The sequence below is a fragment of the Manis pentadactyla genome, chromosome 15 (genome assembly GCF_030020395.1).
Source record: "Manis pentadactyla isolate mManPen7 chromosome 15, mManPen7.hap1, whole genome shotgun sequence".
Lineage (NCBI taxonomy): Eukaryota > Metazoa > Chordata > Mammalia > Pholidota > Manidae > Manis > Manis pentadactyla.
The window spans coordinates 46,275,036-46,345,159 of NC_080033.1; the positions used below are offsets into that span (position 1 = coordinate 46,275,036).

Genomic DNA, 70,124 nt, shown 5'->3' on the forward strand with positions numbered 1-70,124 from the left:
CATTAGGATTAATTATTTGTTCAAGGATTCACAATATGTTCATGTTCCTGAGAGATGATGAGGTCAGTCCAGGGCTTGACCCTATTCTGTCCAGGTGAGGTGCCACCTGCACGAGGGGCTCTGGGGTGGCCTTTCCAGGACTTCTCGCCCCCAGCCCACCCTATCCTGTGTCTTGTTCATTCATTATTCAACCTGCACTGATTTAGCTCCATCTCCACATTTTTGTGTCCCAGGCCTTGGGGATTCCATGGCCAGCATGAGTTGTGCGACCTCTGCCCTTCTAAAGAGCTCAGGTTTGGGGTCAGGGAAAGGACATACAACTTGACAGGCCATTCCAATTCCAGTGTTTTGAGGGGTCATCCCAGGAGCTTGTGGAAGCACAGAGGAAGCCAAAAACCTTAGTTGAGGAAAGGGGCACTAGAGAAGGCTTCCTGGTGGAGGTGACATAGGAGAAGGAACTCTGCCTGTCTCCTTTAGCCTTCCTTCCATGGCTCAAGATCCAGCTTCAGCCATGGGGGTGTCGGCACTGTATTAATCCCTCTCCCCACTCTGGCCCATGGTCTGCTGCAGGGAGTTGCTCCCCATCCTCCATCCTCCCTTGGCCCCTCCCAAACATGCCCACAGTTCCAGTACCCTTCCTGAGACCTCTTCTCCAGTACACCAGTCTTCGCCATCTCCCCTCCACCCCAGAATTCTCCTTTTTGTCCCCCTTTGGCCCAATGGGAAATTGGTACATGCTAATTTTTTTTTTTGGGTTGTATCTATTACTATTTATTGTATTTGTAATTGAAATAGGTAATTTAAACTGTTTATTTAAAAATAACAATACTAAAATATTTTAGTATATGTTAATATAATTTTAATGAAAAATAATCATAGTTTACTGAAAAAATGAGAGAGGTGGCACAGTTCTGTTTTTGCAAGTCTCTCTAGATTTGTCTGTCTGGCTTCATGGAAGATAGCTGGATTCTCATGTCTGCTTCGGCATTCAGTGTCTTGCAGTTTCTTGTTTTGATGAATGAAGTATATGAAGAAAATCTGCTTCATATACTAACACATATCTGAGATTAGAAAAAGGGAGGGGGGTGTTTTAAGTCTTTTTATTTAACTGTGGGCATTCTTCTTTGATACTACACCAAAACTTGACAGTTTTGGTTCTTAAAGTTTAGTTGCAATGTGCAATCTGAGATCCTACCAATGAGCTTTTCATAATCTGTTACATTGAATCCATTGGTCTGTCTTGCACTTTGATTGGACCCTTTACCCATGCTTAATTTTGTAACATCAAGCATTCGTCATTTGGAAAACACTGCTTCACTGAGTTATGCAGATATTGGAAATGTTTATGTTTCATTTTGAAATATTCAAAAAATCACATTCATGAATATCACCACCCATCACCTTAGAGAAGCGTTTAGCTTCTGGGAAGCTGTAAAGTTCATGGTGGCAGATAAAAGTTTTCCAAAATTATGATTTTTCCCTGGAGTGCTCAAACTGTATCATTAGCAACAAATGCTGTCAGTGTTTTCCTTGATGTGACAAGCTTACTTCATTTATTTTTGACAAAATATTTGCCAAAATCCAAACCTGAATAAACATAGTTTATTAAATAAAAACGGCATTCTGTGAAAAAGCAGCTTGTTCAGTGTGCATGTTGAACAGTTCACAAGTGCTTTTCCTTGAGATGATTGTGGTACGTTTGCTTTATATGTTACTTCCGATTTCATCACACAGAATATTAAAAAGATGTATATTTAAATATCAAGACCTAATCAAATTTATTATTTTATTTTGTCAAGGATGGTCTTCAGGGAAACTTACTTGTTTACTCAGGGGAACTTGTTTACTGTGAGTGCATGGTGGTAAAGACAGTGAAGACTCTATACAGCTGGGTACCACTACTCCAGCAGTTTTCACCTGCTGTTGCTTTTGAACCGTCAGAGCAAATTCCAACACAGTGAAAGAGACAAATTACATGTTAGTACTTTTATGAAAATAGTTTTGATTTCTTAGACCTTTTGAAAGGGTCTCAGAACTCTCCCATGGTCCATGGACCACACGTTGAGAAATATTGCTGAAGAATTTTTGAATGGTCTGAGTTTTGCTTCTTATATCTTTATGGTGTGATTTAACATGCCCCATTGTCTCTGGTATTTCTTGTAAATAGACCTGATCAGATTAGATTTGATTTAGTTTTTTCCTGGCAATTCCTTCGTAGTTGGAGTTGGGTTTGTATTTGTAGTATCCATGGATGGTTGTTGCCTAGGGCCATTAATTTATTAAGGGTTGGCACATGCTAATTATATACACTAGTCTGCAGATGCTGTAGGAAGTACCCTCCTGTAGGTAAGTGATCCTTCTATTCTCCTACTGGATGTTGAGCATGTTTTGTTAAAGGGTAAATTTTAAAAATAAAATGTAAAAAAAATTTTGCTGTGTAAACAGTGTGACAGTTCATCAAAAAAATAAAAATGGAATTGCCATATAGTCCAATAATTTCACTTTTGGGTATATGTGCAAGAGGACTAGCAGGATCTTAAAGCGCTGTTTGTACACCCATGTTCATAGCAACATTACCCACAATAGTTAAAATGAGGAAGCAACCCACGTGTCTATCGATGGATGAATGGATAAGCAAAATGCAGCAGACCATACAATGGAATATTATTCAGCCTTAAAAAGGAAGGAAATTCTGACACCTGCTACAACATGGATGACCCTTGAAGACATTATCCTAAGTGAAATAAGCCAGTCACAAAAGGACAGACATTGTATGATTCCACTTACATGAGGTTCCTAGAGTAGTCAAATCTATAAAGACAGCAAGCGTGTGGTCACCGTGGGTTGGGTAGAAGGGGGAATGGGGAGTTACTGTTTAATGGGTACATAATTTCAGTTTTGCAAGGTGAAAAAGTTCCGGAGGTTGATGGTGATGATGCTTGTACAACAACATGAATGTGCTTAATACCACTCAACTGTATGCTTAAAAATGCTTAAGATGGTACATTTTGTGTTTTGGGTATTTTAACAGTAATAAAAATATTTTACTGAAGGAAATTTTTTAAAAACTGGTTCAAAGGAAAAATATATATAAAATTTCACTATCAGGAGTGCTGAAGTGAATTTGCTAATAGATGCAAAACTGGCCTCTACCCCAGGGTGGAATCAGAAGATAAGATGTATTTACGTTTTCACAAACGGAATTTTAAATAATTTTCAGTAATGCGTTTTACTTGACTCAATATGTTAAAAATGTTAAACATGTAATCAATATAAAATTATTAGAGATAATTTTACATTCTTTTTTTCATACTTAAGTCTTCAAAATCATGTGTTTTACACCTAACATAACATTTGAATTCTGACCAGCCACATTTCAAGTGCTCAGTACCTACATGTGGTTAGTAGCTACAGTGTTAGATAGCAGAGCTGTACACACCGAACATTCCTTTGAAAGAGCAACCAGGGATCTTTTTGCCTTTTTCAAAGTCTTTCCCAATTTTTCCTGAATAGTTTTTTAATTAAAAAATAAATATGCAAGTAACCCATATTCATCATAGAAATATCAAATGCAGGTAACCAAAGAGAAAAAAATTACAATAAATGCTACCACCACCCAAAGGTAATCACAGCCCCTGATGTTTCCATAGCCTCTGAGGCTTTAATAGACACATTCTGTTATATCCATTTTAAATAAATAATTTTATTTGTATATACAATACATAAACAACCTAATTTTATACTTAAAAGTTGATATATTTTGTTAATATATAAACTATGAAATTGCATTATTTTTAAGGATTAAAAAAATGTCAGTACAGTTTTAGATTTAGAGATTTATTGCAAAAAGTACAGAGTTCACTTGTTATTATTAATGTTTCCTCTATTATTAACATCTTAGATTAGTAAGGTCTAGTTGTCACAATTTTTGAGCCAATACTGATGCATTATTACTGAAGTCCATACTTTATTCAGATTTTTTCAGTTTTTCCCTCATGTTCTTTCTCTCTTCCAGGATCCCTTCTGGGATCCCGCATTATTAACTAGTGATGTCTTGTTTTTTCTCGGCTGTGACAGTTTCTCAGACTTTCCTTGGTTTTGAAGACCTCCATAGTTTTGAGGCGCACTGGTCAGGTATTTTGTAGAATGCTCTTCAGTTGGGATTTGTCTAGTGTTTTTCTCATGATTGGACTGAGAGTCATGTGTTTTGGGGAGGAAGACCATGGAGGTCAACTGCCGTTCAAGGGCACATTGTATCAAGGGTTCACACTCTCAGTCTGACTTACCACTGTTGATGTTGATCAGTCACCCGGTGAAATGTTATTTATTTTTGATTAGATAATATATGCACATGATACAAAAATTTAAACACACAAGTTAAAAAATCTCCCTCTCGCCTGTCTCATCCTTCCTCAAACATACACAGGTTGCCTTACCAAAGAAAATCCTGTTTAACCCTGAACCTGTGAATATGTTACTTTACAGAGTTAAAAGTGATTTTAACTTTTGAAATATGGTTAAATAAAGGATTTTGAGATGGGGAGATTACTCTGGATTATCAGGATGGGACCAGTGTAATCACAACGATCTTTAGAAAAGGTTAGACAGGAGTGTCTGAGTCAGAGATGGCATCTGAAGACAGAAGCAGAAGCTGAAGTGATGTGGGAGTATGAGTCAAGGAATGTGGGTGGTGTCTAGAAGCTGGAAAAGGAAAGGAGGTGTATCTCACCTAAAGCCTCCAGAAGTTCTGACCTCCAGAACTGTAAAATAATAAATGGTATGGTTTTAAGTCACTAAATGAGTGGTAATTAGTTACAGGAGCAATAAGAACTAATTACAGGGTCTCTAAGTTTTCCGCCAAGTGACTGTCCAGCCTTGTCTTGAATGCCTCCAGTGATGGGGATATCAGTATCTACATAGGCACCCTTTTTCCATGGAAATCTTCTCTGGAAACCTTCTTCTCTGGAAACCTTCTATGGAAACCTTCCTCTGTAACTACCCACCTGAAGTCCCAGTTCTTGGAGCAAGCACAGACAGACACAATCTTTTGTACATAACAGGCTTTTGTAGACAAATTGTTTCTTCAAGTATAACAGCCCCCAACTCCTTGCTCAGTTTAATAAAAAGGTATAAAAGACAACGCTCTCTGATGAGGCTCTGGCAAACTGTGTAATGGGATCCTATTGCTTGGCTTCCGGCCCTGAGGAGCCCAGGGCAAAGTTCATCACAGAGCATTCCGCCTGCCAAAAAGAATCTTCTAAACCCGCTCCCCACTTTACTAGTCATTATAATAACATCAAAACTTCGGGTTTCGACCTTTGCAAGTGACTGGAATTTAACAAGACAGTTTTATTTTCATTGTATTTATTTTTACGGTTATCTTCTATTGATGACAAAGGAAAATGATTTTCCGTTTCTGCTTAGGCTACAGTTTCCTTTTAAAACATATAAATAGTAAAAATATTACTTAAGTAGCCTTACGAATCACGGTAAGTCACGGCAACACGAGTGATTTTTAGCCGTGGACGACAGCAGCTATGCAGCTGGATGTAGAACTGCCAGGGACCTTCAATTGCTTGACTGGCCGGAGCCGCGTCGCAGAGCGCGATGAACTGCGTAGTACCTGCGAACTGCCTCCGCGGGAAGTCAGGATGGCCGAGCGGTCTAAGGCGCTGCGTTCAGGTCGCAGTCTCCCCTGGAGGCGTGGGTTCGAATCCCACTTCTGACAAAGCTGACTTGTTTTGCCCTTTACCAATTAGGCGATACTATCTGTAACCTGTAGGTATTCAAAATATTTTTTTTCCTCTTTTTACATACCAAATTCTTTTTTATTTTCTTCTTAACAGATACTTTCTTCCTCACGATTTATTTGACTTAGACTGTAAAAGGTAAGTACCGCTCTGTACCGCAGGTCCTTTCTTAGGGTAGTCAACCGTACACACCTCAGACCTTGGAGAGAAAGACCAAAAATGCACATTCAGCTTGTCAGAAGTGGGATTCGAACCCACGCCTCCAGGGGAGACTGCGACCTGAACGCAGCGCCTTAGACCGCTCGGCCATCCTGACTGCCTCGATCACTGCCTACGAGTAAACCCTTTCAGAGTATCTCTAGAGTGCGCCTGTGTCCCAGAGACTGAGGCGGTCTGCAGTGCCTGGGAGAAGCCAGCGGCATACGCGCATTCGAAGGGGCGGGGCAAGAGGTGATTAATAAGGGTTGAGCGAGGCACTTCTGCGGCGGCAGAGGGCGCGCTCTGCGAGCTGTAGAATCGGAAAGTCCAGGTGTCGGACTATGTGACCTGGCAAGCATTCGTGCCTCTAACAAACATTCATTCTGCATGCATGTATGCATTTTACTATTCCACCAGCTTTGATTCTTGCACATCTGATGTCATCGTTGCATTGCTGCACACACTCCCTTGTGCATTTTCAAGCCCTCCTTCCTACCTGCCCTGGCTTACAGAACTCTGAGAACGCTGGAACCAGGTGTAGCCCAGTTATCGCTAAGTCTCATGTAAGTGTACAGCGTAATCCTTCTGGCTATTCTTAAAACTGCAGTTCCATATTTACACGTGTGTGTAACTCAGTTACTCAGTCTCCGGATTAGAGAAGCTGGATACGCCTTATTCCTGACCAGGTCCCTAGGCTCAAACAGTGCTTGACACACAGTAGGCGTGCAGGGAAAGCCGGTGGACTAATCCCTCCCTCTCCTCCTCCTTCTTGCATTCCGTCATTTTGTGACTCACATTCCCTCCCCCAAGACCCACGCTCTGCGGGACGCAAAGCTAAACCATCGCAGCACCCTTCCGCCCCCTTCTTCCCTACCGCCAGACTTACCCACACACCAGCTCTGCCCAGGGTCTAGGAGACTCTAGGGCTGCGCGGAGGCTTTCCTCCACGGGATTTCCAGGGAGCATAACGGCACCCCCCTCCCCATCTTTCCAGGATCTCATGTGCCCCTGGCCCCAGGTTCCCCGGAGGCCCTGAAGATTTAGCTCCTAAAGAAAGGTGGTCTGGATGGGGAGACAAAAGACTGAGGTTCTGGTGCAGCTGGGCCACTGACTTGCTGTGTAACATGGTCAGGCACTGCCCCTCTCTGCACGAAGTGACTGAAGAGAGGGCCTGGGAACGACCTCTGTGAGCAACATTGAGCAGTGGCGTCGCATTCGCACCTCAGTGTCCACTGACTTGCCTGACATGTTATCACAGAGCAGCCTCAGCCACAGCCTCCTTACTAATCCCGGGGCAGGTCCCCTCTGGACACCTCAGGGTTTGGGATGCCTACAGGTGGTGCAGCCCCTGCGGTGGGCAGAGGTCCAGGTTATTTGACAGGTGATGAACCTTCCCCCGCTTTCCTCGCCCCGAATGCCCCCTCCTCATTGGCTATCAGAATTTATTTCTTTAGGTTCAGCAATGACCTCTTTCCTGTCCTCTCCTAAAATACAAATTGCCCTGGACACTGGAGAGGGTGTCAACAAACATTTACTGAGTACTTACTATGTGCCACACACTGTTCTAGGTACTGTGTAGAAAACAGAATTTTCTGCCCTCAGCATACATTCAAGCATAGGGTGAAGGGAGAAAGATAAGAAATGAGTGAATGACAAAATGGCAAAAAAAGTTCTGGTGCTGGTGAGGTCAAGAAAGAGATAAGATTTTGAAATAAGCCACAACATGGTAACTGAGCATCTTTCATTACTTCTACAAACAAATGATTGTTGTCCATAGACATGCAACTGGATTTTGTTGAAGTGGAATGCAGTTAACTGTTGCTCTGTCAGTATTGACCATTTTACATGTATTTATAAACTCATTTCATTATTCCTGACTGCCAGTATATGTGTCTTTGAATTCTCCATTGAACCAGTTGTAACATCTTACTGGTTTTCCCCTAAATTAAGGAGTTAAGTGAAACTTTTGACATGTTAATTTTATTTTGATGCAAGAATCATGATCTTACTTTTGAAAAAGTCTCCTTTAACAGTGTTCAAAAGTGTTGGGGGCTCTCATAGGAAGGGCAGTCAGGGAGGGCCACTCTGAGGGGTTGACACTGAGTTCAAAAGAGAGAGACAAGTAAAATCAAAGGTGGCTCTGGCAGTGTTCCGGAGGGAATGCAAAGTGTCCTGTGCAAAGTTCCTTAGACAGTGAAAAGCATGTACTGTTGGAGGGACGGGAAGGCCGGTGGGGCAGGGAAAAATAGGAGGAGTCTGAAGTACATTTCACACAGGCTGGAATGCCAGAGAGAGGAGTTTGGATTTTCTTCTGTGTGTGATGGAGTCGCTGCAGTGTTTTAAGCAAGTTGATGCAGTTATCCTTTCAAAATGATCCCTTTGGGTGCTGTGTGGAAGATGGATGTCAAAGGTCAAGAAAAAAATTGTAGTCTAGGGAGAGGGCCATGGCAAGGGACGGTGAGAAATGAGGGTGACTGGACCAGGGAAGTAGAGATTATAAAAGATAGTTGAATTCAGGATTCAAGATTTTTTTTGGAGCTAAGAATGACAAGTCCTTCTGGCTGGCTGGTGAGTGCAGGGATGTGGAGAGAGGGACAGTGGGTGTGCAACAGGAAGTTACCAAGACCGGAGGGGCCAGGTTACCAGATGCTCACAACTGCCCTTTGAGGTGAGTGCTTCACACCTGTGCTGCTAGGTCTCTATTCTGCCCCATTTTTCATATCAGGGAGCTAAGGCTCAGGCTGAGCAAATTGCTAGGTCCTCTGGAACCTCCAGAAGCCTCTAGAACCCTTTCCTCATGCCTTATACCACCAAACTTTCTGAATGCACATCATTTTAGAGATAAGAAAACAGAGGCAGGGCCAGAGCTGGCACCCAAGCCAGCCCCACTCTGCCTGCTGCCCTGCCGGCCTGGCTGGGAGAAAGTACTCACCTAATGGGGGTCAGTGCTGGGTTTGAGTGCATGCTCAGCTGTCTTCCCCTGACACCTTTAAGGTGCCAGACTCCTGGCTTGGAGGAAGCCTTTCAGGACTGTATTCCAGCCCCAGGCCCCCAAGACCAAAAACAGAAAGGGCACTATTCCTATTTATTCCATTTCCCTTTAGAAGCCTAGATATCAATAGTGGGCCCTCAAGGGACAGGCTCAGCTATTCCCCAATCTGGGCATTCATCCAGCTTGGGAGAGGAAAGTCCCTTGAGCTCAGTGTGGAAAGTCTACCAGTAGCTGGGGATGTCCCAGCATGGCTCTTCTTGTGCTCAGCCCCAGTAGGTAAAGATGGAGTCAGATGGCCGCTTGGAGACCTGGTACTCAGCCAGTCACAAGGCCTGAAAGGGGAAATCCTAGCATCCCTGGGACCTTGGCACACATCACCACCTCTGCCTGGGAAAAAGGCAGAAGGAAGGTGAATGTTAGTGAAAGCCTCCTTTACATCCATTATTTCACTTACTGTTCATAACAGCACCACAACACAGGTTACCATTACCCCCATTTTACAGATGATGAAAAGGAGGCTCAGAGAGGCCAAGTAACTTACCCAGAGTTGCACAGCTGAGAAATGAAGCCTGATTTTTCTGGCTCTATACTCCTTCCTGAGAACTGCTCAGAGCTCAGAACTGTGAAAGGTGCTTTCTTTACATTGTCTGCCTTAAAAATAAATAAAGACATGAGGGCTTTCCAACTCAAGTGGCAGGCTGGACTTTGAGATGTTATTTTTAGGCCTGTTTTCTTCATTGGAGGAGACTTAAAAGAAAGGGTAGGTTTTTCCCATCAAGCCGGTCCAAGTAACATGGCCAAGTGTTTGTAATTTTAGGCTCTGGTTTCCTTGGCCAAGAGTCAGGTACGGAAGCCATTAGGCATCAGCCTTGGTAAACCCTGCTGAGGCCCTGGTTTGAGCAACGTGGCCCACTGAGTGAAGGTGTGAAGTGGTGAAGCAGGCATGGATGTCTGATGTGTTGGGATGGGAACTGCTCAGTTCTTCCGGAGTCGGAGCCAAAGACTCCCAGTCCACCCTTGGCATGTAGAGAACTGGGCAGCACAATTTCCCAGTTCTGAATGGATCACATGGATAGTGGTAACCAGAATGGACCGAAGGCCAGGACCTCACTTTCTAGTACTCTGGATTGCTTATCACGCTTCCAAAGCCTTCAGTCGTGCTGGGAAGTGAATCCCAGGAACGGCAGGGACTGTGTAGCTTACAACTCTGGTAAGCAAGGTGCACAGAGCCAATTTTAACTTGAGGCAGCATGGCTGAGTGTGTAGGTGTGTGGACTCTGGAACCACCAAGAGTTCAAACCCTGCTTCTGCCCTTTGCTAGCTCGGTGATCATAGGGGAGTTACTTAGCCTCTCTGTTTCTCAGTTTCTCAGTTTCCCTATCTGTAAAGTGGATTTAGGTATAATATCTACCTCAAAGGATTGTTGTAAAGATTAAAGAGTTAATACATGGTCAATGTTTAGAGTGCCTGGAATAGAATAAATGCTTTATATACTAACCCAGAAAAATTAAGCAATGTACATTTTGGGAGGTTCTCACCTGCAAACTGACTTTGTGGAAAGAGTGTCTATAGTGCCATCCCCACAACCACAGCTGGTTCTAACTGCCCCCATTTGAGTCAGCCCTGCTCGCCTGTTCTCATCTCCCACCTCCAGCCCCTGCCTTCATCTTTCTGTTCTTTCAATACACAAGGCATGTTCCCTCCTCCCAGCCTTTGTACCTGCCAGTCTGCTCTGTGTGAAGCCCTGCTCCCCCAGCTCAGGCAGGGCTGGCTGCTTTCATCATTCCTGTGTCAACACAGGTGTGTCCTCCTCAGTGTCCTGGCCAAGCTGACCTGACCCCCTCCCTCACCTCCCACTTTCTATTTGGCCTTCTTCTTGCAGATGCAAGGTCACTGTGCTCATCTGTGGCTTATTTGATGATTGTATTTCTCTCCCACCAGGCTGGCTCTACGCTCTGTGAAGGCAGGAGTCTTGGCCATCTTGTTCACCAGGCGATCTCAGGAAGCGCACCACCTGTCCCATAACAGGAGCTGGATAGGTAAGTACTGCATGAGTGGATCAATGGACAGATGGATGAATGGATGGATGGATAGAGGGAGGGAGGGACGGGTAAATTCCTTGGGCTCTTTAAGCCAGTTTCGGGTTCCTGTCAGGTGGAGCTCAGGAAGCCCTCCCAGCTGAGGCCATCCATGACTCTTTGCCTTCCCCTGGAGCCATCAAATCTGACCCACGTGCTGCCCTTCCTCCTGCATTGGACCATCAGTGTCTTTTGCCCACCTGGAATTCAGGGACCACCAGACCCCTTGCAGGCCCCTTTTGTTCTGCTTTTCTCAGCTAAAAGGTTTTGTGTTCTGCTTCGGAGCCCATTAGTCCAGGGCTTTCTTGCAGGGTGGGCCGAATGCTTAGTGCAGGGGTGAGGGGGCATGCAGTGTCTAGACAACTGGATATTCTCCTGGTACTATGCCCATACCTGGGTCAACTGAGTAAATACTGCTGTACTAATGGGTAATCAGGGCTACCCTGAGTGCCCACCACCACCCTGGCCACCCCATGCCTGATTCTCCACAGTCCCCCAACTTCCCAGAGGCTCTAGCACAAAGGCTTTTTCTGTCCTCATTGGCAATTCCATGAGAGTCATTAAATATTTTGAACATTTCTACAGGACTACATAATGGCTTTCCTGCTCAACTTGATACTCCAGTACTCCCTAGAGCCCCTTTTGATTCATTTCAAACCCTACTCTGGCCACCTCCCGCTCTCGCCATTTACCCCTTCCCCTCCCGACCTCAGTCTTCGGATACCAGCCCGCTGATTTTCCTTTGGGAAGAATCTTTCCCCGACTCTCAGTCCCCAGCAGGTCAGGTGATGCTGACTCAATTGCCCTGCAGGAAATGAGCATACAGTTCAGGTCTGAACAGTCCATTCCATTCACCTAGCTGCACAGTGATTGGTTCAGAAATAAGCCCCGGATTCCAGTCGATCCAATGGGAATATGGCCAAGGGGATCTCTTGGAGAAAGGAAGCTAGGTGTGGGGGTCAGGTGGCTGAGCTGGTAAAGGACAGCCCCAGGCTGGTGGTGGCTGTCTTTGCTGTGCTATGAGGAGCCTGCTTGAGAAGAGCTGGAAAACAAAGAAAATCAGATCTCTAATGACACTGACTGGAATAGTGTTAGTCTTTCTAGTTTTGGGAGCCGATGCCCTTTTTTACTTAAGCTGGTTTAATTTGAACTTCTGTCACATGTAACCCAAAGACTAATATAGTTTTTTTTTTCTATCATTAATCTACAATTACAGAAAGAACATTATGTTTACTAGGTTCCCCCCTTCACCAAGTCCCCCCCGACATACCCCTTCACAGTCACTGTCCATCTGCGTGGTAAGATGCTGCAAAATCACTACTTGAAAGACTCATATAGTTTGATGAGTGCTGGACAACGCGGCAGCCATGAGCTGGCTATTGAGCATTTGAAATGTGGCTACACTGAGCTGAGATGGATTGTAAATGGAACATGCAAACTGGATTTCAAAAAGTATGAAAATAAAAATGCAAACTATTTTATTATTTTTAATATTGACATGTTGAGATAATTCTTTGGCTATGTGTCAAATAAAATACATTTTAAAATTCGTTTCCTCTGGCTCAATTTACTTTTTCAATGTTGCTACTAGAAACGTTTAATTATGTAGGTAGCTTGTGTCATATTTCCATTGGGCAGTGCTGGTCCACGTGGCCCCCCTTGTAAAGCACCAGCAAGAGATTAGAACCTGTTCATCTAAATTATGCAGCCCCGCAGGAAAATAACTCCAAAGGTGTCAAAAGGAGAAGGCTTTTTGGAGAAGGAAGGCAAAGAAGGACAGGGGGTGAGAGGAAGGGAAAGGCAGTCCAGGTTGGGGGAACGGCATGAGCCAAGGCCTGGGAGTGGGACTGAGTGGAGATGGGCCCAAGGAGAACCAAGGATGGTAGAGAGGAGCCGCAAGGGTTAAGACGGGCAATCAGTTTCTCTGGGGAAGTTGGGGGTCTTGGGACAGTGCAGTACAAAGGGACAACTATTTCATTTGCCTTTCAGCCACTATACATTCTGTGTGTGTGTCATGAGGGCCCAGGGCTGGCACGGCCATTTCCCCAGCTGTCCAGAGTCAGATCTGATGCTGAAGCCCATCAAAGTAGGGCTTCCAATGAGGGAGAGAGGGGCCCTTGTTCTGGGGAGGGAGAGGAACTGGCAACCGCAGGCCTTTCCCACCAGCACAGAGCTGCTCGGAGTTTCAACATTTCCTCCAGAAATTCTCTCATCCTCAAATAGCTTCCAGTTTACTTCTGATCTTTTTCTGTCTAGTGCTTTCTGTTCTCTCTAGGTATTTCCTGTAGTCCGTTTCTCTTGCTGCTGGGATCCAGAGCCTAGACAACATATCCATGTCCTTGGTCCTGGGGACCTCAACAGAGAATGTGCCAGCAGGGGCCCGGCAGGTGGCCAGTGTACTCATGAGGCCCAGTAGGTCATCACTGAGAAGTACAAAATCAGATTGCCCCATCCCCCGGGCAGAGTCACCCTGGGTAGCCATGTTCCCCACATTCACTGCTTTTGCAATGCAAACAACTTTAAACCAATTAAAATTACTTTTCATTCTAACCAAAGGGCATTACTGATACCTCCTTTGCTCTCAAAGGTTTCAGCCAATATATGGAGCAAGTGTCTTGGTTTATCAAGCTCCCCATAAAAATGAGTCTGATGCAATATTTTTCTAAGTTGGGTGGACTGAAAGAGATTCAGCATTGCTGAAGGAGCTCAACACCCTCACCCAGCCCTCAGCAACCCATGGGACATCCCCTCCAGGGGGAAGCTGACCTCCAGCCTGGGCCAGCTACCAGAATTCCCAGCACGGCATGTCGTTGCATATAAATGTGTGTGTGTGTGTGTGTGTGTGTGATTCTCATTTGTCCCCACCAGACCCGTCAGGATCTGTCTGGGCTCTTCATTCCCCACCGATCCCCTGTACTTGGTACCTTGTGGGCACACTGAATTATTTATTAATTGAGTGAATGAATGGATAAACCCTAAATTCAGAGTCTTTTTCCCCAGAGATTTACGTAACCTCAACTAAGGGACCGCAGTCCTTTTGCTCTTGTCCATGAGGTAACATTCTGAGCAAAGCAATCCTCTCCTGGGTGACAGCTGGCTATGGAAGAGCGGAATGTTTCGTTCTCCACTTATTCATCCTCCCGACTGAGTGCCCACTCCATGCCAGCCTTGGGGACCTCAAGAAGGTGTTGGGACAGGAGTGTGTGTTTTCAAGAAGTGTACCCCACTTCCCTGATGTGTGTCAAGGAGACACATTTATAGAAGAGCCTCTGGTCAGTCTGAACGTGCAGGTTTCCATTTTCTGAGAACTACTGGGGGAAACTGAGGTGAGGGATTCCAAAACATTCCATGAAGATGAGCAACTGGAAAAGACAAAGGTCCATCAGGGTTGGGCTTCCACCTCAGGGTTGGGACTTTTATCTTTCAGCTGAAGTCCCCTTCAGGATATCTAGGCGCACAGACCTCAGGAGGCAGGAGGAACCGTGGGCTGTGGGGTGGGAATGGGGCCTTCCAATTCTGCTGCCTGAGACTCTTGGCTGGCGGCGGGGTGTGGTGCACGGAGGTAGACGGCATGGTTCTGCCTGGGGACAGATGGCATCTGCTGGAACAATCGCTGGTCTAGAAGACAGCGACTAGAATTTGGGCAGAAGAGGGCAGACCTTCAGTGAAGAGCTGGGTCACAAGAGAGGCATGTGGCCTCTTTGGGGTGGGCTCTGACAGAGGGTATGAAGGGAGTCGGGAGGGGACCAGGCATGTGCCAGTGGCTGTGCAGTGGTGTGTCTCTGGGAGTGAGAATGTGTTAATACACATTGCCACGTGTGATAAAGTATGTGCAAGTGTGAATGTTGGTCTTAGACAAAGATGTGTGTCTGTGGGGGTGAGGGTACCTTGCTGGGCCACATCGTCGCATGGCTGGGTCAGTCACTGTGTGTGTTTTTGTTTATTTGTGGGACAAAGGATGGGGCAAAGAAACATTAAAGATTTGGGATGGAACCATTCAGAGCTTACATCCCTGGTAGACCCACAGACTGAGTCTTGAGGGCCAGAGAGCCAAGTTCAAGTTCAAATTCCAATTTTGCCACTTTTCAGCTGTGTGGCCTCAATAGTTCCACTGCCTTTCCAAGCCTCAGCTTCCACATCTATAAAATGGGTATCCTTACCCTGACTATCACCCAGGGCTGACCTACAGACAATTCTGGGGTGATACCAAGAAACCTGGGTACTCAGCTCACTCTGGGGCGAGGAAATGGGAAAGGAGCCCCCATTCTTTGTGCTCTTGGAGTTTCTTACCCTGAGCACGCATTACTTGTATCAGAAAAAAGGTGCTAGAAGAAAGCATTTGTGCTCTGGAAACCCCACAACATCTGTCAGTCTGGCTGGGGAGATGCTTGTGGTTCTTTTATGTCATGGTGGCCACAGCCAGGGCATGAGGTTACTTGCCAGGGGACAGGACCTGAGGCTGGGCAGGCTCTGGGTGGCCTCCCCTCCCCAGGAGCCAGTCGGGAGTCACTGCCCAACTTGGAGAAGATAGGAATGCTGCTTCCAGGAGGCCTCCTGCCTTTCATTCCTGGCCAAGGAGAACTGAGCCTAGCCCAGTGCCCAGAGAAACAGGGCAAACACACCTGCTGAAACAGCTCTTACCAGATGTAAGGGTTAATTACACGGAATCTTCCCTTTAATAATGCCTCTCCTTTTTTCCTTTTTCTTCCCTTTACCTACGTTTTCTTAGTGTCCTCCGCCCCCTACCACCGATGAATCACGAAAAGCTATTTTCAGAAGTTACCTCTGGGGAGGGAGGGAGAAGGGTTTCACTTTCCTTTTTGTACTTTTATAACAAGGCTTGATTTTCCAACCTTATATGTCTTCTCTTCCTGCCTCCCCCTTCCACACCTCCCCCTCCTGCTGACATCAGGAAGTCTCTGGGCAGAATCCTGTCCATTGGGGATTTTTCTTTTTTGAACCTCACTGTGTTAAAAGGAAATCAGAATTGCAGTCACTCTTATGTAATTTAAGAAATATAATGCTGAATTTCAATACCCAACATTTTTTATGCTAGATGTATTTTTTTAATGTTAACAAGCTTTACACTTACATAATGTAAGAATTTGAAAAAAAATCCAACACGCTTTCATGATTAAAAAAACCACTCAACAAACTAAAAATAGAAGGGAACTTCCTGGATTTGATAAAGAAGCATCTATGAAAAACCCACAGTTAATACCGTGCTTAATCGTGAAAGACGGATGCTTTCCCCCTCAGATCAGAGTAAAACATGGATTTGTGCTGTGGCTTCTTTAATTCAACATTTACTGGAGGTTCTAGCCAAGAAATAAAGCAACAAAGATAAATGAAAGGCATCCAGGTGGGGAAGGAAGAAGTAAATTATCCCTATCGCAGATGATGTGATCTTATAAGCAGGAAATCCTAAAACAACTACCGAAACCAGGGCACCCCTGTAGGAACAATGGTAGTGCAGTAAGGTGGGGGGGAGTAGAAGACCAACCCACAAATGCCTTCCTATATGCTATTTAGGAATAATCCAAAAATGGAATTAGGAAAACAATTCCATTCACAACAGTTTCAAAAAGGATAAAATACTTGGAATAAATTTCACAAATGTGGGGCAAGATTTGTACAGGGAAAATTATAAGTCTTTGCCAAGAGAATTAAAAAATCTAAGTAGAGAGACATTCTATGCCTCTGGATTGGAAGACTCATTATCACCAGGGAATTTCTCTTGTTGATCTATGAATCCAACTTAACCTTTTTAAATACAAGTCTTTGTGTTTTTGTTCCTGTTTTTTTTTTCTTTCCAGAAATTGACTAGCCATATCTAAAATTTACATAAAAAGGCAAAGGACCTAGAATAGCAAAAACAGTCTTGAAAAAGAATGGCAAACTTAGAGGACATAACTTCCCAATTTCAAAACTTACTATAAATCTATAGCCATAAAGAACCTGTGGGACTGGACAAGGATGGATATATAGGTAATGAAACAGAAGTGAGAGCCTAGAAATATATTCTTAACATTTATGCTTTATTTTCAACAAAAAGGCCAAGGTAATTCAAAGGAAAAAGAATAGTCTTTTCAACAAATGGTGCTGCCACAACGCAGATGCTCACATGCAAAAGAATGAAGTTGGACCCCCTACATCATACCATTCACAAAATGTAACCCAAAATGGACCAGAGACCTAAATGTTAAGTTAAAACTGCAAAACTTTTAGGAGAAAATCTTTGTGACCTTGGGTTAGGCAAAGGTTTCTTAGCTATGATAGCAGAAGCATAAACCACGAAATTAAAAAAAATTAATTGAATTTCATCAAAATTTAACCTTTATGAATCATCATTAAGAAAATCTAATCGTTAGAAGAAAATATTTGCAAAGTATTGACCTCTTTAAAGACATGTATCAAAATATATAGAACACTTAAAACTCCTAACAAGAAGGCTAATAATCCAATTTAAAAATAGGCAAAATAACTGAATATTTCACTAAGGAAGCTATATGAACGTCTAATAAGTGTAAAATAAGATGCTTAACATCTTTAGTCGTTAGAGAAATATGAACCACAATGAGATACCACTTCATACTACAAGAACAACTATAATTTAAAAAGACAGATAATAACAGCAATAGCAAGAATGAAACTAGAACCCTTATAAATTGATGGTAGAAATGCGAAATGGTACACCAGTTTGGAAAACAGTCTGGCAGTTTCTTAAGAAGCTAAACATAAATTTTCTATATAACCCAGTAATTGCAGTCCTAGGTACATTTACCCGAGAGAAGTGAAAACACACGTTCACACAAGGCTGAAACATGAATATTCATAGCAGTATTATTCATAATAACCCCAAAGTAGAAATAATGCAAACAGCCTTTGACTGATAAATGAACAAAGTGTAGTATAGACACACAATGGGCTATTATTCAGCCATCAAAAGGAATGAAGTACTGATACATGTTAATACAAGGATGAACCTCAAAAACATTATGTTAAATGAAAGTAGCCAGACATAAAGGGCCATATATTGAATGATTACATGTATATAAAATGTCCAGAAAAGGCAAATCTATTAAGACAGTAATAAGATTAGGACTTGCCTGGGGGCAGGGGAAGGGAAAAGGGAATGACTGCACATGAGCTTGAGGGCTCTTTCTGTGGTAAATGGAATGCCCTAAAGGTAATTGTGGTGATTGTTGCACAACTCTGTACATTTACTAAAAATCATTGCATTGTTCACTTTAAAATAAAAAGAATTGGCAAGGACAAAAACAACAGAAAAAGAATACGTAGTTTATTTAGCCATTCTGTTGTTGATAGAGATGTGGGTAGTTTCCAGTTTGGAGCTATTCTTTTTTTTTTTTAAATTTTTTATTAAGGTATGATTTATATACACTCGTATGAAGCTTTCACATGAAAAAACATTGTGGTTACTACATTTACCCATATTATCAAGCCCCCACCCATACCCCAATGCAGTCACTGTCCATCATTGTAGTAAGATGCCACAGATTCACTGTGTGCCTTCTCTGTGCTACACTGTTTTTCCTGTGATTCCCCCACACCATGTGTACTAAACATAATACCCCTCAATCCCCTTCTCCCTCCCTCCCCACCGCCCTCTCACACCCCTCCCCTTTGGTAAACACCAGTTCCTTCATGGAGTCTCTGAGTCTGCTGCCATTTTGTTCCTTCAGTTTTGCTTCGTTGTTACACTCCACAAATGAGGGAAGTCATTTGGCACTTGTCTTTCTCCACCTGGCTTATTTCACTGAGCGTAATGTCCTCCAGCTCCATTCACGTTGTTGCAAATGGTAGGATTTGTTTCTTTCTAATGACTGAATAGTATTCCATTGTGTATATGTATCACATCTTCTTTTTCCATTCATGTACTGATGGACTCTTAGGTTGCTTCCACATCTGCTATTGTAAAAAGTGCTGATATAAACATAGGGGTGCATATGTCTTTTTGAATCTGAGAAGTTGTATTCTTTGGGTAAATTCCAAGGAGTGGGATTCCAGGATCAAATGGTATTTCTTTTTTTTTTTTTTTTTTCCCATGCAAGAGATTTTATTATCTGAAAGAGAGTGGCTGCCCCAGAGGGGAGTGGGGAGAGAGAGAGAGAGAGAGGGGTTGGGGAGCAGCAGAGAGAGCTGCGGGACAGAGAGAGAGAGAGAGAGGGAGAGGGAGAGAGAGCAGGGAGAGCAGGGGGACAGAGAGACAGAGACAAAGAGAGCAGCGAGACAGACAGACACACAGAGACAGAGACAAAGAGCTCAAATGGTACTTCTATTTTTAGTTTTTTCGAGGAACAGCCATATTGCTTTGCACAATGGTTGAACTAGCTTACATTCCCATCAGCAGTGTAGGAGGGTTCCTCTTTATCCGCATCCTCACCAGCATTTGTTGTTCTTAGTCTTTTAGATGCTGGCCATCCTTACTGGTGTGAGGTGATACCTCATTGTGGTTTTAATTTGCATTTCCCTGATGATTAGTGATGTGGAGCATTTTTTCATTGGAGCTATTCTGAATGCTGCTGATATGGACATTCTTGTATATGTCATTTGGGGAACATATGTACACCTTTCTCTTAGGTATATATCTAAGAGGAGAATTTCTGGATCCTAGGGTATGTATACATTCTGCTATAGTAATTTAATAGTTACTGCCCAAGAATTTTCCCAGGTCTCCTGCCATTTACATCCCAATGGGATCCGTAGAGACAGTCCTATCTCCTCAAGTCCTGTTTCCTGTGTGTCCTTATAACATATCCCCACTCAGAAGTTGTGAGCACGTCCAATTCCTCAAAGACACTGGCTCATATGGGGTTTGGCCACTGACAGGTCAGTCATCTTGGGAAGACGGCTGCTCTTCAGGCTCTGTACCCTCAAGGCTGGCCAAGGTGGGCGGATGACTCTGGAGGCCCCCACCTGCCCCAAACCAGAGGAGGGGGCTGAGCTGCTCGAGGAAACCTCAGTGCCACTCTGTCCCCTGCCAGTCCCCAGCCCTGTTATTTCTAGGCATTTCATGTCCCTGCCTGTGGGAAATTTCTTTCTGTGTTACAGATGGCCATAAATCTGTGATCTCCCTCTCCAGCTGACCTATATCCTGCTAGACTTTTCCAGAGCCCTTAGGCAAGAGGGCCACTGCGTGAGGTGGAAATATCCCTCTGCTCTGTCTGGAACAGCCCTCCATCCTATACTCCCACTTCCCTGGAGAAACTCCCTCTTTTGTGTCCTAATCCCTGGGTTTGGGTCCCAGTCCCGCAGCTGAGATTTTCCAAAAGCTCACTAGCCTTATTCCAGGAATCTCCCCCTCTCCCTGCCAACCTTCAGGGGTCTTGAATACTGGGTGAGGTTTCTTGGAACTCCCAAAGAGCAAGATAGAGCCAAGCCTAGAAAAGAGCACTGGCCCACCCTGAAATTCTTCTGAAACCAGTTGTGATGTTAATATTCACATTTGATAGCAATGTGCCTAGCTCTCTTTTATGTGGATTAATTTATTTAATCTTAACAAAAAGGAGGTGGGTACTGTTGTTTTCCCCATTTTGCAGAGAAGGAAACAGGCACAAAGAAGTTAGGATGCTTGCTAAGGTCCACAGCTGTAAGTGAGAGAGCCAGGAATCAAACCTAAGTAGTTTTATTCCAAAATCTAGGCTCTCAATTCATACATTCTACTGCCTCTCACAGTCCTTGGATAAGATCCCACGTCTGAGCTTTTGGTCATGCAGCTCCTGTCCTACCAGAATGCCCTTCTCCCTTCTCTACCTTACAAAAGGCATCCTTCCAGGCCCACACAAGTGCTTTCCCTGCTGCGCTCCCCTCCCTGCAGCAGACAGAATGCCATGGCATCCTCCTCTGAGTCGCCAGGCTGCCGCTTCCTCGGGCTGTGCACTGGACACACCACGCTGTCGGCCCAGCCATGAGCTCACTCCACACTGAGCCATGGCTGCTTCCAGGCAGGCCCTGGACTTTGTCCATCGTAGGGTGGCTATCCTCCAGCCAACTTCTCCAGGAGCTGCTCAGAGTTCCAGATGGGGCTTGCCTTGGCCTCCGCCTTTTGTGAGACTTTGGATAAACCACTGGCCTCAGTTTCCAGGAGTGAGCTCTTTCTCTGATTGTTCCTCAGCTGCTGAAAACCCCATCTCTCCCTGCCAGGGAAATTACCTGGGGACCTTCCCTCCACAGACCAGTGTAGGAGACATACTGGGAGCTGCGGTTGGGCAAGCCTGACGTCCTGGGATTTCGAGCACTTGGACTGCTCTGGAGGGATGTCTGAGTCACCTTCCTGCCTGGGGAGGACGGAGCCTGGCTGCCGCCCCTGGGGCAGTGGAGGGCTGAGAAAGGTCCTGAGCCCTCTATACGAACCTCTATTCATCCTGCCCAGGCTGAGGAAGAGGGTCATCGGGAACAACACCCGATCGATAATAACAGTTGTTACTAAGTATTAAATACTAGTCCCTGCTCGCTCACAGTGCACGTGCCCAAGCCAGGGAGGCGGAGCAGCGGGTTGGTGAGGACCACAGCTGGGTCAGGCCAGAGCTCCAGCTTCAAGGCTGCCACCTCTTCACCTCTCCAAGCATCAGTTCCCACATCTCGAAAGTGGGATAAGAGTGCCTTTCCTCATGGGTCACTGTGAGGAAAGATGTGGAAGCTGCACATTGCCTGGCCCGTATTTATGGCTCAATATCCAGCTTAGACCACTGGGCAGATGAGGTCAGTGAGCAACGGGGAGCAAATGGCAGGGGTCCCTTTCACCTCCATGTCCCCAGCATCCAGCACATGATAAGTATCTAAAAGGCCGAAGAAAATGTTCCTCTTTCAGCTCTGCCCCAGTGGCTGTGTGCCTTTGGGTAATCTGCTTTCCCTCTCTGGGTCCAGCCTCTATCTGCGGGTGGATGTGAAGCTGTCTAAACTTACAGTTTAATATCAAGGCCTGAGGGAGCCGTAGGGCATACTAGGGACTCTGCAGTGGCTGAGCTGGCCTGGCATGATTTCTGTCTCCAACACTAACTAACTGTGTGACATAAGGAATGTTCTTTGACCTCTCTAAGCCTCAGTTTCCTTATCTGTAACATGTGTCCAGATCCTTTCTTTCCCCTCAGTATTGTTTTGAGGCTTCAGCCCAAGATGAGTGCTTGGCATAGAGCAGGAACATTGTAAGTGCTCAATCCGTTAAGAGATTATCTAAGGATGAGAGGGGGAAGTGGGGGTAGGGGGAGGATGGTTGTAAATCATGGGTTACGGGAACCCAGAAGAGGGAGCAGCAGACTCCAGCTGGTGAGGAGTACAGAGGAGCTCCTTGGAGAAGATGGGCCTGGAGGCCCAGAGAGGGGCGCTGACCACCCAGTGCCACACAGCTGTTGCAGCCGAACTGGAAGGGGTTCAGTGGATCTATCCCCAGTTTGGGCTGGAAGGCAGCCATTGGTGGTAGGGGAGGGCACTGGCACGCAGATGACCTCTGGGTAAGGGAGTGTTGTTTTCCGGTTTGTGCTTGCAAAGCTATGATTTCCTCTCCCCCTTCTGAGAAGAACAAGGGTTCTTAAAACAAACAAATAAATCTTGATTTAAGTTCAGTTTCATCCAGTGGATTAGTTGTTTTAAGTAACATGTCTGAACAGGGACAGTTTATCCCTGCCATTCACCCTCCAACATGAGGAATGGGCCCCCAATTATGTGGCAAGACTGGATTTTAGACCTGTATACCTCAGTTTCCCCGTCTGTAAACTGACCGGATTCTATAGGCATTTCTGTGCTCTTGCAAACAACCAAGATATACCGTTAAATGTGGAGTCGGGGGAGGGAACAGAGCAGTGTGCTGGCAACACAAGAGCATCAGAGGGGAGGGGAAACTAGCTGTGTATATCTGTTTATATGCAGAAAAAACCTGGAGGGCTGCATGAGGAACTGGTAACAGGGGTTGCCTGTGGGGAAGGAAACTAGGGTCAGGGATGGGGGAAAATTTTTTGCTATTTATTGTTTTGCTTTTAAAGTTGACCACTTTGGCTGTCTCATTCCCCAGACCTCCCTGCTACATTTCTGGCTGGTCTGCTGGCCTATTGCTTTTCCCAGTCACTACTGAGACCTCAGCCTACCTGATATCGGCCTCTCTGACGGTATGACACTGAGATCGCTATTGTTTCTGGCAGTGTCTCTGGGCGTGGAATTTTCTCCCCTTGGCTCCACACAGTGCACCCCCTTTCCCTCCATTCTGATAGACCTGCTGCACCATGAAGCTGAACCGGAGAAAGGTGGGTGTTGGGCCACAGACTCATACTTTTCTTATTAAGGGTCAGGAGATTTTCTTGAGTAAACATGTCTCAATTTTTTGTATGTTGCATTAGTTTTCTATTGCCACTATAACAGGTTACCACAAACTTAGTGGCTTAACATAAAAATTTATTATCTTATAATTCTATGGCTCAGAAATCTGAAATGGGTCACACTGGGCTAACATCAAGGTATCAGTAGGGCTGTCTTCCTTCTGGAGACTAGAGGACAATCCATTTCTTTGCCTTTTCTAGCTTCTAGAGGCTGCCTGCGTTCCTTGGCTTGGGGCCCCTTCCAGCTTCAGTGTGACCTTCTCACGCTGCCTCGCTCTTCCCCATTTAGGGAACCCTTGTGATCACATTGGGCCCACTCAGGTAACTCAGGGTAATCTCTTTATTTCCGGTCAGCTGATTAACATGCTCAATTCCGTATGCAACATCAATTCCCCCTTGCCATGTAACAGCATATTCACAGGTTCCTGGGGTTCAGGTGAGGACATCATTGGGAGGCTATTATCCTGCCCTCTACACATGATTACACATGATTTTGATCATTTTCCCAGTTTTCAAATGGTTAGTTTTGACCATTTTGCACAGTTTCAGCATTGTTCTTTGTGGGGAGGGCTTTCAGAGCTCCTGAGTCTTTCTGGAAGTCCCACCCATATGATAAATCCTTACAAAGGAATACTGCGTAGGCACGAGAATGAACGGTCTAAAAGTAAAAGCAGTAACAAGGCTGAATCTCACAAACACAATGTCAATGAGAGGAGTCAGGCACAAAAGAATACTTTCTATGTGGCTCAAATAGATGGAAATGGGTCTAAGTGTTGGGGGTCAGAGGGTGGCTCTCCTTGAGAGGATAGCGATTGGAAGTGATCATGAGGAGCTTCTGGGTACTGCTACTCTTCTGATTTATTTTTCACTTTTTGTTTTGAAGTGGTTTGAAACTTACAGCAACCTTTCAGAAATGTTATGAAGAGATCCAAAATTCCCATCACAGTGATGCATTAACAATTTGTCACTTTCTTTTTTTAAGTCATTCTCTCTTTCCAGATAAGAGATCCGGGCCCGTGCAGCGGGTATTGCATCCCTGGAGCAGTGAGGTCCTGGGGCTCAGCACACTTGAATGTAAGGAGAGGGTCCCTTCATGGCTGGTCCTGGGGAATCCTTTTCTGATGCAGTCAGCCATTGGCCACGGGAGGGTTATCGGTCTAGGTCATCCTCCTGGGGATTCCACATGCCCTTAGTTCCCCCTCTACTTCTCCATCATCCTCCCTCTGCGCCCAGATCACCAGGTATCAAACAAACCACAAGTACATGAGTGTTAGGAAAGAACCTTGAGCTTGGGGATGTGCTTCCATGGGCTTTCTTCTTCTCTCTTCCTTCCACACAATTCCTCACCCTTTTCTGTTTGCCTCCCTTAGCGTGTCATCTCCTCTCCTACTTTCAGCCACAGCCTCTCGTCTGGGGATTGTGAGCTGGGGTTTCCCTGGGCCAGGCCTGTCTTTTGCCAGCTCAGACTTCTTTCCCCATCTGTGAAGTGAGCAATGGCCATTCATGCCCTTTCAACCCCAAGGGGCTGTTGTGAGGATCAAGCCGTTGAACCTCAAACAACTTGGCAGTGGCAAGCACTGCTGATCCCCATTTCACACAATTGGAGCCTGAGTGCCAGGGGCAGGAGGCTTTGTAGGCAAACCCTTGCTGCCAGTTGGCCCAGAGCCATGCCAGAACCTAATCTCTGAAATTTAGAGTGTAGCCACAGTAGTCACATTCGACAGGCTTTAAGGCGTCTCTCACTTTAATGGAACACAGAAAAACTAAATCAGAAACCTACAAAATGTATAAATGGCAGATGAATTAGATGGAATGTGTAGGACTGTTTGCTTTTCTCAGGGATTTCTTGGAAAAAAGCAATTGTGTTTTTACAATAGGGCTTGCTCTCTGAATCCAGATAAGAGCTCGGTTTTCATACAGAATAAGGTACTAAAGGCTGAATCATTTTCTCGTCACTGGGTCACAGCTCCTGCAGGACTTTCATTTGCAAAGATGGGGTGGCTCTTTGTAAGACTTGTTCCTGATTATGTTCCCCAGCCTTCCTTGGAGTTAGTTGAAGCCATGAGTCTGAATTCTGGTCAATGGAATGTGAACAGAGCCAAAGCACCCCAACTTCCAGGCCTGGGCCATAAGAGGCCCCCACACTCCATGCCCTATTCTATTCTCCCTTCCTTGGCTTCATGCAGATGAGCACAGTGACCTATAAATAAAAGCAAAGCCACAGATGGAAGGAGCCTGGATCCCTGCATCACCACTTGGAGAAGAGCTACCCATTCATCAGGAACATCCATTTTGGACTTCTGTGGTGAGAAATAAACTTTTATCATATCTGAGCCATCGTTTCCAGGGATTTTTTTTTTGGTATCATTAATCTACAATTACATGAGCAACATTATGGTTACTAGACTGCCCCTGTCACCAAGTCCCCACCACATACCTTATCACTGTCCATCAGCATAGTAAGATGCTATAGAATCACTACTTGTCATCTCTGTGTTATACTGCCTTCCCTGTATGCACCCACCCCGCTACATTATGTGTGCTAATCATAATACCCCTTTTTCCCCCTTTATCTATTTTGTTTATTTTCTCAAAGAACCAGCTCTTGGTTTCACTGATTTTTTTCTATTGTTTTATTCTTCTCAATTTTATTTATTTCTTTTCTGATCTTTATTATGTCCCTCCTTCTACTGACTTTGGGCCTCATTTGTTCTTCTTTTTCCAGTTTCAATAATTGTGACTTTAGACTATTCATTTGGGATTGTTTTTCCTTCTTTAAATAGGCCTGGATTGCTATATACTTTCCTCTTAGAACTGCTTTCGTTCTGTCCCACAGAAGTTGGGGCTTTGTGTTATTGTTGTCATTTGTTTCCATATATTGCTTAATCTCTGTTTTAATTTGGTCATTGATCCATTGATTATTTAGGAGCATGTTGTTAAGCCTCCATGTGTTTGTTTTCTTTGTACAATTTATTTCTAGTTTTATACCTTTGTGATCTGAGAAGTTGGTTGGTAGAATTTCAATATTTTTGAATTTACAGAAGCTCTTTTTGTGGCCTAGTACATGGTCTATTCTGGAAAATGTTCCATGTGCACTTGAGAAGAATGTATATCCTGCTGCTTTTGGGTGTAGAGTTCTGTAGATGTCTGTTAGGTCCACCTGTTCTAGTGTGTTGTTCGGTGCCTCTGTGTCCTTACTTATTTTCTGTCTGGTGGATCTGTCCTTTGAAGTGAGTGGTGTGTTGAAGTCTCCTAGAATGAATGCATTGCATTCTATTTCCTCCTTTAATTCTGTTAGTGTTTGTTTCACATATGTCAGTGTTCCTGTGTTGGGTGTATATATGTTTATAATGGTTATATCCTCTTGTTCGATTGACCCCTTTATCTTTATGTAATGTCCTTCTTTATCTCTTGTTACTTTCTTTGTTTTGAAGTCTATTTTGTCTGATACAAGTACTGCAGCATCTCCTTTTTTCTCCCTATTGTTTGTATGAAATATCTTTTTCCATCCCTTCACTTTTAGTCTGTGTATGTCTTTGGGTTTGAGATGAGTCTCTTGTAAGCAGCATATAGATGGGTCTCACTTCTTTATCCATTCTATTACTCTGTATCTCTTTTGATTGGTGCATTCAGTCCATTTACATTTAGGGTGATTATCGATAGATATGTACTTATTGCCATTGCAGGCTTTGGATTCATGGTTACCAAAGGTTCAAAGTTAGCTTCTTTACTATCTAACTGTCTAACTTAACTTTCTTATTAAGCTATTATAAATACAGTCTGATGATTCTTTATTTCTCTCCCTTCTTATTCTTCCTCCTCCATTCTTTATATGTTAGGTGTTTTATTCTGTACTCTTTTGTGTTTCCTTTGACTGCTTTTGTGGATAGTTGATTTTATTTTTTACCTTTAGTTAGTATTTGGTTGGTCTGCTTTCTTTGGTGTGGTTTATTATCTCTGATGACATCTATTTAGTCTTAGGAGTGCTCCCATCTAGAGCAGTCCCTTTAAAATATCCTGTAGAGGTGGTTTGTGGGAGGCATTTTCCCTCAACTTTTGCTTGTCTGGAAATTGTTTAATCCCTCCTTCATATTTAAATGATAATCATGCTGGATATAGTATTCTTGGTTCAAGGCCCTTCTGTTTCATTGCATTAAATATATCATGCCATTCTCTTCTGGCCTGTAAGGTGTCTGTTGAGAAGTCTGACGATAGCCTGATGGGTTTTCCTTTGTAGGTGATCTTTTTTCTCTTTCTGGCTGCCTTTAATACTCTGTCCTTGTCTTTGATCTTTGCTGTTTTAATTATTATATGTCTTGGTGTTGTCCTCCTTGGGTCCCTTGTGTTGGGAGATGTGTGTGCTTCCATGGTCTGAGAGACTATTTCCTTCCCCAGCTTGGGGAAATTTTCAGCAATTATTTCTTCAAAGACACTTTCTATCCCTTTTTCTCTCTCTTCTTCTTCTGGTACCCCCATAATGTGAATATTGTTCTGTTTGGATTGGTCACACAGTTCTCTTAATATTCTTTCATTCCTGGAGATCCTTTTATCTCTCTCTGCCCCAGCTTCTCTGTATTCCTGTTCTGTGATTTCTATTCCATTAACAGTCTCTTGGACCTCGTCCAGTCTGCTCTTAAAGACCTTCTATCAATTGTTTAATTTCTGTAATCTCCCTCCGGCCTTCATCTCTTAGCTCTTGCATATTTCTCTGCAGGTCCATTAGCATGATTATGACTTTTATTTTGAATTCTTTTTCAGGAAGATTGGTTATATCTATCTCACCAGGCCCTCTCTTTGGGGTTGTCTGAGTGATTTTTGACTGAACCAGACTCTTCTGCCTTTTCATGGCAATGGAAGTGGTCACAGGCAGCTGGCGCATGTATCAGCTGGGAGAACAAAGTCCCTTCCTGCTTGTTGGTCACCTTGCCCTTCTCTGCTGCCTGTGCCATCTACCCACACACCACGAGCAGTCTCTGGGATAATCTCCTGAGCTGCCATGAGCAGGGTGGCCCTCGGGATAGCCTAGGGCACTGCGGTGGGTCGCAGCCACACCGGGTGTGTTCTCCTGCAAGAACGGCGCCCCTTTGTGCCTTCTGGACCTTGCTCCAGCTTCTGCTGCCTATGCCGTTTACCCGCACACCGGGAGCAGACTCTGGGATAATCTGCCATGGGCATTAATCCAACCATGAATCCAAAGCCTGCAATGGCAATAAGTATATTTTTATTTTTAACAACCTTTAAGTTTTTATTTTTTCTCAGCAGGTGAAACCAGACCAATCTAAAGCCCACCATGCCCCATGGTGACACTCCAATGCTAGTGAAGGGCTGTTCTGGTGTCCATGAAAGCTTGTGCTGCTGGGACAGCAGCTTAGCTCTGCAGCTGCCGACCCAGGCTTGCTGGGCCCTCGGGATAGCCTAGTGCACTGCTGGGTGTGGCAGACATGCCAGGTGTGTTCTCCTGTGAGAATGACGCCCCTTCATGCCTTCTGGACCTTGCTCTGGCTTCCTCTGTCTGTCCCAGTTAGCTGCGCACTGGAAGGAGACTCTGTGTGGTTGCTGTGGGTGGGGCTGTTCTCTGGCTGCTACGCAGCTGTGGCATGTCAGCCGGTATGCTTGCAGTGCCAGCCGGGGGGAATGAATGGCAGGCTACTTATCGCTGTGAGGGCCTTCGGGGCTGCTTTACCCCCCATGGGGTTAGGGGGTCTAAAGTTCCTCAAGATTCCCAGCCTGCTGGGCTGAGTGTGCTGGGATGATTTTGTCCACCTGTTGAGCCCTTGTCCCTTTAAGAATTTTAAAAAACACCTGCTTTTCTTTTGTCCCAGGGGAGCCGGCTGTGGGGACCCGCTCACAGTCTCTGTCTTGGATTTTACTTTCCCATTTCTCTAATATCCAGTACACCATGCAATGTGTGTTTGTGCTCCTGGTGCAGATTACTAGGGCTGGTTATTTAGTAGTCCTGTGCTTCCACTCCCTCCCCACTGTGATTCTTTTCCTCCCGCCGGGGGAGCTGGGGTGGGGGGAGTGCTTGGGTCCCACGGGGTCACGGCTTTGTATCTTACCCTTTTCATGAGATGCTGAGTTCTCGCAGATGCAGATGTAGCCTGGCTGTTGTACTGTATCTTCTGGTCTCTCTTTTAGGAATAGTTGCATTTGCTGTATTTTCAAAAACATATATGGTTTTGGGAGAAGATTTCTGCTGCCCTACTCACACCACCATCTTGAGCCCCCTCCCATCATTTCCTTTGGGGCTTGTTTCTTACAGCATCTGGTGTTACATTATTTAATATATGCTAGGTTACCTGATTCCAACAGTTTTTTTAAACTATAAAAGGCATTTATACCCTTCAAGTGTTTAACAATTTCTCCATCTCACATAAACTAAAATATTTCCTAAACCTGCTAGTACCTTGGAAATACAATATGCCCACCGTTTCATCTCCCCATCAATCCCGTGGCAGTAGGTCTTCCGCTCATGAATCTGCCATCATAAGGAATTCCCAAAGAATCTCTGGAATCTGAATTGGAGTGGAGATACTAGGAGGAAGGGAATTGGAGGTGGTAAGTATATTCTATTCTTCTGGGTTTTACTGTAAAGGTGCAGTATCTGGAGGGAGATGTGGGGTTAAGTCACTGTTTTCTTAATATGGAAGAAATAAAGTGTATTACTTGTCAGTGAGACTGATACAGTAGAGAAGGGGAAGTTGATGATACAGGAAAGAAATGGAAGAATTGAGAAGTAATATCCTTCAGTAGGAGAGGGGATTAGTCAAGAGCCAGGGAGATGCATGTCTGTGGGTAGATACAGTGGTTGCAGGTGGGTGTGCTTTTCTAATAACTTCTTTTTTCTAAGGGACATAGGAATCAGGGTCATCAGTTCAGAGTGGGATCAGGGAGGAGGGTCTGAGTGGAAGAAAGAAATAATGAAATAGTCTAGGAGAGTGGGAGAGTGAATGAGCCAAGGAAATGTAATAGAACTTCTGGGTGGCACCAAGGGATCACAGGAGACTGGTGATCTTGAATTTATGGTTAGCTTGACTTGGCATTTCTCTCCAGCCATGTTCAGCTGCAGCGTTACTGGTACAGTGAGTGGGGAGTTGGGTTTTACTCCATTCGTGGTTTTGTCAGAAGTTAGTGAGGAGAATGGGAGTTAAGTTTTTGGGCAAGGGAGTTGAGGGTAAACAACAGGTAAACAATGCTTGTAATGAAAGATCATGGAAGTTGAGTTGAGTAAGGAGAGAAGTAAAGACCTAAGTGGGGAGAAAGTGACAGGGGAAGGGACAGGATCCATCCAGGGTCAAAGGATAGTTGGAATTAGATACTCAAGGCAATGAGCTGGCCTGACAGATTGGAGAGTGGGGTGTTTGAAACTGAGATTATGCAAGTGCACTTATTGGTAATGACGTGGCCAAGACTGTGATCTTGAGAGTGAAGGACTGAGGTAGGCGGAGCATCAGTTCACTGGAGCAGAGAAGGTCATGAGAGACTGGTTATCAGAATCACCAGGATTGTGACAGACACTTGTTGGAGAAAATGACTGTGAGGCTGGGAGCTAGAATTGTCAAGAAGAGAGGTAGAGTGACTCGGTGGGTGTAGATGGCTGCAGTGAATGGGTATGGATGAAGTCTAGTGACATGCATTTCAAAGAATATAGGCATTTTAAGACAAGAATTAACAAATGCTGGTAAGGAGAGAAAGGGGGAACCCTCCTACACTGTTGGTGGGAATGTAAAGTTCAGCTGTTGTGGAAAGCAATATGGAGGTTCCTCAAAAAACTCAAAATAGAAATACCATTTGACCCAGGAATTCCACTCCTAGGAATTTACCCAAAGAAAACAAGATTCTTGATTCAAAAAGACATATGCACCCTTATGTTTATAGCAGCACTATTTACAATAGCCAAGAAATGGAGCAACCTCTGTGTCCATCAGTAGATGAATGGATAAAGAAGATGTGGTACATATACACAATGGAATATTATTCAGACTTAACAAGAAAACAACTCCTGCCATTTGCAACAACATGGACGGAGCTAGAGGGTATTATGCTCACTGAAATAAGCCAGGAGGAGAAAGACAAGTATCAGATGATTTCCCTCATTTGTGGAGTATAACAACAAAGCAAAACTGAAGGAACAGAACAGCAGCAGACTCAGAGTCCAAGGGACTAGCGGTTACCAAAGGGAAAAAGTTGGGAAGGTGGGTGGGGAGGGAGGGAGAAGGTGATTAAGAGGCATTATGATTAACACACATAATGTAGGTGGCTCAAGGGGAAGGAGTATAGCATGGAGAAGACAAGTAGTGACTCTAGCATCTTACTACACTGATGGACAGTGACTGCAATGGGGTCGGGGGGGGCGGCACTTGATAATATGGGTGAATATTATAACTACAGTTTTGTTCATGTGAAACCTTCATAAGATTGTGTATCAATGATACCTTAATAAAAAGAAAAGCAGAAGACAACATTTTAGAAAGAAAAAAAAAGAATCTAGGGGTTTTAGGAAGGAGTGAGGAAAAATGGCTGACTTTGAAGTAGCTTTGAAGAGCAACGAGGATTTTTAGCCCACCCATGGCCTGCGGTATGATGGCTCTTGGGAAGAGAGCAGCCATAGCTCAGCAGGCTGCTGGGGAAGCAGGGCCCTCAGAGGGGAACCAAGCTTAGAGAAAAAAGTAAGCAAAAAGATGAAAAGAACAGGAAGACACAGACCAGGATGTCCGTTCATTACAGAACTCTCAGTAATAGTGAACATCTGGAAACAACCTAAATGTCCAGTGCCTGGGGAATGAAAAAATAAACAATAGATTAGTCCAAAATAGAATTTGCTACATACAATAATGAGAAAGAATGTACTAGAGCCACAGGGATCAACATGGAAGAAAGGCTCACAAACATCAACTTGAGTGAAACAAGCAAGTTGCAAAGGTTACATTCAGTACAATGCTGCTTATCTAAAGTGTTAAGACGTACAAAACAATACGTATTTTATTTATGCTGTTAAGAAAGGATAATGACATCCTTGGGAAGGATTGCCAGTAGCTTCAGGATGGTGGTTTTGTGGTTACCTGTGGAGAGAGAGGGAAGGGAAATGGGTGGGGGCAGGGTTAGAGTAGCTTTGGTTTTATCTAAAATACTTCACTTATTAATGAGAAAAAAAAATAGATGAACCAAAATATGAACCAAAACATAGGAAAATATCAACTGCTATTAAATCTAGGTTGTGGGTCCCAAGATTTATTTTACTTTTTTGTGTGTTTGAAAGATCTCATTTGAAAATTTAAAGGATTAAAAAACCTAGAGGGAATTGCTATAATGTAAGGTAATCAAAAGAGTGTGGTACTGACATAAGAGTGGACATATAGATCAATGGAAAAGATTTGAGAGTCCAGAAATGAATGCATATAACTGATTTTTGACAAGGGTACCAAGACAATTAAATGGAGAAAGAATAGTCTTTTCAGCAAGTAATGCTGGGACAACTGGAAAGCCACATGCAAAAAAAAAATGAAGTGGGACACCTACCTCACATCATTTACAAAAATTAACTCAAAATGGATCAGAGACTGAAATGAAGGAGCTAAAACTATAAAACTCTTAAAAGAAAACATAAGGATTAGTCTCATGCCCTTGGAATAGGCAATGGTTTCTTAGATATGACACCTAAAGCACAAGTAACCAAAGAAACAATAGATAAATTAGATGCATCAAAATTAAAAACTTCTGTGCTCTAAGGGACACTATCAATGAAGTGAAAAGACAAACCAAAGAATGGGACAGAATAAGGATTTAGGATGAGGATACATGAAGAACTATTACCATTCAACCCAATCTAAACATGGGCAAAGGTCATGTAATAGTACATATCAACTATACTTCAATTTAAAAAATGGGCCAACAGCATGAATAGACATTTTTCCAAAGAAATATACAAATAGCGAATATGCACGTGACAAAATACTTAACATCATTAGTCATTAGGAAAATGCAACTCAAAACCAGTGACATACCACTTCACGCCCACCAGGGGGGTTGTAATCCAAAGGGCAATGACAAGGGTCGGCAAGGAAATGGGAAAATTGGAAACCTCCTACACTGCTGGTGGGAATGTAAAATGCTAGAGCCTTCTTGGATATCCATGGATTCCTGCTACAGCATGGATCATCCTTGAAAACTTAGGCTAAGTGCAAGAAGCCATACACAAGATGCCACAGATTGCATGGTTCCATTTGTGAAAAATGTCCACAAAAGACAAACTCATGGAGACAGAAAGTAGATTAGTGGCTGTCAGGGGCTGGGTAGAGGGAAGAATGGAGAGCGACTGCTAATGAGTACAGGGTTTCTTTTGGAGGTAATGAAATATTTTGGAATTAGTGGATATGGTTATACATCATGTGAATGTATAAGAAACCATTGATTTATACCCTTTAAAAGGGTGAATTTTACAGTATGTGTATTATAGCTCAATTAAAAAACAAAAACAGCAAACCCGGGACCAGATCCGGACTCCCTCCATGTGGCCCCAGCAAATGGCTTCCGGTCCCTGAGCCTTGGTTCCTCATCTGAGGGACCATAACTCAGGCTGCATCCTGCTGAGGTGGACTCCGCACGTGGCTTCTTACTCTCACTGGTGCCTGTTCCTAGTCTGACCATGGCTGCAAGCAGTCAGCCGTTAGGGTGCACCGGCTGACTGTGGACTCTCTCTGTCTCAATTTCCTTATCTGAGAAATTGGGATATTAATGGTGGCCCCTCCTAAGTTTTGCTACGGGGACATAGATAATAAATGTAAAATACAAGACACTGTACACTGGGTACTGACATACCAATTGGCCTTATTATAATTATTATCATTGTGGCCAGTTAGCCCGAAGCCTTTCTTTTCCTGCCTCCCTGCCTCTCTCCATCCCAGGATTTCCCACTTGCCCCACAGTCTACTTGTCTGTCCCAAGTGGTGGTTTGGACTCAGCTTCAAAGACCTCGCCCCCTGACTGGGCTCTCGATCAACTCTCTTTGTTCCCAAGGGGCTGGACTTGCCAGCCCGCTGTCCCAGGCCCTCAGATAAATGTGCTCCTCCTTTAGGCCAGCTCCTGGGACTTGTAGGGGTTCTGATCTCTACCTGGCTAAGTAAAGGGATGGCAGAATGCCCCCCAGGAGGCTTCAGGGTGGGGCTCACAGCCCTTCAGAAGTCAGGCGCCCATGTGGGGCCCTCTCCTGCCACCCCCCACCCTCTGCCTCAGCAGAAAAGAGGAAGCTCTGAGGCAGCTGTCCTAGGCAGGGACTTTCTCTTTGTATCTCGGTGGAAATAAAAGCCCAGACACTCTACTTCTAGGAATGTATCCACCAGATGCATTCCCCCTGTGAGTATGCTCAAGGAAGGTTATTTTGACATTTTTATGTAAATGAAAAAGACTGGAAAAACCCCAAATGTCCATCAATACAGGATAGGCTATATGTGTTTTGGTACATCCATACAGTGGAAAATCACACAGTCATTGGGAAAAACAAGGCTGATCTAAGGGTACTGCAGGGAACCGCTTCCAAAATGCATTTTAGATGAAAAAAGCAAGGTGTAAAACAGTATTTTTGTGTTTACTGTATACTGTCTGCCCTCCTTCCCTTCCTTCCTTCCATTCCTTTCAAAGGAATACCTTTATATATGTGCTTGCATCTGCATAGACTGTTTCTGTAGGATGAGAAAGAAACCATTAAGCCTGTTTGCCTCCAAGGAAGTGAATGAAACGGGGTGGGGGTACGGGCACAGTGAGGGGCGTCAGAGGTAGGAGAATTATTTTTCAGCTCATCCCTTTTGTGCTGCATGAATTTAAATTTTTATCTTTTTGAGTAGGTCAGTCATGCACATGGGAAAAAAATTCAAATCATACAAAAGGGTATTTGGTAGAAAATAAATCTCCCCTCCTCTGAGCAGCCGCCCCCACCTGCTGCCCTGAGTTGCAGGGGCAACTAATGAGATAAATTATTTGTACATCTTTGCAGATATAAACTATGCATTTGTGTAAATACATGTTTATATGTAATTATGTATATTTTTGTTATGGCAAAATATACATAACATAAAATTTACTACTTCAACCATTTCTAAGTGTGCAGTTCAGTGGCATTAAGTACACTGACATTGTGTGCAACCCTCAACACTATCTCCAGAACTTTTTCATCTTCCCAAACTGAAACCGTCCCCATTAAGCGCTAACCCCCCATTCCCTCCTCTCCCTAGCCCCCGGCAACCATCATTCTACTCTGTTTCTCTGAATCTGACTGCTCAAATGCCTCTTATAAATGGAATCATACAATATTTGTCTTTTTGTAACTGGTTTATTTCACTTCACATAATGTCTTTAGGGTTCATCCGTGTTGTGGCAGGTGTCAGAATTTCCTTCCTTTTTAAGGCCGAATAATATGCCGTTGTATGGACATACCACATTTGTTTACCCATTAATTTGTTGATGGATATTTGGGTTGTTTCCATCTTTATATATTTTTTAATAACAAAAGTTAATTTAAACAAAAGGAGAAGAAAGTCTGGGGGAAGGAGGATTTGATCTGGGAGCTTCTGTGCATTGCTGTGAGGATGGAGGACGGGGCAGTGGCAGCTGCTGGAGAGAAAACATCCCCTTCATCATTAGCAACTGCCGGTGATTCCCCACCTTCAGCCCTCACAGGAACTCCCCTTTCCTTTCTTTGAAAGCTGGCCCCCTGAGCCCTGCCTGGGATCTCAGGGCTCCTTGAACGCTGTACCTGCCCTTCCCAGCTCCAGGGAGGCCAAAGGCCCTGGGGGAGCAGAGGCCAGTTGCCTGCAGCTGTGGCTCACCTTCCTTCCAAGGCCCAGGCAAATGTGGTGATGGGGTGACAGAGGCTGAGGCAGCAGGAAGAGCTGGGGGCCCTGCCAAGGCGCTAGGGATCCAGGTGCTCTCCAGGGGGGAGCCCCAGAGCCCACCCCATGGAGGGGCCCCAGGTAAGGAAACCCCGAGTTCAGATAAAGAGCCACCAGCCCAGTTCTCTCTCTTATTTGCAATCCTTCAACAACAGCTCATTTTTCACAGGATGACTTTTACATTTAAAAAATATTTCTTTTCTCCCCATGTGTTTATTATGAAGCATTTGAAATGTTCAGGAAAGTTGTTACTGTAGTTCAGCACAGACCACCACCCCACCACCTGGCTGCAGCATCCTTAACATTTTTGCCATATTTGCTTTGCCTCTCCCTTCCCCCCCTTGGGATAGTCATATACACACACACACGTACATGTACCCATCTACATCTATAAACATATATAGGCGTATACATATACATCAGTGGTTTGTACTGTGCCATATACTTACATGTGGAATTTTTCAATAAATATGTTGAAAAATTTTTGGAGATTTGCAATAATTTGGAAAACATTTTCTTCCTCTAGCTAATTTTCTTGTAAGAATACAATATACAACAAACAAAATCTGTGTTAATTAACTGTTTATGTTATCGGTAAGGCTTCCAGTCAGTGATAAATTAGTAGTGGTTAAGTTTTTTGGGGTCAAAGTTATACACAGATTTTTAGCTGCATGGGGTCTGTCTTGTCAATGGGTTTTAGCCCCTGGCAAGTTTGCTATGGATTCGGTGTGACCAAAGAAATGACAGTAGAACTTTTCCTTGGGATGAAAGGGTTTATTACCTGGCTTGTTCTTCTGGCGGTAGGTTGAGCACTAGTGTCTCTGCCTCCGCCCAGAGCACTGGGCCGAGCTCTCTATATAGTGAAATAATAGCTTATTGCCTAAAGGTGTGGAAGCGGTAGCCTAGTAACAGGCCAGTTACATTATCAAGTGGTTTAAGTTCAGTGAGGATCCTGGCCATAGGAACCCCAACTTCCCCACAGGGGTATGTGCCACTAACCCCTATGTTGTTCAAGGCTCAACTGTACACATATGTACATGAGTGTACAAGTGCATATACATATATACATATACACACATATATACAAATATATACATACACGTGCAGATAATATATATATGGAATACATATACATGCACATGAATACATATACATATACATATATGCACATATCTATATACATACACACATACACACATCTATATTTACACATATGCACACATACATGTATTTCTTCTAAACATGAACTCTTTGAAAGGTAGGACATCATGACCTTCACCCCTAATTACTTCAGTGTACATCTCTTCAGAAGGACATTCTCTTACATACTCTTAAAGTCTTTATTATACCTGAGAAATCAACAATAAATCCCTACTATCATTTACTATTTACATTTTCCCATTTGTCCCCAAAAGAGCCATAAAAATGGCTGTTTTTCAAAACGAAGATTCAATCAAAGCCCACATATTGCACGTATTTGGCTATTATGTCCCTTAAATCTCTCTTAATCTTAAATGTACCTATCCACTTTTTTAAAAACACCATTGACATTTTGTTGGTCCTGGGACAGTTGTCTTGTAGAAGTTCTAGAAGGTCCCACCTTCTGGAGTTGTCTGATTGTTTCCTTGTGGGGTCACTCGTCTTCCCTTAGCCCTTATATTTCCTATAACCTGGAAGTTAGGACTAGAGTCATGATTAGATTCTGGGTAAGACCTTTTCTTTTCTTTTTTAAAAAAAACTTAATTTTTTTAGAGCAGCATTAGGTTCACAGCAAAATTGAGAGGAACTTCATGTATCCCAAATAGCCTCTGTCCCCACACACGCATGTTTCAGCCTCCTTAGTCCCTTCTGGATTTCAGCAGGAATGCTGCCCCCTCCTCGAGGCCCTGCTGATGACCCATGCTTCCCTATAATGACTGTCTTTCTCAGTTTCACTTTCTTCATGGCACTCACCACGGCTTGACATTACCTTGTTTGGAATTTGCTTATGATCTATCGACAAAGTAAAATGTGCGAGCGCAGGCTCCTGTTTCACTGCTGTGTCCCCAGATCCTGGCAATGTGCCTGGCACATGGCAGGTGCCTGTATGAATTTCCTCTCCCTGCTGTAACAAACGACCACAAACTGCACGGCTTAAAACAACACCAACTTATTCCCTTACCAGGAGGGCAGAAATGCTAAAGCAGTGTCAGTGGACCGAAATCGAGGAGTCGGCAGGGCTGTCTTCCTTCTGGCAACACCAGGGGAGAATCTGTTTTCTTGCCTTTTCCAGCTTCTAGAGTCTGCCTGCGTTCCCGGGCTCAGAGTCCTGCATCACCTGGACTTCTGTTTCTATCGTCCCATCTCTGAGTCTCATCCACTGCTTCCCGCTTTTAATGACCCCAAGATTATACTGCACCCAGCTAGACAATCCAGGATATCTCCCTATTTTAAGATCCTTAAACACATCTGCCAAGCCCTTTTTACCAGGTAAGGTCACGTATTCACAGGTTTTGGGAATTAGGACATGGATTTTGGGGTAGTCGTCATTCCATCTACCAAGGGGCACAATAAATATTTGTTGGATGAATGAATAAATGAATGGATGGGCCCCTTTACAAATGAAGAGTTGAGTCCTGAATTCTAGGGCTGGCCCAGCCACTTGTTGGCTGTGTGACCTCGGGTGACCTCTGGGCATCAATTTCTTTCCTTCATTAGATGTGTTCTGAGCACCCACCAAACACCCCACTCTTGGTAGACCTGGGGACTGTCAGGACAAATAAAAGATGATCCCTGCCTTCCAAGAGCTTGGAGTCAGGCAGTGGGGAAGGCCTAAGACAGAGAAAAACTGACAGTCTTCTGAGGTCTGCATTCTAGGTCACCCCAGAGAACTTTGGAGTCCTGAGGGGAAGTGTTTACCTAGAGGTGACATTTCGGATGGCTCTTGATGCATGAGTAGGAGTTTATGTGGTAGAGAAGTGGAGAGGGCATTTGCGGCCAAGGGCAGGCTGCAGACCTCTTTGAGGAACTGTGAGGAGTGCGGTGTGATTCTTCAAGGGTGGGGGTGGGGGACACTGCCTGGCAAGGAGGCCTTGAAGGCCCTAATCAGGAACTTGGGCTCTGTCCTCAGGTCAAGGGGCCACTCTGGGCTTTTGAAGCAGGAGAGAGGAGTGTGAAGCCATGGATCTGGGCCGCTCACATGCCTGCTGCAGTGTGGAGAGGGGATTAGGCGACCAGCGGCTGGGCCTAGGTGGAGGTGGCCTGGACTGGGCAAGGACAGTGGGGATGGAGAGAAGGGGACAGACCCGAGAGATGTAGGAAGTGGACTCAGTGGGACATGCGCATAGATTGAGGAGGGGTGGGTGGGGAAGAGCTTGGCAACAGCTGGGCAGGAAGAACAGCAAGATGGAAATGTGAAGAAGGTCCCTGCAGCTGTTCCATGGGCCATGAGCCGGTCTAGGTTGGGGCTTTGTGAGAAGCCCTGGAAGATGCTGGTGAGGGGGCAGAGAAACCACCCAGGGGGCTGGTAGGCTTCTCCCTTTGAAGTGAGGTCGGTGATGAAGATCATCAAGGAGACAAGATGGGGCTCAGTGCCAGGGGAGGCTTTAGGGTTTACGGCCTTTTAGCTCCTGCCCACATTCTCACTTGATTTACAACCACCACCCAGGTGACAAGATAAGGCTATGAAACCATCACCCCCATTTCCAGGTGGGAAAACTGCATCCCAGAGGCATCCAGTGACATGGCCAAGGCCACACGGTGAGCAGACCCTGGAGAGCACGGGCCTTCAAGAGGCCCAGCTCAAGGGGGATTTTGCAAGTCTCTTGAGACCTAGAGGGGAGGCCAGAGTGGGGGTCCCCTCTGAACGGTTCCCAGCCACAGAGAATTTCCTCCTATTTGGAGGAAGCGGGAGTTCTTCTTTCATAATGTGAATGTCAGAGATTCTGGGCTCACTGGTGACTAAGAATGTCTGAGGCCTGTGGGTGTAGCAAGCGCTTAAATACCAGACCTGGCTGTCCTCTGGCAGTTGTAGACACCTGGGCTGGGACACAGGACAGAAACATGGCCAGCCTGAAGATGCCGCTCCTGGCTGCCCTTGTCCTCCTTGCTGTGGCTCTTCAAGCAATCGAGGCAGGTGAGGCTGGGAGAAAGGAGGGCTCCCCGGAGGAAGGAGGGCTCCTGGCAGAGGCTGGGGTCAGACACCGGGGTATCTTCTTCATGCGATGGAAAGAACACTGGACTGAGAGCAACAGACCCTAGTCTGCTGCTGGCTCTGGGCTAGTCACATTGCTTCTTGAGCCTCAGTTTACAAATATATTAAATGGGTAGGCTTGAAGACTTGGATCTGTCTCGGCCTGGTTGGGGGTTGGGGTGGGCATGGCCCAGGATTGTCTCCTCCAGAGAACTCAAGCGCAGGGTGTGGAGAAGGAGCAACTGAGGGGGTTTGGGTCGGGTGGGAAAAGGCAGGAGCTGGGCTAAGCGGTAGCTCCTTGGGAAGCTGTTCCTGCCATCCCACCACCTCATCTTTGGTCCAGAACCTGCCCTCAGCACTGGGTGCTTGCCCTCTTTTCTGTATCTGATGGAAGCTCCCCTGCCCTGTGCTGGGTAGGGGGATGGACTGGATCGGGAGTCAGGCAGCTGGGAATAATAACAGCTCAGTTATTGGGTTTTCTGAGAGCTCTCCCTGCCTCAAAGGTTCCATAGATTTGGTACTATTCTTATCCCCTTGGTAAGAGGAAGATTCTGGGCCTGAGAAATGTGAAATGACTCCTCCAGTGTAGCCTGGTAACTCTGGGCAGAGTGGGAGTCCTCCTTGGGCCTGTGTGACGGGACTCTGCCTGAGTCCTCACCCCTCTCTCCAGAGTCATGCTGTATGACTCCGTGCAAACCTTTCTGCTTCCCTGGACCTCAGCCTCGCCATTGGAAGCACGAAGGGGGTTAGAGTAGATAATGAGCTGGAGTCAGCTTCTCCAATTACATGGAGATGTCATCAAAATGCTCACCTGATTCAGCAGGACTGGGGCTGGGCACGGAGCCTCCGACAAGCCCCTCTGGGATGCTGATGGTGCTGGGCACCGACCTCACCTTGAATAGCAAGGGGCTAAGGCTCCTTCCTGTGTAGAGTCTCTGGGTCTCATCTAGGAACTCAGAGCATCACTCATGCTCAGTTGTCTGAATTCCTCTCCCTTGAGCTGACCAACCCAGAGTGGGGACGTTGGGCCCTCAGTGGCTTCTCAGAAGCCCTGAAAATGGGGACTCTGAGAGCCTGGAATCCTCTGGACACCTACCTTCCACATGAGAACAGAAACACCGGGTCACAGGTTAGGGCCAAGAGTGACCTCTCTGTGCCCCAGCCTGGACTCCTCTGAGCAGCCCCCTTCCCCAGGCCCCTATGGCACCAACGTGGAGGACAGCGTCTGCTGCCGAGACTACATCCGGCACCCCCTGCCCCTGAGAGTGGTGAAATATTTCTACTGGACTTCAGACTCCTGCCGGAGGCCTGGCGTGGTGTGAGTAGGGAGCTGGGGAGGCAAGGCCAGGGAAGGCCCGATGGGCATGACCCAAGAGGGCACAAATACAGGAGGGTGGGGTGGACCCAGGGGTGGGAGGAATGCAGCTGGGCCTCGGGATGTCAGCTGGGAGCATTTGGCTGGAATAGACGACTCAGCCCAAGCTTGGGTGTACCAAGAAAAAAATCCTGTGATCGTTCAACAAATATTAGCTGGCATCTACTGTGTGCCAGGTGGCATACCAGGTTATGAGTGTGCAGAATTAAAGGAATAGTGTGCCGCCTGTTCAGCGTGCACAGTCTACTGTGTCCAGGCAGGATATTGCTGTAGCGTGCAGGGTGCAGGCTAAAGGCAGAATGCCCAGTGCTGCTGGGTCAGTGAGGATGCTCCCATCAGCAGCCTGGGACAGCCTCCCCCCAGTGCCCTGGGAGTTATTGGAGGCAGCCCATCCTCACCAGAGAAATACCAAGAGCTCACGCTTCCAGGGGGCTTTCTATGGACCAGGCACTGTTCTGAGCATTGCTGTGCAATCCTGCGAGAAGGGGCGATTTTCTCCATTCTGTAGGTGGATTAACAGGCCCAGGGAGGGGAGGTGACCTGCTCAACGTTGCCCAGTCTGGAACCAGCACTCCTGGGACCTCGTTCAAGGCTTCTCCTGAGGTTTCTATTAACCTTTGCTTCTTTCTCTCAGCTTCTTTGCTTCCTTTTCTCTGGCCCAGAGCCTGTGCGGGTGCCTGCCCCAACTGGGTGACTGGGCCTGTCCTTTCTGGGGCAGCCCCTCCGGCTGCCACTCGGGCACCGCAGAGCCTGCTGCCTGCCTTACCACACACTGGGGTGGAGTCTGGTCTTGGGGTCTCAGGACCCCCTTAGGGGCTCTGTCATCATCCCCTCATCTTCTTCCTCCTCACTCATCTTCCATCCCTTGGCGGGATCTGTGCGTGAGTAACCAAGGAGGGTGAAGCGGGCTGCCCTTCCAAGGTTCTTGTCACGTCAACTTTGAGCCTCTGTTTCCCCATCAGTATAATGGGAGTGATCGCCTTCATGTATTTCCATTCATTAAACATGCAGGGAGTACTTACTAAATGTTAGGCACTGCTATAAACACTTTATAAACATTAATTCATTAATCTTTGAAACAGCCCCATGTGGTAGGCACTATTCCCATTCCCTTCTTACAGGTAAGGAAACAGGCACAGAGGTTATGGGTCTATCACAGGGCACAGAAATAGGTAAGTGGGAGGTATAATGCTCAATGCCTGGTGTCTAATAGATGCTCAGTGAAAGAGCACACACATGTGTGATTATTGGATTTTGATCAGGAAGGGGCCTAGAAAGAACATGGGTTGACACATGTGGTGACTGAAGCTCAGAGAGGGGCTGAGCCTTGTCCAGTGTCACAGAGCAGCCAGGCCAGGTTGCCACGTGACCAAGATCATCATTTCTGCCTTCTTTGTTCTTTTTGTTCATTGTTTGTCTGTGGAGCAGGGGAAGATCAGGGGAGCAAGGAGAGCCAGGAGCTCCCAGGCCCCACGGACAAGCTGTGGAGAGGCAGGAAGGGAGTCCAGGGCTTGGGGACGTCCCTGACCACACCCAGCTTTGAGCCCACTCCTGCCAACAGCGGCTGAGGCAGAGTGCCCCAGGGCCTGGCCTGTGTTGGCCAGAGTTTGGGGGAGGGTGGGAGCCCACACAGGCTGTGTGGCCTTGGGCCAGGGCTCCCCTCTCTCTCTGTGCTTCAGACCTCTCAAGGGACTTGGTAGGGATGTGCTCCCAAGGAATCGCCCCCTGAGGGACCAGCTCACAGCAGGCATGGTGAGTCGCACCACAGCTCTGGTCCTTGAGGAGGCTACTTTTTTGGGCCTCACTTTTCTCAGCTTTGAAATGGATAGAATAACAGGGTCTTACAGATTTTTGCAAGGGCTTATTAAGAAAATCAGAGTTAAAAAGTTCAGGCCAGCTCCTGGCACGATTATACTATTTGCTGTATCCTGTTCTGAGCATGGCAGTTTATGTTCACTTACCAAATCTTCATCAAAATCCTATGAGCCTGGATCACAATTATCCTTATTTTACAGGTGTGGAAAATGAAGCTCAGAGAAGTTCAGGGACTTGCTAACAAGTGGCAGAGCTAGGATTTTAACACAGATAAGCTGGTTCCAAAGTTCATGCTCTGGGCCACTAGTCAATACTCTTTCTCCCAGGCAATGTCAGCAATGATGATGGGACTCAAGCATTCTATGCTCTGGCCTGACCTAGCACCGGAGGCTGGGGCTGAGAAGTCCTTACTTCTCATCCCCTCTCCCCCTTAAGAAATGTGTTTGCATTCAGCAGGTGGTTCATAAATTTGGAACCACTGTACAGAGCAGGTGCACCTGCATAGGGCAGGTGCCCCATAAATGCTAAGCCACTCTATATAGCAGGCATCTCTGCATACAGTAGGTAACTTGTAAATGCTGAGCTAACAGGGTGAGGATGTGGCCTCCTTGCTGCATGCTAATGCTGCCTCATTGACTCCCTGGTGTCTCCTCCTTCCAGCTTGCTAACCGTCAGGGACCGGGAGATCTGTGCTGACCCCAGACTGCCCTGGGTGAAGAAGATTCTCCAGAAGCTGGACCAATGAGGAAGGGTCCTGCCCTAAGGAGCGTGGCCTCGGCTCCTCTAGGAAGGCTCATGGGGCCCGACCTTCCTGCCATTACAGCTGCTCCCCAGCACAAGCCTGTGCCAATGACTCACTCTGCCATCCCTGACCTCCGACCCTGTAGCTATCACCCTCGGTCAAGCCCCAGACTGTCATTCTCATCTTCCCTTTTGCCCCTCCAACCAATCTTCTTCCCCACCATAGCCAGAGGGTCCACAATCCTGGACAGTCACTCCTCTGCTCAAAACCCTTCCATGGCTCCCCACTGTCCCAAGTTCAGCTCCTAAGCCTGGCACCCTGCCCTCCGCACCTGGGTCCCATTCCCGTCTCCTGCCCCACCTCATTTCCCTTTATGCCCATTGAACTCCAGCTCCCTGTTCTCCAAACCCATGCCATCTATTTCCATTTCTGGATCTTTTCCCAGGCTGCTCCTGACACCCACCACCTGCGCCTGTCCAGTCCCACCAGCCCTCCAAGGCAGGGCTCAGCCTGAGCAGCAAGTAACTGAATTTCAGTTTGTTGACATTCCTGGCCCTCTGCCCATCTTAACAGCCTTGATCACAGTCTGCCCAGAATTCTTAGGACTTGAGGACTTGTCCTCCAGCTCAACTGACTGGACCAGGGTCCACACCTGAGTTACCTGAGTCAACTAAGTGGACCAGGGTCCACACCTGAGCTAGTCTTCCAGCCTCTAGCTCAGAGCACAGAGCACAGGGCCTGGCTCAGAAGCAGGGCTCAACAAGTGGCTGCAGACTGAATCAATAAAAGTAGCATACCTCCCCCACTCCTAAAAGGCCCTCACACGTCAAAATAGAGACTCAAGGTCATCTAGAGAAGAGCCAGCTGGGTCAGTTGTGAAATCTCAGATTTTCCCAGACTCACGTTGCATCCCCATTTTACGTACATTCTGGGTCTCTTTATCCTTCTTGCTTCCCTTGGGTTTTTACTGCTCTTCCAACTTCCACACCAGTCTGATCTCTTTAGAGTTCCCTACTTTTCCTTCCTCCTTCCCCAAATAGTTTATAACTAAATTCATACTATGGTGTGAGTGACTACCCTTGGCTTGGTATTACAAGCTCAAGTTATATTTGTATATGAAAAGAGGGTAAATGCTTAAGAGGCCAAATGGATGAATGGAAGAATTTTAGGAACTGTGTGGGAGGGGATAAGGCAGAAAGTAGAGCTTTCCTGGCCCTGGGAGTGAGTGTGTGGGGTATAGTTAAATGAAAGTTTTGGGTAGAGCCTTGGGTAGAGATTAAGGACTGGGATTTGGGACTTATCTGTGCCTCCTTGGGGACAACAGATTTCCCAGGTAAAGGAAATAAGCTTTTTGGGTACGTGTTTCTTTCTGAGGGGGCACAGCACCACAGCACCACTCATGGGAATGGTTGCTGCTGTGTGACCAAGAGGAGACCATCTAACCTCTCTGAGCCTCACCTGCGAATGAGAACACCCACCTGATGGGGCTTGGACCCAAGGCACAGGGAATGGCTTTGCCAGTCATAAACTTCAGTGTCTTCCAGGGCCTGTGTGCCCCCTGGAGCCCAGGGATCTGCCCACCATGGACACTGGAAGTGTTAACCTGCCTGCTGCCCATGCACAGGGCTGCAGGTGTCCTGGGATGCCTCTCTCCTCTTGTATGCCCTTGCCCCTCAGGCCTTCTGGAAAATAAATCCATCTACAGCAGTGTCTACTTTGTTCCTTGTCTCTTTGAAGTGGGGCAGGGGGCTACCATGGCCCCTTCTCCCCCAGTGGGGAAGTCCTTGACATTGACATGTGAGCATGCTGACCCAAGGTCACCCATCAAGGAGGTGGGGACCCAGGCCTAGTCGTGAGGACCTGGGAAGTAGCTGTACGGGTGCCAACCAGGAGCCCCAGACTTGTACGCCAGGCCTGGCCCACTCTGGGACCACCTGTCAGGAGGATCTAAAGAAGTCATTCATTCAATCCTCAGGTTCAAAGCTATGAGCAGCATATTTATTCATTTATTCATTCAGTCGTTGATTCAATAACCCAGCCTCAACCTTCCCCCTTCAAGAATGAACACAGAGGAAGAGGTGTGTTAGTCAGGAAAGGATATTTCCCGCAACAAACAACCCCCAAACCTCAGCAGTTCCCCAGAAGTTTTTTCTTCTCACGTGAAGTCTGATCCAGCATTCCTGGGCTGTGGGTGACTTGCCACATGGTCTTGCAGGCTCCTACCTTCTCATGGCTCCACCCTCCTCCAGGCCCTGGACTCCTGTCCATTATTCAGCAGATGGGGAAAGAGAATGGAGGCCTGTGGGAGAGCTTTATGAGCCAGGCCAAGCAGAGGGGCTCACCACTTCTGTCCATGTGCCATTGGTGGAACTCAGTCACATGGCCATCCTGACCGCAAGGGATGCTGGGAAGTATAGCCTAGACTTGTGTCCAGGAAGAAGAGGGAATGCCTTTGGGGAATACCTAGTTCATCTGGATCTGGTGATGAACTCCCTTGGACCCTCAAATGGGCCTGCTTTCCTGGAGTTCCAGACATAGCACACTCTGCCCAAACAGCCCCTCTGCCCTGGGGGCCTCTTCATTATTTCTTCAGTGTGAACACCATTCCATGGACATCTTGGCACAAGGGGCCTTGGCTACCCTTCAGATCTGGCTCTCACAGTGGGATTTCTGGGGTGGTATCTTCAGACTCCAGAACACGTGTCTGGGAGTCAGAGAGAATCACTGGGCAGGACACATGTCATGGATTCAGACAGGTGTAGGCACTCTCATTGGCTGGGTCTCTGGGGCAGGTTACTTGGTCCCTCGGAGCCTCAATTTCTCCCTCTGTGAACAAGGGGCAACACAAGCAGGTATCAGTGCCTGTGGCTGTGAGAATCTGATTAGATCAGAAGGTACAGACAGCCTAATAACAAAATGAGCAAAGACTTGAATAGATACTTCTCCAAAGAAGCTATTCAGATGGTCAGTAAGCACATGAAAAGATGCTCAACATCACTAGTCATTAGGGAGATGTAAACCAAAGCCACAATGAGATACCATCTTCACTGCCATTAGAGTGGCTTTTATTTAAAAAAAAAAAAAAAAGAAAAAAAAGGCAAGGTTGTTAATGGTGTGGAGAAATTGGAACCCTGTGCATTGGTGGTGGGCATGTAAGATGGTGCAGTCGTTCTGGAAAACTGTATGGCAGCTCTTCAAAAATTTAAACATAGAATTACCACACGATCCAGTAATCCCACTTCTGGGTTCATACACAAAAGAATTGAAAGCAGGGACTCGGACAGATATTTGTCCATTCATGTTCACAGCAGTATTCTCCACAATAGACAAAAGGTGGAAACAGCCTGTGTCCATTGATGGATGAGCAAATGAGCCAAATGTGGTTTACATGTACAGTGGAATATTATTCAGTCAGTCTTTAAAGGAAGGAAATTCTGACACCTGCTACAACATTGATGAAACTTGAAGACATTAAGGTAAGTGAAATAAGCCAGTCATAAAAGACAAATACTGTATGATCCTAGAGTAGTCAAACTCATAGAGACAGAAAGTATAACGGTGGTGGCCTGGGGTTGCCAGAAGGAGGAAATGGGAGCAGTATTTAACGGGTCAAGAGTTTTACTTTTGCAAGATAAGAAAGTTCTAAAGATGGATTATGGCAAATGCACTTAATGCCACTGAACTGAATAGTTAGAAATAGCTAAAGTGGTAAATTTTATGTTTTGTATATTTTACAATATAAAAGAGGGTGTAGGCAGGTGTGTACACACACAGAAAAGGCTAAGGGCATGTGGGCAGCCCTTGTTATTGGCCAGAAAAGGCAAGCTGGGCAGAGATAGATTGGGGCAGGGCAGAGCTAGGCAAGACTGTCCCTAGGGGCCCTGGAGATGGCCACCTCATTGGCCACTCTGTCCCTCCTACCGTCTGGAAGCCCAGCAGGAGTGCCTGGGGCTTGCTGCCCTACTCCCCACAGCTGTTCCTGTTCTGTTTCTGGGATTGGGGGAACCCCTCAGGTCCCACAGGAAAAGCAAGCCTGCCTCCTCTCTGGGACACCCAGGCAGGCTCCCGAAAAATGTGGGCAAGGATATCCTAGTCCCCACCAACCCACCGACTCCCAGGGAAACCCTCTTTCCTGCTGCCCAGCGCTCTTCCACTTCCTAATTGGTGCTCTTGTTATTTCTCAGGACAGAACCTTCCCAGATCCCCTTTGCTGCTGAACAGCATCTTCATTCCTCCGCATTCCAGCTTCAAAGCGTCTGACTGCAGCCTCCCGGCCCACTCCTTCCTCGGAGCCAGTGGCATCAGTCCATTCGTTCCCCATTCCCTTTCCACCTTGGTTAGGTTTTTCCCTCTGCCTGGAATGGTACCAAAATCCTGGCCATCTGTGTACTGCAGGTTGCTTGTGAATCACAAAGGGGATAACACTTCCCCAGCAAGAGATCTAGGGTCTGTCCATCAGGAACAGTGGACAACCTGTCTGTCTTGGTGGATGTGACTGATGCGATGTCATTTACACAGTATTACTCATAACAGATTCTTGCCAAGAATAAGTAGCCAGGATTTAATCAAGCCTGTAGCTCTAACTTCCAGTTTACAGGAAATACATAGGTTAGGGGAAAAAATTAGATAACATCACAAGGAAATAATTACTAAGTTAAGAAACAGCAGTATATGAGACAATGTTTTTAAGTCTTCAGAAAGTCAATGCCCTGAAAAATGTGCGTGTGGTCTATTGTAGACTAAAGAGAAATAACCACATGCAATGCATAAATCCAGATTGTGTCCAGCTCAAAAAAAAAAAAAAATGAAAGAAAGAAAGAGAGAAGGGAGGGAGAAAGAAGGGAAAAAAAGAGAGTGGGGTGGGAGCAGAAACTGTAAAATACATTTTAGGGACAATTAAAGAAATTTAAGTATTAACTGAATATTACATGACATGGGAATTACTGCTCATTTTGGAGGTGGGATACTAGAATTATCTTTATGCGAGACAATGTCTTTATACTATGGAGGTGCACACTGAAGTATTTAGGGGCAAAGCATGAGGCATCCATAATGTCCTTTGATGTAGCTTGGGAAAAAAAAGAAAGAAGCAGCAGCAAGTATGGGCATACTATTCATTGAATCCAGGGGGTAGAGATATGAAAGCCCTTTGTGTCATTCCTTCTTTGTTGTTGAAAATTCTTCGAAATGACAACGTAAAAGAAACAATCCTACCCATTTCTCTTTCTTGTCCCCGATTCCTGGACAAGAATAAAGGCCACTCCCATCTCCCAGGCCCCAGCTTTAGAGCCTCTAGTAGAATTTGCATATTCTCCCTCCTACTGAGCTGGGGCTCCTGGGAGCAAGGACTTCAGCTTTTCTGCCTTTGGGTCCCCATCCCACCACAGGGCCAGGCACACACACCAGGGCTTAATAACAAATAGTAATGCTCTTGCATGCCAGGCACTGTGAAAGCCCTTAGTTTTATGAACTCCCCCAGTGAATGACTTGGTGAGGTAGCTATTAGTATCCCATTTTACAGATGGGAAAGCTGAGGCTCAGAGACATCAAGTAACTTGCCTAAGGCAATACCTCTCATAAGCAGTGGAGTCCTGTTTGGCTCCAGGTCTGGCTGACCTAATAGCTTAGTTCCGACATCTGAATTAAATCTAAACTCAGTTAGTCCTTAATATCCTGATGACATAGGTTGGGGGGACCATTCCAATCTGTGGAGGTAAGGGGAAAGGCTGGGCCAGAAGAGGGGGATGTTCCTGAGGGCTGAACAAGGAAAAGCAGAGCTGTACTTTATGTTTTGGCACCTGTTCTGTGCCAGGCTCTGGACTGGCACCTTATGCATGTAAACTCACTCAGTCTTCCCTGCAGTCCTTGCAGTGGAGATGAAGGGAGGGGATGCAGCCTGGTGGTCATGAGCACAGACACCAGAGCCCAGGGGTTGGGGCAAATCCAGGCACCCCCCACTTCCCAGCTGGTGATCCTCAAAAATTCCTTAACTGCTGCAGTTCCTCAGTTTCCAGCCAAGGGTAGCGGTATTTTGCTTATACTCTAAAGGGTTTGTCGTCTTGATGACCTGAGTCAATCATATAAAGCAGGTAAATACTGTCTGTCTCAGAGTGTGAGCTCAGACAGGTAGGGAAACTGCCCCAGAACACACAGTAATGCCAGAGCCAGGGTCATCTGAGCCCACGGAACTTGCTTTTGAAATACCTCTTTGCCAGTCTCTTCAACAGATGGTGCTGGCAAAGCTGGACAGCTACATGTAAGAGAATGAAACTGGATCACTGTCTAAACCCAACACAAGAGTAAATTCAAAATGGATCAAAGACCTGAATGTAAGTCATGAAACCGTAAAACTATTAGAAAAAACATAGGCAAAAATCTCTTGGACATAAACATTAGCGACTTCTTCATGAACATATCTCCCCAGGCAAGGAAAACAAAAGCAAAATTGAACAAGTGGGACTATATCAAGCTGAAAAGCTTCTGTACAGCAAAGGACACCACCAATAGAACAAAAAGGTACCCTACAGTATGGGAGAATATATTCATAAATGACAGATCCGATAAAGGCTTGACATCCAAAATATATAAAGAGCTCACGCACCTCAACAAACAAAACACAAATAATCCAATTAAAAAATGGGCAGAGGAGCTGAACAGACAGTTCTCCAAAGAAGAAATTCAGATGGCCAACAGACACATGAAAAGATGCTCCACATCACTTGTCATCAGAGAAATGCAAATGAAAACCACGATGAGATATCATCTCACATCAGTAAGGATGGCTACCATCCAAAAGACAAACAACAACACATGTTGGCGAGGTTGTGGAGAAAGGGGAACCCTCCTACACTGCTGGTGGGAATGTAAATTAGTTCAGCCATTGTGGAAAGCAGTATGGAGGTTCCTCAAAATGCTCAAAATAGACTTACCATTTGACCCAGGAATTCCACTTCTAGGAATTTACCCTAAGGATGCAGCACTCCAGTTTGAAAAAGACAGATGCACCCCTGTGTTTATCGCAACACTATTTACAATAGCCAAAGAAATGGAAGCAACCTAAGTGTCCGTCAGTAGATGAATGAATAAAGAAGATGTGGTACATATACACAATGGAATATTATTCAGTCATAAGAAGAAAACAAATCCTACAATTTGCATGGAGCTAGAGGGTATTATGCTCAGTGAAATAAGCCAAGCGGAGAAACACAAATACCAAATGATTTCACTCATCTGTGGAGTATAAGAACAAAGGAAAAACTGAAGGAACAAAACAGCAGCAGAATCACAGAACTAACAGTTACCAAAGGGAAAGAGACGGGGGAGAATGGGAGGGTAAGGGCGGGGAAGAAGAAAGGGGGTATTATGATTAGCATGTATAATGTGGGGGGTGGGGGAAAGGGGAGGGCTGTGCAACACAGAGAAGACAAGTAGTGATTCTACAACATCTTACTATGCTGATGGACAGTGACTGCAATGGGGTTTGTGGGGGGCACTTGGGGTAGGGGAGAGCCTAGTAAACATTATTTTCTTCATGTAATTGTAGATTAATGATAACAAAATTAAAAAATAATAATAAAATAAAATAAATGTTACTATGCTGAAAAAAAAAAAAAAAAAGAAATACCTCTTTGGAGTAGAGTCTGGGGCCAGGGGAACAAAGGCCTCTACCCCCAAATACTTGGCCCCAGCCTGGCTCTTGTCCTTTATGAAGTGCAGGGCTTCCTAGGACTTGCCCCGGCCCCTCCCCTCTCCTCCCACTTTGCCCTCCCATGACCCTCCTCTCTCCATCTCTCTCTTGACGCTTCCTCCTCCTTTCCCCCCCTCGCTCTCTCCCTCTTCCCCACCCCTGCCCCTCTTCCTTGGCCACTCCTACAGGGGCAGAGCAGACCCAGCCTTGGACCTCAGTTAACACTTCTTTGTCCCTCTCTGGGCCTCACTTTCCCCAGCTACAAGATGAAGGGCTGGACAACGGAAATGTGAAGGTCACTGGATTAACGTCTGCAGGGGTTGGGACAGATTCTCTGAGCATGAGTGCGTTGCCCCGCTTGTGCCCAGGGGTGCTCCCCCTGTCAAGGAGCACCCAGCCCCCTACCTCCACATCCCAGCAGCCCTCTGTGTTTGGGTGAGAAAGAAGTCCCCCAGCTTTGGGATCTGTGACCTCGCTGCCCAGACCGGCTAGCTCTGAAGCCTGGGACAGTGACTCACAGACAAATGCTTTCCTTCTGGCTGGCATCCCCAAGACACCTAGACAGGAGTAGGGTCACAGTTAACTCCTTAGCTGGCCCCAGGCTCTCCTAGGCTCCTGCTAGACTCTTCTATCATCTTGAGTATTGCTGTCATTGTCTTTAGGAGAGGCTGCCATTAAAGCTGTCTGTGCCACATCCCACACCCTCAAGCAGTTACACCAGTTTGGTGGGAGTGCTGGTGAGGCCTTCCTCTGCTGTCACCAGCTCTAATGGAGAGGGAACCTGGGAAGTCAGAGCTTGAACGCTCCCTCCCCAGTGGATTAGCACAGCTCCCTCCTTAGGCTGATGGAGAAATGTGGCCCCCAAGAGAGGGGGGGTCTTTCCCCAAAGGCTTCAGAGTTAAGGATACACCAAGGGGCGCTGAGCTGCTCAGGGTGAGGTTGGCAGATGCGTTGTTCCTTACAGGGGGCTTAAGGGGGCCAGCGCTGGGAGTGGGAGGGGTGCAAAGCAAGAAAGGAGAGGTAGGGGAGCTGGAGGCAAGGAGGCCAGGGCTCTTTTCTGGGTCCCAAGCTGCCCATGCCCCAGCTTATGTCTAGTCTTCTATTCTCTGCCCTGATGCTCTGAATGACCTGGAGTATCCCTCTCCCTCCCTGGGCCTCAGTTTCCCCACCCATCCCTATGAAGTTGGGCTGAATCATTGTCAGCAAATATTTACTATACTGAAGCACTACTGTTGGCCAGGCTCTATGCTGGGCTCCAGGGACGCACTGATGGACAGGGTCCCCCAGGAGCTGGGGCCTGAAGGGGTAAAGGTTTATGATTTTTCACGGTGTGGGAGAGACACCTCCCAGAACACAGGAGAGCTTATCAGACCCAGACTTCAGGGACCCGAGGCCCTCCTGGCCGGCTCGCAGCCAGCACTCCCTTTTCCTCTGTCCGTCTGTCCTTTTGTTTATCGCCCACTTAGGAGAGAGGACCCTGGATCAGGTCCTAGGGTGGTGCCGGGTCAGGTTAGGGAGGTGGCCATCACTGCCAGGAAGAGAGAAGGCCTTTGACCCCCATCAAGCCTGCACCAGCCTCCCAGGCAGGTCCTCGCGAGGGAAGCCCTCTGAGCAGCCAGCCGAGAGCCCTGCCGCCGGCCCTCAGCCCGAGACTGGAGCTGCTCGGTTCCTTGGCAACATCCTGAGGAATCCAGCCGCCGCGCACTGGCTCCCTTCCTCTCCCCTCCCACCCGCCTGCCTGCCGGGGGCGGAGGCACAGGCAGCGGCTGCGGAGCCCCATTATAAAACGCGAGGACGTGCTCCGGCGGTGGGGTCACAGCACCGATCTGGGACGCCGGCTCCGCGGCCTGCCCTGGCCCCGCCTGGACCCCCGCCCGCCCTCAGCCATGGCTCCTCCAGCTCCATCGTGGCTGCTCCGCTTGGCTGCCATCTGCCATCTGACCATGCTGATGGCTGGTGAGTGGGGTGGACTAGGGCATGAGCTGGGGTGGGGGGCCCCCAGCCCCACTTCTGCCCCTCAGATCTGACACCAGGGCCCCCGGACCCTGCCTGGGTAAGGCTAGCAGCCCTTTCTAAAGGATGTGGAGGAGGGCTGGGCGCCTCCCTGGCCTCAGATGACGGGGTGCGCCTCCGCTGGAAAGATCTCCTGTGTCCGGAGACTGACCTTGCCTGGCCCAGTGAGCAAGGTGGCTATCGCATGGCAGGTGGTGTGGGTGGCACAAGGGTGCCAGGTGTGAGGGGTGGGGGCTCCGGGAAGCCTGAGGAGGCTCCTGCTGGGCACTGGGGAGGGAGGCTTGGACTGACAGTGGGCTGGGTCTCTTTGCCCAAGGATGTGAGGTTAACCTGTAAGTAACACTCAGCCCTGGCCCCGAGCCACGCCCCAGATGGGACTTTATCTTGCCCTGATTTCAAGGCACTGGAGTAAGGGACCCAGGATCAGTGGTGGTCAAGGTCATTGCAGCTCATGGATTGGGCGCATTGCTGTTGCTGTAGCCCCAATCCCTCTGCCTTATTTCCCCTATGATACTGTCTTCCTCCTCAAAGCAGATCTTAGAAAAATGCTTTCACTTCCAGGCACTTGTTTTCTGAAGCTTGGTCCTGGTAGACCATGATGTGCCCATCCCAACTGATATGAGTAAGATGGAGGCCCAGAGAGGTTTAGAAACTGACCCAAGGATGCACAGCCAGCAAGTAGGGCAGGAGAGAAGAAAACTGGATGCAGGAGAGAACGTGGGTGCATGGTCATTACCTTTGCCAGCCACATGGCCTCTGAGAGCCACTTGAGCCCGCCTGTCCTCAGGGAGTGCCCGGGCTGAGGGTGGAGAGGTGGAAGCCTGCCTTAGGGCACACAGCAAGTCTGGAAGAATGGAAACATTCTCCAGACACCTCCATGGAGCAAACTGTCTCCCGAGGCTCACCCTGCGGGGAAAACCCACCAGCGGGGCAGGTAGCAGGTGGCTAGGGACAGTGGAGGCCAAGTGCTGCTGGCTTCCTGCTTTGTGGGCTTGAATTCTGAGGCCAGAAGTGTTTGGAGAGAGTGAGCCCAGGAGGACGAGGAGTCACATGGAGGCTGCTTTGCCATAGCTGTGACCCTGGGCAGGCTATTGCCTTCTACAGGGTCCCACCTACCTCACCTTTAACTACAGCTATTGCCTCCTGTGCGATGAGGCCTAGGAGGGCATTTTGGAAATGGGAGGAGGAGAATGACATACTAAGAGGCGGGAGTTGGGTGGGGTGGGGGATTCCTGTTCTAGGATGAGAAGGGATCCTGGGGGGACCCTAGATGCTCTCTCTATTAGACCGAGCCTCCAGGACTATCAGGTTTCTGCCTTAATCTTGGTTTCTGACTTTATTGGGAGATACTCCCATCATTTTAATCTTCCTGAGCCTCAGTTTCTCTTCTTGGACATTTGTACCACAGGCCCACCTTGGAGGTCCTCATCCACACTGATGTTTGTGGCCCCAAGATACCCCCTGGGAGTCCCTCCAGGACTAGGGGGTGGACCAGAAGCCAGAGAGGCTCCTTGCCATGCTGGTTGGTGCAGGGCAGCAGGGTTAGTTCCTAAATGTGGGTTTGTGGGGCTGTGTCAGGCAGGAGGCTCCTCTGCTTTATATAACAAACCTGCAGACACAAGTCAGAGCAGAGAATTTTCCCCCCGAAGCACTGACGCATTCACTCCCACTCAAGCCCCAGCATGAAAGAGAAAAAGAAAAAATCAGTTTTAAGCAGCTGTAGTCTGCCCCTCCGGATAGCTGTGGGCTTGGATGGGGAGGCAGGGAGGATTAATTCAGAGTGTCAGATCCAGGCCCCTGTTGAACTTAAATAAAAATTCCTCTGTTTCTCCATTGATTAAGATTGCATATGCCACAAAGTATTTCCTTGTGCATTTTGTTTATTTATTCAAAAAATATTTATGGGGCATCTACCATGTGCCAGGCACTGTTGTAGGTGCCAGGGCCACATCAGTGAATAAAACCGCCCAAGATCCCAGTTGTCAGGGTGCTGAACACCAACTGGAGAAGACAGACAATATGAAAGTAAATCACTAAACCATTTGGCTTATTAGAAGGAAAAAAAAATGCTGTGGCTTAAAAAAGAATTAAAAGCAGGGAGGGTGGGGAAGACGTTGAAAATTTGAGTACAGGATTAGGGAAGGGGGTGTTAAGGCAAGGAAGGGGGGAGCCATGTGGATGTCTCTGGGGCAGTTCAGCCCCCAGAGGACACCTGGCAATTTCTAGAGACATTTTTGGTTATTTACAAATGTCCCAACATTTTTGGCTGGGTGATGCTCAGAAATCTAGTGGGTAGAGGCCAGGGGTGGTGCCAAACATCCTACAGGGCACAAGACAGTCCCCACAACACAGAATTATCTGGTCCGAAATGTCAGTTATATTTGCTGTTGAGTAAACCCTGCTCTAAGGGTCCAGATATTTTTAAATCTTTATTCTCACAACTACTCTGTGAAGCAGGTATTATAATATCCATTTTACTGGCAAGGGAACTGAGGTTTAGAGAGTCTAAGCAGCTCATCCAAAACACACAGCTGAGCAATGGATCAAGTCCTCTTTTTCTTATCTCACCTAGAAACCAGGAACATTCTAGTCTCTTCTTCCCTGTAAGCCTCTTAGCCAGCCTAAAGGACACCTCTTCCAGGAAGTTTTCCCTGATCACTTGCAATTGGAGGTGATCTCTCTCTCATGCAAATGTCAGCACATCTGGGGATGTTCTGGAACCTGGTGTTTCTTCCTGGTGTTTAAGGCTATCCAGAACAATGGGATGTCCAGCGGCTAGGAGAAAAATGAGATCTGCCCGTAAGCAGCTGTGTGGACTTGCACAAGTCATTTAATCTCTCTGATTCTCAGATTCTGCATCAGTAAAATGGGATAATTATACCTGCTTTGCAGAGATGTTGGCAATTAATGAGTGCAGATGCTCAGGCGCTGAACACAGTCAATGCTCAACTAAGATACGCCCTGATATTTCGTGGGTATGTCATGGCTGCCCTTCAGCCTGGGAGCCTTCTGAGAGCAGAGATGGGCCTTGTTCATCCCACTCCCCCTCACATCGCCCAGCACAGGGCCTGGTAAGAGGGAAGGTCAGCATTTACTGATGGGCTGAGTAAATGCTGTGATCTGATAGCATTTATTGGAATTGAGGTGCTCTCCCCAAACTTCGTACCAGCACCTATGGGAGAAAGAGTTCAGCATTAAGGACAAGAAGGCCTGGGTCTTTGTAGACACTCAAAAGTAATTCAGATAAATGTTGGCTGAATCAAGAAATGCATGAATGCATGGATGGGTAGCTGGGTGGATGAAGGATGGGTGAATGGGCTGATAAAGGATGGATGGATGGGCAGATGAAAGGGGGTGAAGAATGGGTAGGGAATGGACAGGTGGCAGGTGGGTGATTAGGGGATGGGTAGATGGATGGATGGGGGTGAGTAGGGACTGGTGGGAGGTAGACAGGTGGGTGGGTAGGGAATGGGTAGGAGATTGACAGGAGAGGACAGATAAATGGGTGGATGGATGGATAGGTGGGTGGAAAAGTAGACTGAGACATTATTTCATACAATGGATATTTATTGAGTATCCATTTTGTGCTGGGAAACACTGACACCAAGAGAGACAAAGTCCCTGCCCCCACAAACTCACACGGCAGATAAATAGCTGGCTGGCTGGAAGCACTTTTCCTAATTACAGAAAAGCAAACTTCAGTTCTGAGTAAGAAAGATAGTTACACAATATTCCTCAGGCAGAACCAAGAACAGAGCCCGGCCAAGGGCATTCAGGCACCAAGCCAGAGAACGGGGACTTTGGGGACAGGCTGCCTTTGTGACTCTTCAAAGGCACTGGGGGTGGGCAGTGCCCCTCCACATTGTGGAAGTAGAGTCAAGAGAGCAAACTGCCCTTACCCAGCTTACCCCTCCCACTGGCTCAGGGTCACCCAGGGGCCCTGGGTTTCTGGGGCTTCCCCAGGAGCACACCTGCCAGACCGGTCCAAGAGGGGCTGGGGAGGCTGCAGCTGAGTCATTCAGAGGTCCCACTGTGGGAGAAGGAGGGTAATAAGGAAGCAAGATGACTCACATCCTCCTTCCTCAGAGAGAAAGGGCAGCCTGTGACTTAGGCATCTGTAGCTGCGAGTGCCCCCTGCTCAACCTTGGGAGCTACTAGTGCTGCCTTTTGATGGCCAAGACCAGCATGGCCCTGCAGGCCCCAAGCCACCCTGCCCACAAGATGGAGTGGACTAAGGCTAAGGGCCAGTGATGGGAGAGGACACAGCAGATTCTAGAAACTGTGTGTGCGTGTGTGTGTGCGCGCACACTCGTGTGTGCTGGTATCTGAAAAAGCAGAGCATGTCTGCACATCCACGACCACATAAGTATTCCTGCATGAGCAGTGTGTGTTGTGGTGGAACCTGGAGACCAGCTGGGGCTCCCCAGGTTCTGCAGAACTGAGATCAGTTTGCCTCTCAACTCCACTGCCCTGGAAGTCCTGGCATCTAGATTTTTGCAAAACCCTCTGGGGTCTTGCTTCTGCTGAGTGTGACCTTGCCCAGATATGAAAGTCAAACCCTCCCTTTTTTCTGACATACCCTCTCAAGCATACACTAGAGTCAATTTTGCTGGAGAGTTTAGGGGGAGGGGGAGGTAGAAATGTAATGCAAACAACTTCAAATGTTTATAAAAATATTTGGGTTCTCAACTATCTATTGAGTCACTCTCATCCTGTCCTGGGGTTTCTCTGGCTCCATGTGGCACCCAGCCACCTGCAGGCCCCTGCCCATCACCCTCTGCCCCTACCCCACGCACAGCCCCCGTCTCCATCCCTCCTCCTTCCTGCTGCCCTAGCTGCCCTGGGAACTCTCAAGGGCCAGTTCAGTTCCTCTCAGCAACTGCTCCCAACCCGTCTTGGCTCTACAGGCAGAACAGAGGACAATCTACTCAGCAGACCCCTCCCCCTGTGACCTACCTTAGAAGGTGGTTGTGCTTATACGTTTTTTATTATTTGCTAAATGTGCCTTGTACATATGCCATTATGTGTTTTTGTGTCGGAGACTATATATATGTGCCATTGTATTATTGGTGTGTGTGCATGTGTCATGGGCTGAGCACATGAGAAGCTGTTGTGGAAATCTGAAGTGGAAAACAGAAGTCTGGGTGTGGAAGTCAGAGGTCACGGAAATCCATGAATATGGATCAGCCTGAGAAGGAGGAGCAGGTGCATATATATATATATATATATACGTTGGGGAGAGCTGAGCCAGTGACTTACTGGGTAGAGCAGGGTTGGGGGATGGGCAGCACCATGGGACCCGAGGGAGGGAGTCAGGCCTGGTAGGAGAGGATCACTTGCTGGCTGTGTGACCGCAGGCAGATTCCTGTCACTCCCAGACTTGTCTCCTCTGTTGTACAATAGACCTACTACAGCCACTTAATTTTTTAATTAAACACTATGTGCCAAGTAATAAGAGCTTTCTAAGTAAGAATTCATTTCCATGAATCCTTACAACAATAGATGCTACTGTTGTCTCTATTCTGCAGGTGGGGAAACTGAGGCATAGAGTGTTTTCTTTTTTTGGCAAGGAACAGGAGTCTGAGGTCAGGGGCCTCTAAGGCCAGGGTGTGCTGAGCTTCGGTTCTGGCTTGGGTGGTGTGGCTGAGACAAGCTGTCATGGGCTGGGAAGCCAGATGCTCATGGACAGTCCTATTGACTGGGGACCTCTGGGCTCAGGACAGCACCATGGAGTGAAGAAATGCAGTGTCGTATGCAGTAAGATGCACCCGGAGATCAATGTGGATTTTCTAGTCAACTATCAACGAACTGAAGCGTCCTGCAGGAAACCCGCCATCATGTAGGTACTGCCCTCTTGGCCTCTGCATTCCTGATAGGCTCTGGGGATAGTTCCAGGCCTCTGCTAATCCACTTCCATATCCTCCCACCCAAACCAGGGTTTTTGGCCAGGGCCTGAGCAAATGTTCCTCCTATTCCTGGCCTGCTGATCTTAATACGTGTGCCACATAGGAAAGATGTGACATGGCTTCTTGAGTGGTCCGTGACCTGGAGCAGCCACCAGAGGGGCCCAAGCATGCCTTATGCGGAGCTTAAACCTGCTAGATGTCATGGGAAGGTAAAGCGTGGTGGTCTCAAAATGCAGGCTCCAGGCTCTACCAGATCTGGTGCAAATCCTTGCTTCACTACTTGCAGGCTGGGTGGCCCTAGTCACATTGCTTGTCCTCTGCCCTTAGTGTCCTTATCTGTAAAAGCAGTATTTGGGAGGATGAAAGGATATAATGTCACTGAAGTGTTTAGCAGGGTGCCCGGAAGCTGCTGACAATAGGGGAGGCAGATATTATCATCTCCACCTGACAGATGAGGAAACAGGGCCCTTGTAGGACTTTGGAGAGGGGCCATGACCAGAGAAACTTGCTCCTGGCTGTTGGGACCCCTGGCCTCTGGCTTCTTGTTTGTTTGGCAGTTCCTCTTGGGTACTGGCCAGTTGTCCAGCCTGGAGGCCTTTCCCCAGGGCTGATCTTTGGACCCTGCAGCAGTCTCATGTAGACCCAGGGAATCCTGGTGCTGGGGCAGCACCATGCCTGTGGGGGCCTGAAACGTCACACTTCCATCCTGGGCTTCTCTGGCTTCCTTGTGTACTGGAGCCAGGCACATTTACATTACCTCACTGAGCCTCTGTTTTCTTATCTGTAAAATAGGCATGAGCTTGGTAGCCACCTTGCAGGACGGGTGTGAAGTATAAACAGTCAAAACGCCCCAGCCGTGGCATGGAGCAAGAACTCCAGTCAGCTCCGAGAGTGGTCTCAGCAGTGAACACCCATACACAGATTCAGAGGAAGCTCAAGATTTGGATGGCACTCAGGGTCCCAACAGGGCCACCATATATATGGCTGTAGCTCACCAGGTGCCCTTTCAGCCCAGGGACACCCACTAGGAGAGGAGGGAGAGGACATTGTGACAGTGAGGAGGTGTCATTGCCCAGCTTGCCAGTCACACACCCGTGATGCCTCCTCCCAATCAGAAGGCAGGTACAGCCCAGAGCCCCTGCCTTAATGTTAACAACATTATTCTTAACATTGTTATTATTTTCAACTATTATTGCTCATCTATCCTGAGCCAGGTACATTACATAATTTTCATTATTTACAGTAATACAGATGTAAGGTGACCTACTTGTCCCACGTTACTGGGACTTACTGAAGTGCTGCATCTGCAGAGGCCCCTCAGTCCCAGTTTTTCTGGGATGGCTGGTCATCCTATAGACAGCAGGTATCCTATCTCCAGTTCTCAGGTGAGGACACAGAAGTCCCAGAGGTCTAGCTGCCCCAGCTGATCAGCTCAGAGCTCACAGCTAATAGGTGGTGGGCGCAGAATTCCCAGCAGGGTCTGTTCACCTGCAGGGCATTCATGTGCTCATCCTACTCCACGTGGCGTCTGTGCATCACTGGGTCCCTCTCTTCCTTCCTTGCAGCTTCAAGACCCAACGGAAACTACAGATCTGTGCTGACCCAAAGGAGCAATGGGTCCAGAAAGCCATAGAGCATCTAGACCACCGGGCTGCTGCTCCAACTCAAAATGGCGGCACGTTTGAGAAGCAAATCGGCATGGGTGAGCCCAGGAGCGCCCCAGCCACCAGTGGAATGAATAGGTCCGCGGTCACAGAGCCCAGAGCCACAGGGGAGAGCAGTAGCCAGGAGGCAAAGAGGGCCTCAGGGGCCTCTCCAGAACTGCCAACAGGAGAGGCTGGTTCCCGGGGGAACAGGAACCCCTCCACTTCAAAGGCTGCAGACGGAGGGCCTCCGGTTTGGCCCGAGACAACTGAGCCGTTCAGCCCAGCCGACGTCAACACTGCCATATTGTGGCAGAGTTCTGCTGCCTACAGACCTGGGTCGGTTCTCGGGGCTGAAGAAAAAGCCTCTGAGGCTCCCTCCACCCAGACCCTCTCTACCCCAGCCCTTTCTACTGAGGTCTCCTCCACCCAGACCCTGGCCCTTTCCACCCAGGACCCCACCATTTCACACACAGCCCCAGAAGACAACACAAGGCCTGAAGGCCAACCTGTGTGGACCAAGGGCCAGAAACCCACACCAGAGAACTCTCTAGGGCCAAAGGAGACGGGTCCCACCTCAGCTCACATGGATGCTTTCCCAGGGCTGGGAAGCACACCCCGTGTCCCTGTCTCCTCTGCAGGGGCCCCCAGCAGGGAACCAGTGGCCTCAGGTAGCTGGGGCCCCAAGGCTAAGGAGACCATCCATGCCACTGTGGACCCCCAGAAGCTGGGTGTCCTCATCACTCCTGTCCCTGACTCCCAGGTGGCCACCCGGAGGCAGGCGGTGGGGCTCTTGGCCTTCCTTGGCCTCCTCTTCTGCCTGGGGGTGGCCATGTTTGCCTACCAGAGCCTCCAGGGCTGCCCCCACAAGCTGTCAGGGGACATGGTGGAAGGGCTTCGCTGTGTCCCCCGGAACTGTGCCAGTAACTCATATGTTTTGGTGCCAGTGTGATAGCCCACCTGCCTGCATCTAGCTGTTTAACTCAGACAGCTTCCTGGGGTCCTTCGTCCTCACACTCACCCTTACCCAAGGGCCTGACCCAGACTGGGGTGATTGGAGCAGGGAGGTGGGACCTCCCAGGTGGGGCTGCTCCCAGCTCCCAGGCCTACTCCAGGAGGTCACTCTTGACCATTCTTGACCTTCTGGGGACAGAGATGATGGCCTCTGCAACTCACTCCAATGACCCTAAGTCAGAAAACCCTCTTCTGCTGCTGGCTAGTTAGAGGTTCCCTTTGACACAGTCCCAGCCCCAGTGAACAATTATTTATTGAACACCCAGCCCCTCTGGCCCATGTCCCCAAGAGAGTACCACAGTCATCCCATCTCACAGATGAGCTGCAGGCCAGGTGCCGTCTGTCCGCTGCCTCAGACCTCACTGTGTCTCTTGGTCCCACTGCAGTTGCCAGTCACCCCGGCCACTTGCGGTGCTATCTCCCCTGTCCCCTGTACAGAGCCCATGCCTCAGCCGGGGGGCCTACCTTTTTTTGCATGAGGCTAGTGTGTTTCCTGGGACTGCTCCCAGCAAAGGCTCTGCCCTCGGTTGCCATGGGAGGGGGTGTGGGAGTTCTCCAGTAGCTCTGACTTCTTTCCCTCCTCAGTCTTTGCTGTGCAATGGGGAAACATTAACTGTGCATGTGAAGGCTGGGGTTCGGGTCCCAGGCCCACCACCAGCCCGACAAGGCATCTGTAAAGAAGGATGGTAAATGTGTGGCAATAACCTGTATCCCTGATGTCATCATGAATTTATCCAGAGACCCAGAGCATGGTCTCACAGCCTTCAGCGGCAGAGCAGCTTAGTCACTCTCTGCCAACCAGTGGGACTGGCACGTCCGTGAACCCTGGACTTGGAGGGCAGTCTCCACTTCCCTCTCATTGTCCCTGAGAGTGATCTTTGCCCTCCCCCTGAGCAGCCTCCCACGGGCTGGGCTTCCCCTGGGTGCGGGTGACAGTCTACTTGGCAAATAAATGCCCAGAGGAAGCAAAGGAAACTGGTTCTCAGAGAGAGAGGGCAGCCATGCTGCTCTGCCCACCTGCAAAGGGGGGCACAACAGGACTGAATGCACTTTTGGGGGGCTCCTCCACATTGGGAGAACCTTCAGGGGGTGGGACACCCATGTTGGGGCTCCCCTCCCTTGTGAGAAGGCAGCTGGGGCCACTGGTCCCCCTTCCATAGACTTGATTAGTTCCCCCAAGCAGGACATGGACAGGGACAGTTTTGGGGGGACTTTAGAAGAAGTTGGTTGATCCTTTTGCTTTTCCAACCCAATCACCAATGTCCATGCCATTTTGTAATTTACTAATAAAATTGAAAAGTCTTGTGAATCGAATAAAGTTGCTTTTTCTAGAGCAGGCTCAGCCACCAGAATTTCAGGGGGATGGAACAAGGGAGGGGCCAAGAATCTGTGGGGAGCCCCGGAGACCCCCTTCCCTAGCCTTCCTGGGGCAGAGGGGCAAGAATGTTTACAGTCAGCAGGAGGAGGGGCACTGGGAAGAGGGGTGAGGAGCATTGAGCTCCTGGCCTGGCTCTGCTTTGCCCAGCTGTGTGACATGAGGCCATGCCTTTACCTCTCTGAGCCTGTATACAATCAGGTGTGAGGCCTCTCCTAGTGACTCCCATTCCCAGCAGTAATCAAACTCCCTCATGAAGCCATCCCCATTCCCCCGCCATGCCTACTAAACCACCATCTTGGGGGCCTTGGTATCACCATTAGTGATCTGGTGACCCACAGAAGCAAACTGGGCCACATCTTCCTCTTTGCTGCCTTGTCTCATTGCTGGTCCAGATCAAAATCAAAGAAGGTTTACTTCTCAAGGAACTGCTGGATGGCCTCAACCCCCGCGTGGCGGTGGATGGGGCAGACCAGGCTGAGGCTTCCAGTTCTGCCATCCCTTCTACTCCTCGGTGCTCCCGGACCCTACAGCCATGTCAGTTGCCATTTATCATCACCCTTCTTTTATTTTTCTTACAGTAAGGATATTTTTCTCTGAGCCCAAGTTGCTATCAAAGTAGGACAAAGAAAGGCAAGCCACGATTGCTCTTACACCCTACTGGCTTCCTTCATTTCACTACCTGCCGAAGCACATAGACATTTGGCTTTGAGGCTCGTGCAGGAATCTGGGTTTGCTGCCCCTCGCAAGCTGCCCGTTCTAGTACTTCCCTTAGCAGAGAGCTGTAGCTCTCTGCGCTCAGCCCCAAAGCCATTTCCTCCTGCTTTTGCCCAGACAACCCCTAGGAAGGAGCTTGGGGACAAGATCACAGGCCTCCAATCGCTCCCCTCAACACCATCCTTGGGGAAGGCAACACAAACCACCACCAGCAGCTCTGAAATAAAAATATTTGTCCCTGCCTTTTTATCACATTGTTAGGCAAGGCTTAAACTCCTCATGCTCTGGAAGGGGATGGAGAGCAGGAGAAAACCTCTTTCCTGGCTCGATCCAGACCAGTTCCCCAGGGATCCTGGTGTGTTTGTGTTTTCTCTTTCAGTTCAGAGCTAAACTTCAGCTGAAGTAATCCCCACAGTTACTGCAGAGTTTCATGGAGACTTGGGGGCCTCTGAAATCTCTGATAGGGCTGCCAGGGTTCTGGGCATCAGAGTAACAAATGTAACATAGACGATAATAATAATAACAATAATAGCCATGGTTTATTTGACCTTTACCACAGGCCAGGCAGTGTGCTAAGTTCTTGGTGTACAGCAGTCTTCATCTCACAGATGATGAAAGTAAGGCTCTCAAAGGATACATGACTTGGCTAAGGTCACACAGCTTATGAGCAGCAGAGCTGGGATACAACCCAAACATCTTTCTCCAGAACTTGAATCTTAGCCACTGAGTCTGAAGTATGACCCACAGATTCTTAAAAGTACAGACTCCTGGGCTTACTGAATTCAGATATCAGGAGTGGGAGAGCTGGGAATCTGTACTTTCAAGCTATTGTCCTCCTCACCCCTCCTTCCTCTCCTGTCTGCCCCCCTCTGCCCTACATTGCCCTCCAAATTAGGGGATTTGGCACCTAGCCAAAATTTTAGAGCCCTCCCCCCCCCCTTAACCAGGCCACCTACTCCCATCCCCTGAGACTTGTAGGGTCTTTTGGGCAGTAGCTGCCTGCTGCCTTGTCACTGTTTGCTCTTTGCTATTAGTCCCTCTTCCCTCCCCTGTGTTCTTTGTACATTCCCCAAAAGGGTGAGGCCAGGCAGAAGAAAACAGAAATGAATGGCTGGGAATTTCCAGCATGAGGTTGAACAATAGAGGCCTGGGGGCCACGATGCATACGTATGTCACGTGTGCGGGCGCGTGTGTTTGTGTGTGCACATGCCCTGCTGCCCTTACGTGTGTGAAGCTCAGGAAACCACCTGTACCCCATTCACTACTGCTCAGTCACATGCTTTCTGGGATTTAAGCAAAGATCTAGTGCCAGGCTGACTTCTCCAAGCTGACCATAAACTTAATTGGCCAAACGCATGCAGGATCTCCTTAATCTCACCAAACTGAGCAGGGGTGGTACCTCTGAACCCAGGAGAATTCCAGAGTGGCGCATTTTGGGAAGAGATGCCCCTCTCTTATCTTCAAGGGATCCGTTGCACCCAGTGGACAAAATAGAATTCTTTGTAATGAGCATCTTGTTTTTTAGCCATTCAGGAGTGGGATATAACATGGGGATCTCTGGCTGTGTGATTTTGGTCGAGTTGCTTAATCTCTCTGGGTCTTGGTTTCCTCCAATGGCCATAGTGAGCGCTCAGTAAATAGAAACTCTGACCATGCAACTGATGTTTCCGAAGGGTTTGAAACATCCCATTTCTATTCCTTTTTTTAAATTGGAAACCCAAACAAGATTATAGAATTATGGGATATCTATAAAAAAAGTAGTCTTGGTGGTTTTCAGTAAAATAGGGTGAAGAAATGTTACGGTGTCATTAAGCAGAGAAGAATAATTTGTAATTTGCATAATTTTTCCCTAAGCTAATACACACTGTTCAAGTGAATGTAACTTTTCTCCTCTAAATTGCTTTTGAACTTGGCAAGGTCAAAACTTATGAATCCTAACTAATGAAAACCAGCCTAGCAAGACATCTGAATCTTGAACAGAAAGGGAAGTTTGTTAGTGTTAAGTCCTTGGAGAACTCAGTAGCCAGTTGCCCTGAATATTTCTGGCTTGCTGCCCCCATGGACACATGGGAGGGCTGCTCTTCCTGCTCCCTTAGGGTTGGTGGGGGCCAAACAACAGATTCTGGCCAGTGAGCTGAGAGTGGAAGTAATGCGTGTCACAAGGTTCCAACATTTAATTGCTGATGAGATCGTCTCCAGAACTTTTAGTCCCTCTGGGTCAGCACCTGCCAACATTCCAGACAATGACTGTTTCCTCACCCTGGGTTGCAGGGGTGGAGGGGGGTTCAAGAGCCTCCAGCCATGGAAAGAGCCCCAGCTGATCTATGTGGAAAAAAAATAAACCTTTGTCGATTTAAGCCACCAAGAGTTTAAGGTTATTTGTTATTGCAATATAACCTAGCCTGTTCTGACTGACTCAGCAGTCAGGAGGAAGAAACGCTGTTACTTGGATTAAGCAGGGATGACTTGTCAGTAAAGGGCATGATGCTGTTAAAAACCTTGAAGACATTCCCTAAACTGGGATCAATAGGTTCCATTATTTAGCTTGCCCCTCTTCATCTGTTCTCTGTGCAGATGGATGAAGGTCAACCTTAGCCTCCCAGCTATCTGGGGGCTTATCTGAATTTCTCATTGAGTGGAGTTGGAAAGAAGACGTTTGTCGTTTCTCTGAGATACATTGATGCTCGGGAGTCCTAGTGGCTCAGATATGCTGGTGATCACTTCAGCGGACAAGGAAGCAAACAGGGAGAAGACTATTAATGCTATTGAGCACCAGCTGTTTGCCAGATGATCTGGATCAACCAGTCTTGCAGGTACCTCCTGATCTCAGAAGCCCAACCAGGGTAACCTGGGCCTGTTGGCACAGAAGTTGGGCATTTTTACACAGTTCTAGAGTCTGACAAGTGCATGCTCTGTGTGTTTGTTTTCCTGGAGGATTTCAGTTGGCCCACTGGCTCCAGCCTTACTTCTCCTGATGCTTGTTCCCCTATTCTTGCTACCCCTCCCTAAGACACCTTTGGCCACACATTTTTTTTATATCCTGAAGTCAATCTTCTATCTCATACCTCTGAGCCATTGTACTGCTATTCCGCCCTGCCTGGAATGACTTTCCCTTCACTGTTCCCCTGGCAGTTCCTACTCACTCTTTGGTCTCAGCTTAGATGCCACTTCCTCCAGGAGGCCTTCCCTGACTTCTTAACTTAATAAATTTTCCCTGATATGGGCGTTCACCACACCTGGACCCATGATAAGCCTCACGTGACCTGGCTGTTCCTGCTTATTTTCTGTAAGGTCTTACCTTGCCTCTGTAAGGACTGAAAGGGCAGGGATGTGTGTGTGTGTGTGTGTGTGTGTGTGTGTGTGTGTGTGTGTGTGTGTGTGTGTGTCATTTGCCTTTGTGCCCCAGGTCCTGGAAGGAATGAAAGAGAAAGGGCCAGTGCCCACAGCCATCTGTGTCTCTCAGCACTCTCTGACCTGGTGCCTGTACCACACACCTTTCTGATTTACAGAAAGCTACCTGTCCATGTGGGGAACAGCATTTTAAGGCATTTCCTGGCAAAAAATTTAAATACATTTCATTGCTTCAAGGGGATGTTAGAGACTGAAGGTGGCCATCTGGGAAGATGTGTCCAAGTCACTCCTGAACCCCTCTGACCTTCCACCAGCACATTCTGGTCATGAAATTGCTCCCTAAGCCCAGCTAAGATCCTAGAAAGCCTGGATTGGGTGAAGGCCCTGACTGTCCCCCCATTCCCTAAGGGGAGTGAGCAGGTGGAGGGGGAATCTAGCCACCCTGGGATCTCAGGCGTCTCTGAGCAAGGGAGCATCTGCGGGCCTGGGCATTTTCCTCCAGTTCCCAACCTCTGGGTCCCACCCATACCTGTGCAGCGTCTTCCCTGGTTCATGACCATCAGCTGATTGATGGAATCGGAGTCTCCTTACATGAGCACAGAGATGCCAGGTAGGTAGCCCGAGGTCCTCTTTCCAGGGTGACAGGGGCAGAAGCAGTGGGGCCATGCCAGGAAGCAGGGGCGGGGAAGAGTCATTTACTTATTTCCAGAGGCTGAGATGAATGAAACACCACCCCCATCACATACCACCATGAGCCTTTGAATGAATTTTCTCATTTAATCCCAACCTCAGCCCTAGGAGAGGTCCTACTAATGCAGGCTTCATTTCCAGATGGCAGTGCCAAGGCACAGAGAAATTATGGAGCTTACCCAAAGTCACAGAGCTAGGGAGTGACTAAACCAGCTGGCAGTCCCACTCTGGGACCTCACTGTTTGTTCTTTTCAGTAAATTGTGGTATTGTTATTGTATGGAATAACATCAGTGGTTGACTTTGGCACCTGTCAATACACATGGATCTCAAGTTCAATACTCCAAGATGTGGAAATACAGATACAATATGATAGTTTTAACATAAAGCTTAAGAACGTGGATAAACAATGCTGTATGTTAAGGACATACACACATTCATTAGTGAAATATGAAGAAATGCATGGGACTAATGAATGTCCCCCTCAATTTCCTTTAGTGCATAGAGGGAGGGGTTGGGAGAAGCACATGGGCTCAGTGAGGGTAATATTTACCTCTTCACCTGGAGGTGGGTGCATGTGTGTGGCTCCCAATGCTGGGTCCTACCCAGAGCCCCACCTGACTCACTTCTAACTCATACTCTGGAACCCCGGTGGGGTCAGGCAGAAGCTACGCCTGAGACTTGCCTGAGGTCACACCTTGGCTGGGCTGCTGTCCCTTCCCTGTCCTCATTCTCCCACTCTTTCCCGTCTCCTCTGGGAGCACATCCTTAATGAATCCAACTTCAGGCACTGGAGACAGCCAACTGCCCATCAGGCCTGCAGCTCACTGGGAGGTCAGGGTTGAGAGATGCTGGCTGGGGGAAGAGGGACCAGATAGGCGAGAAGGACTCTGAGGTGCAGTTGGGAAATGAATGGGAACGACGCCCAGCAACCCAAGTAAATCTATATATATTCAACATGATCCCAGTAAAACAAAAAAATTTTGGAGCTAGATTAGATAATTTGATTCATTAAAAAAAAAAAAAACAAGCAATGAGTTTGGAGAGCTGAAAGGAGACAAGGAAGGAGGGAGGGAGGGAGGACCCTGTGGCAAGCCAGGTGGGGTCCAGGGAAAAACCCTGGAGTGTGGAAGGACAGGCCGTAGTGTGTTCTGGCCCAGGCCAGAAGGCTGCTGAGGTGCTGGCTTCTCTCTGGAAAGAACAGAGCCTGAGCCTCCTTTGGGGGCTCTTACTTCCCAAGCCTGGACCCTGATCAGAAGTGGCCACACCCCCTCTGCACCTCCAGCCCCCACTGGGTGAGCCATGATCCAGGTAGGACCATGTCACATGCCAAGTGGCCAAATATAGTTGGCCCTTTCCCTGCTGGCTTGTTTGCTGTGGCTGAGATTGGATA

The 70,124-nt window shown here is 47.3% G+C and overlaps 2 protein-coding genes and 2 non-coding genes across 5 annotated transcripts; 3 read left to right on the top strand and 1 right to left on the bottom strand.

The window, feature by feature from the left end:
• Positions 1 to 5,645: 5,645 nt before the first annotated feature.
• Positions 5,646 to 5,728, top strand: TRNAL-CAG (transfer RNA leucine (anticodon CAG)). Its single transcript has one exon. It is a non-coding gene; the product is annotated as a tRNA-Leu (tRNA).
• Positions 5,729 to 5,983: 255 nt separating this feature from the next.
• TRNAL-CAG (transfer RNA leucine (anticodon CAG)) lies at positions 5,984 to 6,066 on the bottom strand. Its single transcript has one exon. It is a non-coding gene; the product is annotated as a tRNA-Leu (tRNA).
• Positions 6,067 to 40,245: 34,179 nt separating this feature from the next.
• Positions 40,246 to 46,047, top strand: CCL22 (C-C motif chemokine ligand 22). Its single transcript, XM_036881136.2, has 4 exons — positions 40,246 to 40,348; positions 41,600 to 41,723; positions 44,256 to 45,011; positions 45,047 to 46,047. The coding sequence occupies exons 1-3, from the start codon at positions 40,276 to 40,278 to the stop codon at positions 44,338 to 44,340; spliced, it is 282 nt and encodes a 93-aa protein (XP_036737031.2). The 5' UTR covers positions 40,246 to 40,275; the 3' UTR covers positions 44,341 to 45,011; positions 45,047 to 46,047.
• A 7,277-nt stretch (positions 46,048 to 53,324) lies between these two features.
• Positions 53,325 to 63,918, top strand: CX3CL1 (C-X3-C motif chemokine ligand 1). 2 transcript variants are annotated; one of them, XM_036881104.2, is made up of 3 exons: positions 53,773 to 53,980; positions 59,756 to 59,876; positions 61,509 to 63,918. In XM_036881104.2, exons 1-3 carry the CDS (start codon positions 53,911 to 53,913, stop codon positions 62,536 to 62,538), a joined length of 1,221 nt encoding a protein of 406 aa, XP_036736999.2. In that variant the 5' UTR covers positions 53,773 to 53,910; the 3' UTR covers positions 62,539 to 63,918. The 2 variants fall into 2 exon arrangements, with proteins under 2 accessions (XP_036736998.2, XP_036736999.2); XM_036881103.2 differs by lacking the exon at positions 59,756 to 59,876 and having other exon boundaries at positions 53,325 to 53,980.
• Positions 63,919 to 70,124: the final 6,206 nt, after the last annotated feature.

Bases quoted from the DNA above. Each gene is read 5' to 3' on its own strand.
- CCL22 (XM_036881136.2), top strand. From the start codon at position 40,276: ATGGCCAGCCTGAAGATGCCGCTCCTGGCTGCCCTTGTCCTCCTTGCT. The intron at 40,349-41,599 runs GTGAGGCTGGGA...CCCCTTCCCCAG, and splicing joins TCTTCAAGCAATCGAGGCAG to GCCCCTATGGCACCAACGTG. The intron at 41,724-44,255 runs GTGAGTAGGGAG...TCCTCCTTCCAG, and splicing joins TGCCGGAGGCCTGGCGTGGT to CTTGCTAACCGTCAGGGACC.
- CX3CL1 (XM_036881103.2), top strand. From the start codon at position 53,340: ATGATTTTTCACGGTGTGGGAGAGACACCTCCCAGAACACAGGAGAGC. The intron at 53,981-61,508 runs GTGAGTGGGGTG...CCTTCCTTGCAG, and splicing joins TCTGACCATGCTGATGGCTG to CTTCAAGACCCAACGGAAAC.